Source organism: Coregonus lavaretus (assembly GCF_964263955.1).
Source record: "Coregonus lavaretus genome assembly, chromosome: 30".
In the NCBI taxonomy this organism is placed as follows: Eukaryota; Metazoa; Chordata; class Actinopteri; order Salmoniformes; family Salmonidae; genus Coregonus; species Coregonus lavaretus.
Genome location: NC_140017.1, coordinates 19,691,112 through 19,750,883, shown reverse-complemented (window position 1 = coordinate 19,750,883; position 59,772 = coordinate 19,691,112). Strand labels below are relative to the sequence as shown.

Sequence of the window (59,772 nt, the reverse complement as noted above, 5' to 3'; positions counted from 1 at the left end):
CGTGCAATTGGCATGCTGACTGCAGGAATGTCCCCCAGAGCTGTTGCCAGATAATTGAATGTTCATTTCTCTACCATAAACCGCCTCCAATGTCGTTTTAGAGAATTTGGCAGTACGTCCAACCGGCCTCACAACTGCAGACCATGTGTAACCACGTCAGCCCAGGACCTCCACATCCGGCTTCTTCACCTGCAGGATTATCTGAGACCAGTCACCTGGACAGCTGATGAAATTAAGGAGTATTTCTGTCTGTAATAAAGCCCTTTTGTGGGGAAAAACTCATTCTGATTGGCTGGGCCTGGCTCCCCAGTGGGTGGGCCTATGCCCTCCCAGGCGCAGCCATGGGTCCATAGATTAGGGCCTAATGAATTTATTTCAATTGACTTATTTTCATATATATCTCTTTACATAAAGACAGGCAAACTAGCCAGTTTAGTTATTTAGACCATGTAGAACCTCTACATGACTGACTAAAAAACAGTACATTATGGTTTAGAAACTCTGTGACTGACTGACATGAGAAGGATGCTTGCTTGCACCCGAAAATAAAGTTTTTTCGATCACGGACAATGACAAAAAATACTCGGATCATAATCGTATCCAGAAAATTGCCCATATCCATTACGATTTTGACCGACTACTCGGCACACCCCTACCTACTACCATACCCGTTCAAAGGCACTTACATATTTTGTCTTGCCCATTCACCCTCTGAATGGCACACATACACAGTCCATGTCTCAAAAATCTTTATTTAATCTGTCTCCTCCCCATCACCTACACTGATTGAAGTGGATTTAACAAGTGACATCAATAAGGGATCATAGCTTTCACATGGGCAGTCTATGTTATGGAAAGAGCATGTTTTGTACACTCAGTGTATTTACATTTTAGTCATTTACGCACAGCGACTTACAGTAGTGAGTGCATACACTTTCATACTTTTTCTTACTGGTCCCGCATGGGAATCGAACCCACAACCCTGGCGTTGCAAGCGCCATGATCTACCAACTGAGCCACACTTACAGAGATAAGAGGGCCTGAGAGATGAGGTCTCCAGTAGGTGGCAGTATAGAGAGGGGCCTGAGAGATGAGCGGCCTGACAGATGAGGTCTGCAGATGGACACTCAGTGGCATATTAAACTCAAATGCCTGTAGTAAGTTCTACTCAAAGTCAATGAAAAGTCATTATTACTTAAAATATTTATGTGGTACTGACTTAAAACTAAATGAGAAGTCACACCAACAAATGTTTTTAAAGATATGATAAATTAACTTTTTTTCCCAGCATGCTCTACTGCAGGTTGATTTTTTGTAATTGTTTTTAATATCTGTGTTTTTCATGTACATTGAGTGATTGATTGATAAAATGTTATGCTACACAAAAATAAATACTTTTTTTTCTTAACTAATCCAATTATTGCATTTTTACACCACTGAAATGGTTGTTGCAGTTTAAATGGCTTAGGTCGTTTCCTCCCACTGTTCTTAACACTATGAATGTAGGTTGTAGGTGAATACAAATGTCTACTGTTGGATAGACTCCAATAGAAATTACACATCACTTTGCAAGCAAGTGTACTGTGATTTACAGGTAGTGTTTCAAATTTCTGGTAACCTTCCCAGATTTTCCAGAAATCCTGATTAGAAGTGTACTGGGGAAAAATTTGCAAACCTACTTGCAGGCCTGACTGTGCCTGTCTACAATGAGTTTCAGACCACTGTACAACGCCTTATGATATATGTAATTCAACGATAATTGTCAGCAGTAGAACTCACGTGCTGAAGGACACAGTACTGATACGGTACGAATTCAACAACCATGTCTCTATCACTAACAGATACAGTCATGGGTGGTAAACTCTACAATTCAGTCAAAAGGCAAGGCACACTGGGTAATTATTGGGGGCGTGACTTAGTAGGGGCGTAAAATGTAACTATACCTTATATCCGGGATCCTTGGGACGTCTTATAAACAAAATCTATGGGCCGGCCCTACACCCCTCCCAGAAAGGACATCAAAGTCTAGCATCTTAATTGGTTAACCGCAGTTGCTTTGTTGTGCACGGCCAAAGATTTTATTCACAGGTAGCTCATTTTAACCAGAAAGTTTATTTAGCTAGCTAAATTCACAGCATGGCTTGATTGATTTATGTAGTTGGGTCAAGCGTACAGTACATGTGGCACACTAGTTACATTAACTTTACCGGTAGCTTAGCTAGCTAGGTGTTGTCAACATTTCTATGGTGCGTCTTTCACCCGTCTTTCAGTTTCAACTTTAGTGTTGTCATTTCGAGCTCAAGAGAGCGAGGGTAAACTAGTTTAGAAAAGAAACAGTGGGTCGATCTGCTAAGTAGACAGCAGAGCCAGAGATGGCTATCGCCCACGTCGCTACAGAGTATGTGTTCAGTGATTTCCTCCTGAAGGAGCCGGGTCAGGCAAGGTACCGCACCGTGCGCACTGAGCTAGCCATGGACAAGATGGTGACGTGCGTGGCGGTGGGACTCCCTCTCCTCCTCATCTCTCTAGCCTTCGCCCAGGAGGTCTCTGTGGGTGAGTAGGTCACGGGTGTGGGGGAGGTTACCTGTGTGTGATTAATGAATCATTAAATCATAAATGATGATGGTGTCATTTAGTGTGTGTGTGTTTCTGTCTGTCTCCCAGGTGTTCAGATCAGCTGTTTCCCTCCAGCTAACTTTTCCTGGCGTCAGGCCATGTATGTGGACTCCTACTGCTGGGCAGCCCTACACACTCACACACTACCCTTATGGCTACACAAGGTAACACACACAGACAGACTATCCCTATGGCTACACAAGGACACACACAGGGAACTAACACTTAACCATTCTACTCTCTCTCTCCCTCTTCTCCTTTCTCTCTCCCTTTGTCCACCCTCCTTTCTCTCTCCCTTTCCCCCGCTCTCTCAGTTCTTCCCCTATATTCTGCTGTTGATAGCAGTAATTATGTATAGTCCAGCGGTGTTCTGGCGTTTCTCTGCCTCGCCTCTGCTTCAGTCAGACCTCAGCTTCATCATAGAAGAACTCGACCGCTGCTACAACCGTGCTGTCACTCTGGCTAAACGCATGGCCACTACTGGGGAACACACAGACAGGTAGACTAACTGGATTGTATTCAATAGGCACCGAACAGAAGAAACTGACTGAATGGAATTAATGGAACGTCATCAAACACATGGAGACCGTTTGAAGTGTTTGATACTGTGCCATTAATTCCATTCCAGCCATTACTATGGGCCCGTCCTCCACCACTGCTAACCCTCTCACTCTCTCTGTCTCTCCCTCCAGTGGTGTGTCCGACCCTACTGAGGGCTGTTTCATGTACCCAGTGGTGGAGCAGTATCTGCTGACCAAGAGGAGGAGTGTTGTGTTGTTGTGGCGCTACCTGCTGTGTCGAGGCCTCAATCTACTCACCTTGCTTCTGGCCTGTGTCTACCTGGGCTACTACCTCCGCCTCGCTTCCGTCACTGACCAGGTAGCTAACCCTGACCCACTGACCAACTGGGTCTAGTCACAACTGACCCTAACTTATTGATTTTGTGTTGTGAGTTATCTGGCTAACTTATTGGTCCTACATTGTGATCCTCCCCACAGTTCGGCTGTTCCCTGCGCACTGGACTCCTGGCCAATGACACCTCAATCCCCAACCAATTACAGTGCAAGCTGGTCGCTGTGGGCGTGTTCTCTTTGCTAAGGTTTTTACACCACCTTTTTAGCTTTTAGCCAGTCATTTTTGTTGTTCCCTTTTTGAATCAAGTTTACCGGATTGTGATTTCAGCTTTGTTAACCTGCTGGTGTACGCCATGCTGGTTCCCGTGGTGATATACTCCGCTCTGCGCCCCTTCTTCCAATCACACACCCATTTCCTGAAGTCCTACCAATCACTGCCCACCATCAGTGTTCTGCCCCTCCCTCAGGGCCAATGGGATGACCTGACGCTCTACTTCCTCTTCCTGGAAGAAAACCTCAGCGAGCTCAAGTCCTACAAGTACATGAAGGTGTGTGTGTGTGTGTGTGTGTATATAGGGCTGTGTTGTGGAGTTTCAAGTTTTATTGTCACATGCACAAGTACAGTGAAATGCCTATCTTGCATGCTCTTTCCCAACAATGCAGTAATGAATATCAGTAGTACTATAGAGAATAGTCAAGTAGAACAAAAACACATGAGAAATAGAAGTAAGAAGAACATAAGAAAGTAAGTAAGCTATTTACAAGGTCAGTTCCAGGGTCAATGCCAACACCATATTTACAATGTGGAGGGATACTGGAGTGGTAGGGGTAGATATGTATAGGGGTAAGGTGACTAGTGTTAAGTTGCGTCAATTCAAATCTGGTATTAGGAACAAAAGAGGTCAAAACACGTCTTCTAAATAGACTAGTATTTTAATTAATGCAAACCACTTCAATGGTAAATATGATGTTCGTATATACGGGTCCACTGAAATACCACGCAGGGCACTCAGAGAACTAAGCCATTGTTATGAGTTCTTCTTAAAATACTCTGACAGAGATAGTTCCCGCTCCCTGCTGGCCAATCAGATTAGAGGTTGGGCGTGGTTTAGACTTACTCAGCCAATCCGTTGGCGCACAGGCTGGTCCCAGCCCCTTGGCGCTCCACTGTTGCACACTGTTGCCAGGCATAAGTTGTTATCACAACAACCTGTCCAGAGAGTCAGCACCTTTTTGCAGTACACGTCCTTGGACGGTTCACAGATCACAAAGAAGCAGTGTAATCTAGTATTTTGAGACACAAGTTCTTATCTCATCCTACCCCCTAACGTTCCTCACATGAATCACAGCTTGTTATGTGAAACAATTTATATCAGTACAGTACAAACCTTTTATGTTTAATCACCAATGCATTCCTTCTAAGCTATTCATCACATACAGATCCAATTATGAGAAAATAGATCCCCACACTAGGCATCAGGATATACATGATAAACAGAGTAGCAGCAGTGCATATGATTGTTATGTGAATGTGTGTGTGTAGAGTCAGTATCAATGTGTGTGAGAGAGCAAATTAATTGTGAGTGTGTAGGGTTCATAGAGTTAGTGCAAAAATACAAATAAAATAGAAGGGTCAATGCAGACAGTCTGTGTAGCCATTCTGTTAGCTATTTAGCAGTCTTAAGGTCTGGGTATAGAAGCTGTTCAGGAGCCTGTTAGTGTCAGACTTGTGGCTCCAGTACTGCCACATGGAAGCAGAGAGAACAGTCTGTGTCTGGAATCTTGAACAATTTTCCGGCCCTTCCTTTCACACCGCCTGATATAGAGGTCCTGGATGGCAGGGAGTTTGGCCCCAATGCAGTTGCCATACCAAGCAGTGATGTAGCCAGTCAAGATGCTTTCAATGGTGCAGCTGTGTAACTTTTTGAGGATTTGAAGGCCCTGACAAACCTTTTCAACCTCCTGAAGGGGAAGAGGCGCTGGCATGCCTTCTTCATGACTGTTTCCATGTGTGTGTGTTGCTGAGGCAGAGGTGTGTGTGTGTGTTTAACTGTATAGCTCTGTGTTGTAGGTGTTGGAGTTGCTGAGGAGGAGGGGTGTGTGTGAGGGGGAGGACTTTGATGCCATGGGACTGCTTCAGATGCTGTGTCTGGTGAAGACTGATGCCACAGACGGAAAGAGGAGCACCGCAGCTACCTCCAATGCTAGTGACAAAAACCCCAATGCAAATGCTAGGCGTAATGCTAAAGCTAATGATAACCCTGCCGCTGGGGAGGCCAGTAGCAAGGCCCCAGCCCCCGGCCCAGCTTCCCCAGACCCAGGCCAAAGCCAGACCAGTGCCACTGAAATGACAGGTGAGTCTGAAAGGAAAGAAAGGACGGGGAGAGGGGAGGGAGGAAGGGGAGAGGAAGCAGAATTGGAATGATGGGAAATGTAATGAAATTCTAAACTATTCTACAAAGAAAACAAATATCTGTTAAGTGAAATTCATAATGTTCTGTTTCCCCCCCAGAATTATCTGCTCTGTTGCCAGGCAACAGTGCAATGACAGGCGGGAGTGACGAGGGGGCGGTCCGACATCGAATTATCTGATCGTTGCCATGAAGGAACAGCCCCAGTGGGTTGTGGGACACTAGGAACCAGAGGTTCTAAGACCAAGAGACCCAACAAGCCTTTATCTAAAGAACTCAGATTAAGGTGTAGCAGAGATGTCTTGATGTAAATGGGACAGAGTTGTATTATAACGCCAATGGGACAGCGTTGTTTTACAGTTTTTTTCAATTGCTAACAAGCATCGGTCAATACTGAAGCCACTTTTTCAAAACTCTTCACACAGTCTGCATTACCAACATGCATCTTGGCCAGACAGTTAATCTCACCTCCAAAACTCACTCAAACCACCAAAACACTTCAAACACTTCATACGTAAGTCGCTCTGGATAAGAGAGTCTGCTAAATGACGTAAATGTAAATACATGTCTCAAAATAAGCTTGTTCGACCATAACACTGGCAACAATTCTCACTCAGAAAGCATTCATTCTCACTCATAAATCAGTATTTCATTATAGAATAACACCTTTTCACTTTGACTGTACTAAAGTATATGTATCAAGAATGATTCAGAAATGCAGCAATTAGCTTCAATAGGCTTTTTTTTCTATATCTTTGCATATAGTAATTTACTTGTGAAAAATACAAAAGTTGAAACATAAAACAAAATCCTGAAATTCCAGGGCTGCAATAATAATGACAAAATAAAAACATCAACAACATGTATAGTATAATCACTCATACTGTACAGTACTGTGAGGGTTCTAGTTCTCATCAACATCACATCTTATTTCTTCTCTGGCGATGCATCTTGGAAAGTATCTTCTGGAATGTCTAATCCAACCCTGGCAGTCTTCAGGAGAAGTGTCTCCGCACCATCTGGTCATGTGGATGGTGGTCATAAACCTTCCACCTCCACGTAGAGAAAGACTCCTCTATGGGGTTTAGGAAGGGGGAGTATGGAGGCAGGAATAGTACTGACATTCTGGGATGTGCAGCAAACCAGTCTGTGACTGCAGCAGAGTGGTGGAATGCCACATTATCCCACACAACAACGAAGGTAGGGGAGTTTCTTGCTCCTCTCTCCTCTGCTGGCACAAGTCGATTATGCAGGTTATTCAGAAAATAAATGAACCTCTCTGTATTGTAGGGGCCAATGAATGGTTTGTGTAACAGCAAACTATAATTGGACAGTGCTGCACATATTGTGATATTAGCTCCTCTCTGGCCTGGGACATCCACGGTTGCTCTCTGTCCAATCACATTTCTTCCCCTGCGACATGTTTTTGCCAGGTTGAATCCAGCTTCATCCACAAAGATGAATGTATGTGCAGTTTGCCTGGCTTCCATCTCCATTACTCTCTAAAATACAGTAAATCCACAGTTTTACAGTACTTTACATTATGCATAACTGTGTATTCACCGTTTCTCTCAAAGGGTACAGTGTACAACTGCTTCATCCTTAGTTTATGTTTCTCTAGGACTCTGGCAATTGTCGTTGTGCTGACCATATTCACATTCCCAAAAGTGATATTGTCTGCCAGCACTCTGTCCCAAATTTCCTGCAGTTTTATTGTATTGTTGCCAATTACCATGTCAACGATGGCAATTTCCTGCGCATCTGATAATATTCTGGCTCTCCCTCCTGTGGGAGCCAACCTTTGGATCCTACTGAAAAACACAAAACAATCAATATATTTCAAAATGTCAGTACATGTAAAAATGTGAAGATACTGTATTGTACTGTAATATGTAGTTCATTTATCATTGAAGGATGCACATCTCACCTGTTGTTTTGCCGGAAAATTCGTACTATTGATGCAACTGTTGAACGCTGCAGATTTGGTTGCACCCTTAAACCGGCCTCTCTCAAAGAGAGACCATGGTTTACAACATGGTCAATAATTGTGGCCCTTATCTCATCAGAGACCACCGCTCTTGGTCTTCCTCTCCTTTGTCCTCCATGCATTCTCCCTCTCCCTGCCACTCTTCTTTCCCCACCAACCTGTCTTCCTTGATCCATGTTCCAAACTAAATCATTCCGAAGCCGTCCTCTTTTGTCTGTTTGGTAACAAGACTAAAAACAGGACGCTTGGGCAGGTTTTCAGCTGAAATTGCAATCAGCTGTGTTTGGAATGATTAAATATTCTGCTGAGATGTTCTATGTTTCAATCTGATTACTGCAGAAATGCACGACATTTGCCATCATTCTGTTTTGAATGTGTTTTTAACAGTTTTGGAAACAGTGTTAGCATTTGAAAAGGTGCTGCAAATATATAGTTTTGCAGGTGGTGGAGTATGAATGAGAAAGAGTTCATGGATTTCGGAGAATGTGGTCATTGAATGCATTTTGTGTGAAAGTAATGAAAAATGATTCACAGTTTGGTCCACATACATTTCTGTTTCACTGACTGTGAAGAGTTTTGACAATGTGACTTCAGTTTTGACCAATGCATGTTAGCAAGTGAAAAAAACTGTAACTAACGCCAGTGGTACTAGCCAACAATGCCATGAAGTTGCTTTGATGTGATCAGGGAATTTGAATCGGACAAGCCATTTCTGGGTATCTTCCTATATTGAAAGCCATACTGCCCAAGGTGTGTGTGGTGGCGGCATACTGTATGCAGAAGGGTCTTTCTATAAACTAGAGTACCACTGAGGATTTCCTACACTGGACAACTTTTTACAGCTGTTGATAAGTCATGGATAATAATGAGCTATGTAATATGATCTGGTAATGAAATAACATGACAAATACATTTTGTTTACCATGTTACACCTGCAATTTTAAACAATGCAAGGGGCTTGAAGTAGCCTACTTTCTCTTTATAAAAACAGCGATGGTGAGATCGAGTCCTTGAATTTGACTTGCCCATGTCTTTATTTACCCTGCTTAAAGGATGTATAGTATGAAAATGTATGCACTCACTAACTGTAAGTCGCTCTGGATAAGAGCGTCTGCTAAATGACTCAAATGTAAATGTATAGTCCTAGGCCATTGTTGTATAGGTGGAGTCATGGGCCAATTTGCATATATTCACTTTTATTACTCTAAATACACCTGTAACTGCATGAAAATCATTTTTTATTTTAGTTGCAAGCCATTTTTAAATTAGGATTCCAATGTCACACATTGGCCCCATTATTTGTAGAAAGACCCAGAACTGTTATTTTTACATGTGGGTCATGCAGAATGGAGAAGTCTAGAAATAAGCTTCATGGGCCCGGAAGCTGGCTTGTGATGCATATGTTTACGTGGATAAACAGAATAAAATATTTGTTATTATCAAATACATTTGCAGCATCATTGTTCCCCTTTGGACAGTTTACACATTGGCTGACAATGACATAACAGGAGGAATGGGAACCTAAAGGCAGTATAATAGCCTTTTGGAGAACAGGAGGGACTCACACACACACAACTTAAAAGTACATGTAGAAAAAAGGTTTATAAATAAAGTAAATGGTTATTAGATGAACTCCGTGGGACAAACAGCTCTTGCTTCAAACGTTCAGTTAATACAATTAACCATTAGCCAGTCCACATGTTATCATGGCCACGTTCAGCAGGAGACAACGTTGGCTAACGTTCAGATAGACATGTATGATGTAGAACAAATATACTTCTCTGGTATGTAGAATAAGCAATCACATGAGCTCTAGTCATGGCATTTCTATCTGCAACGTTCCACAACGCTACAGTATCAGCTACTTGACGTAACAATCCGGAACACACCCCTTCACGAAAGTAGCAGTCAGGCTGCCTACGAGCGAACGAACTGGTAAGGAAAAGTACCACTCACGACTGACGGACATAAGTCAGTAGTAAATAATAGCAAAGTGACATTTCAGCGACACTTTCGTCTATTCAGTTTCAGTTCATGTTCATGAATGATCGTTCGGTTTCAAAACGTGTTTGCGTGCACTTGCTACAGTTCCCCAGTGTTTGTTTACAACACTATTATTAGAAATACGATCTAATAATAGTTCATAGGGATTCAACTTTAGGAATGTTTCTCTCTAGATATGCTTATGTTTTAGAAAAATACTTTATATACCCATATTCCTTGGCGCATTGGTCTGAAGTTGACAACCCATCTGAAAGACACACAGATTGGAGAGTTTGAGCAGGGCAGCCCCTGAGGAGCCATTTAAGGGGTTGCTCAAGGATACTGGCTTATTCCCCAGCAGATTTTTGTCAGTTGGGATTCAAAACCGGCAACCCTCCGGTTTGCTAGCCCACTTTTTACATTGAAAAAGCTGCGTTTGTTTCCAAATATGCCTGCAGCAGCTGAGACACAAGACCTGTCCTATGTCGTCGCCAGAGATCGCTTCCCTGTCCTGGGGACACATGAAGGTGAAGGGCTGCTCCTCTGCCTATAAGGACTGTAAGGTGTGGCCCGGGGGCAGCCGCGCCTGGGACTGGAGAGAGACTGGGACGGACGTAAGTTATGATGATAATAGAACGAATAGGACATGGGTTGCGTCTCAAATGTCCACTTATATGACGATAATGATGTCACTCACTATGTGTGTAGCATCACCCTGGAGTGCAGCCTGCAGATCTGGAGGAGGTGCTTCAGAAGGGGGTGGAGATTCTGGTCATCGGGCGGGGCATGAGTGAGGCGCTGCAGGTATGCCCCATATACACACACACTCCCCCTACTCCCTACACGTTTACATGACACTTTCCCTAGACCTACACATTTACCCTACACTTTCCCAGTGGTGGAAAAAGTACTCAATTGTTATACTTGAGTAAAAGTAAAGATACCTTAACAGGAAATGACTAAAGTAAAAGTTACCCAGTAAAATACTACTTGAATAACAATGTACTTAAGTACAGTGGTAGAAAAAGTACTCAATTGTCATACTTGAGTAAAAGTACAAAGTAAAAGCTATACATCAAATTCCTTATATTAAGCAAACCAGACGGCACGATTTTCATATTATTTTTAATTAAGGACAGACAGGGGCACACTCCAACAGTCAGACATAATTTACATACACGGTATTTGTGTTTCATGAGTCCGCCAGATCAGAGGCAGTAGGGATGACCAAGAGTTATATTGATAGGTGCCATAATTCTGTCCTGCTTGAGCATTCTAAATGTAACAAGTACTTTCAGGTGTCAGGGAAAATGTATGGCGTAAAAAGTATATTATTTTCTTTAGGAATGTAGTGGAGTAAAAGTAAAAGTTGTCAAAAATATAAATAGTAAAGTACAGATACCCCAAAAAACTACTTAAGTATTTTTACTTAAGTACTTTACTCCACTGCACTTTCCCCAGCCATACACATTTACCCCAAAGATTGTTTATTATATTGACAAGATATTAGTGACCACTCTAACAATGGAAATAAATGTCCGTAAAGATGGAAGGCAGGCGGGAGGAGGTGAGATCAGGTGGGACTATTCTAGCCAATGAGGGCAGATACACGTGTGAACAATAGGCCATAGAGATATATAGAGGACTCATCTTTGTATCTGTGCAATTATAGAGTCTGTGACAGCAATAGGCCATGCCATTGAGGCTATTTAATTTTTCTTAATTGGCTGATTTTTTCCAACTCATAGGAATCTCCACCCAGTTGACTACTTTAAAATGGTGGAAGCCCTCAATGGCAATGTCCATGCTAAAATGGATTATATCCATGATGAGTCCTCTATCTATCTCTACGACAACCGGCACAACTCCGATATAAAGTTGTTTTGGGGTAAATTGCCGAAATGCCACGGGCGTCCACTTATATCACTGCATTCGTAACAACCTAACCATTACAAAACTTCATTTCAATCAAATAAGAACAATTACATATTGTAAAGTGGTTATCCCACTGGCTATAAGGTGAATGCACCAATTTGTAAGTCGCTCTGGATAAGAGCGTCTGCTAAATGACGTAAATGTAATGTAATTACATTTTTTGTTGACCAAATTCGACACTCATTGACCTCCATACAAACATTCCTCACTTCGTGGGCTTATTTTCATGGCCAGATTTTGGGCGGAGTAAAACCTCTTGCTTCCTCTCGGTTTACCCTACCCTTCACATTCCCTAGCCCCTACGAACATACTTTCACCAGCTCCTACAGATTTACCCTACACTTTCCCTAGCCACTACACAATTCCCCTGATTTCTCTCTCTGTCCGCGTTTGAGAGCATCAAAACTGTGATGTACCATGGGTAAATTGTGAATGACTGATCGACAAATAATATTGAGTAGTTATGATGCAAGGTGATTTGTAGATCAGTCAGTCTCGACTCGCCTTTAAAGGAAAACTCCACCCAAAAACTATATTTTTGCTTGTCAGTAATCAGGTTTTCAAGATATGTAACTTTCAAAATACAGAAATCATCCCAGTATGATGCAATTTGCATCATATGATGCAAAACCCAGAATCATATGATGCAAATTGCATCATACGGGATGATTTCTGTATTTTGAAAGTTACATATCTTGAAAACTTGATTGCTGACAAGCAAAAATATAGTTTTTGGGTGGAGTTTTCCTTTAAAGTTAGCTGCAATGTTGAATGCCGCTCTCTCTCTCTAAAGGTCCCGTCCTTAACTGTGGACTTCATGAGACAGAGAGGAGTGGAGCTGAGAGTGCTGCAGACAGAGAAGGCCGTCACAGAATACAACAACCTGGTTGGCCAGGGAGCCAAGGTGGGTGGCGTCTTCCACTCTACCTGCTGATGACATCACACCACAGAGGTGGCCAGTAGGAGAAGTCTGAAAGCCTGGTGCGATTCAACAGGGTCATATTCATTAAAGCACACCGTAGCAAAACATTTTGCAATGGAAAATGACAATGGCCGTTTCTTATTGGACAAGTCCATGTAGTCCCTCCCTGTTTTCTTCTGTTTGGTGCCTGATGAACACAACCCTGGGGTGCATTTAGCGAGGTGAAACATTCAGAACACCTTAATGAACAGAGCTGAAATGACTTGTTGTGAATAAAGGCTTGTTTTTGTCATCTGGTTTCATTTATTGTCATTCAAAAATATTTTTTTGCCCTTAACTATAGCAACTAGGAATAGTAACACACAGATCAGACAGGTGACCTCAGTGAAACTCTGGCTTAGTCTCAGACTGAATCCCAAATGGCACCCTATTTTCTTTACAGTGGTCAAAGGTAGTGCACTATATAGGGAATATGGTGCTATTTGGGACACATCCTCATTCTAGTTGAGCAGTCAGCCAGGAGTGGCAGAGTCACACACTAACAATATAAACATATTGTTTAGTAAAAATTAACGCAGTAAGGAACGGCCAGCTTTGAGGTTTGCTCCAATGGCTGAGGACTAGCAGGTCAGGTGGGAGAGGACAACAGACAAGATAGAAAAGACTAGAGGAAGAGGAGAGAGAGAGAGAGATGGATGTTTAAAGAGGTGTGTTTGGTGTCAGCGGCGGGCAGGTTTGGGCATGATGAAGACCTTGACAGGTTTGCCGAAGGGAATCGTTCCCTCAGTGGCACCCTCTGCTGGCTGGAGGCTTTCAGTGCTGCTGTCGCTCCACGCCGCCTTACAGAGACGAGATGAGCTGTAGGCCAGTAGCAGCCTCACCTCGATCTGACACGCCTCTAAGAGAGAGAGACAGAGAGAAAGGGGCCGGGGGTGAGCTTGTGTCCTCACCGGTCCATGCGGAGTGAAACAGGTAGAATGTGTGTGGGTGTGCCCCCACTAGTCCATGTGCTGTGAGACAGGTAGTGTGTGTGTCCTCACCAGTCCATGCAGAGTGAGACAAGTAGACCTGTGTGATGAGGCGGTGGCGGTGTGGTCCAGGACTCCTGAAGTCTCCAGGTTTAGGCTGAATCACATGAGACTGGCCGTCTGGATACAGCACCTGGAGAGTGTTAAAAGACAAAGCGAACTATTACAGCTGGTACCAACACTTCATACATCAGCAGGAGAGAGGGCACAGCTTATATACATACCGCTAGGGTCCTGGACAAAGGCTGCATTCCGATTCTCTACCCTTCATCCAGAAATGTGCAGGTGTATCCACCTTATGCATTTACATTGGCTAGGTGTAAGCATGGCTGGAGGGAGTTTCCACTATATTCCAGGTTATTCCTTTTAAATCCATGAGGGTGAGTGTACGAGTGCACGCTTTGGGAGAAGGTTGGAGAATCATAACGCAGCTAAGGGGTGTGTGTACCAGAGACTTTATATAACAGGCTGTGTACCTGTACTTTGACAGTGTTGTGGGGGTCTTGTACGTGCTCCAGCGTAGCGTCGATGTCTAGCGCCACCACCAGGCCAGAGGTGAAACGCAGCGGGTTGTCAGACTCTCCTGTCGGTTCGATGATGGTCGCCGACGCACGCTGGACCTGGCAGTCAATACAAACCACACCTGGGTCAAATACCTGTGTGTGTGTGTGTGTGTGTGTGTGTGTGTGTGTGTGTCTGTGTCTCTGTGTACCTGCTTAGGTAATTGAAGGTTTAAGAAGCCACTCTGTCTCAATGTGGTCTGAAGAATCTTGACTAGTTCTCCAGGCTTGCAGGCCGATAGCCTAGGACTCACGTCCAACAGCTTCCCCACAAAACTTTCCTGGAGGTGGGGCAGCTCCACCACAAACAGCCTGGAGGCAGAGGTCAGGATTAATCAGAATCCCAAAAGAAAAGGGTGTGCTTTCTGCAAGGTCAATGTTGCCACCTTGTGGCGATAAACTAAAAACAACAGTTCAGTTCCCCAATTCATTACAAATGTATCAGTTTCTGTTTGTCTTTTATAGGACAAATATTCTGTATTTTTGGTTTTCAACGATATCAAAAGTTGATTAAATAAAACAGATGAAATGATAGGTAGATGAAATGATAGTTGCAAAAATAAAGATAATATACCTCTGAAAGGATTCCACCTCCTGAAGGAATTTCTCACAGACACTGATGAGAGGTTCAACTCTGCAGAGAGATGAGAGGGGTTGAGTTGCTTGACAGTTATAGTCATGGACAGGTGTGAGTGTGTGTGTGTGTGGGGGGGGGGGGGGGTTTGTGTGTGTACTAACCCTCGCCTGGTGCGGGCAGTCAGGACTAGCTGTAAGGCCTTAGCCTGTAGTCTGACATGGTGTATGGTGGCCACCTGTCTGTTCTCCAGACCACTATATAGGAACTCCAGTTTATACGTCTCCTCCAGCATCTACAAACACACAAAACATTACATACACACAGCTCTGCACATCACATTACTGTCTAGAGGTAACACCACTGGCTGGTATGGCAGCTGCACCCTCGAGAGCATCCTGACTGGTTGCATCACTGCCTGGTATGGCAACTGCAAGGCCTCCTACCGCAAGGCACTACAGAGGGTAGCGCGTACGGCCCAGTACATCACTGGGGCCAAGCTTCCTGCCCTCCAGGACCTCTATACCAGGCAGTGGAAGGCCCTAAAAATGGTCAAAGACTCCCGAGTGGCGCAGCGGTTTAAGGCACTGCATCTCAGTGCTTGAGGCGTCACTACAGACCCCCTGGTTCGATTCCAGGCTGAATCACAACCGGCCGTGATTGGGAGTCCTATAGGGCGGCGCACAATTGGCCCAGCGTCGTCCGGGTTTGGCCGGTGTAGGCCGTCATTGTAAATAAGAATTTGTTCTTAACTGACTTGCCTAGTTAAATAAAGGTTAAATAAATTTAAAAAACCTAGTCATAGACTGTTCTCTCTGCTTCCGCACGGCAAGCGGTACCGGAGCGCCAAGTCTAGGTCCAAGAGGCTTCTAAACAGCTTCTACCCCCAAGCCGTAAGACCCCTGAACATCTAATCAAATGGCTACCCAGACACATATACACTGAGATTACAAAACATTGCTCTTTCCATGACATAGACTGACCAGGTGACCCTTATTGATGTAACTTGTTAAATCCACTTCAAATCAGTGTAGATGAAGGGGAGGAGAAAGGTTAAAGAAGGATTTTTAAGCCTTGAGAAAATTGAGAGATGGATTGTGTATGTGTACCATTCAGAGGGTGAATGGGCAAAACAAAAAATGTAAGTGCCTTTGAACGTGTATGGTAGTAGATGCCAGGTTCACCGGTTTGTGTCAAGAACTGCAACGCTGATGAGTTTTTCACACTCATCAGTTTCCTGTGTGTATCAAGAATGGTTCACCACCCAAAAGGACATCCAGCCAACTGTGGGAAGCATTGGAGTCAACATGGGCAAGCATCCCTGTGGAATACTTTCAACACCTTGTAGAGTCCATGCCCCAACGAATTGAGGCTGTTTTGAGGGCATGCAACTCAATATTAGGAAGGTGTTCCTAATGTTTTGTACACTCAGTGTCTATGCTCCTCTTCCCACCGGAGACCAGGGTTCAATCCCCCCTTCAACCCATATCTACCATCTACCTGTATCCCCCCCATTTCAAATCCGTCTAAATAAAGTGAAAAAGACTACAAAAAAAGCACATTTGTTTGTGTGTGTGTGTACCTGTTTGGCAGCAGCAGTTGCCATGGCGTTGTCTTTAAGGCAGAGGGGGACGGCCATGGTCCATAACTTCTCCTGCAAGGCCTGTGGAAGGACACAAGGAGAGGAGACAAGGAGATGAGGAAAGGCTATACGATTTGGGCATTCTGGTCAAATGTAATGCAGACAGACACCGGTCTATCCAGATCCAGACACACACCTTGGTGAGCAGTAGCTGGCAGCGGAGGTAGGTGGCAGAGAAGTCAGCAGCCCCTGCCAGCTCTGTCTGTAGCTCCCCCAGTCTCTGTAGGTCTCTGAGAGGATACACACACACAAAATATTCGCTTCATAAATTGTTTTCAATGTTTTGATAGTATGTGTGTGTGGATGTGTGTGTGTGTACCTGATAGTAAAGTTGAGCAGGTCCTGAGCCCCGGGGTCCTGTAGGTTGTGTATGGTGCTAATTCTGCTCAGACTCTGTTGGAGGAACAGCTGAGCAGACTCCACACTGCCGGAACCTTCTATACCACTCACACCTGGGGCCTGCTTCCTCCCTGGTAACTACACACATACACAGCATCATAACACAGATTATAAACTGGGTGGTTCGAGCCCTGAATGCTGATTGGCTGACAGCCGTGTTATATCAGACCGTATACCACGGGTAAGACAAAACATATTTGTACTGCTCTAATTACGTTGGTAACCAGCTTATAATAGCAATAAGGCACTTCAGGGGTTTGTGGTATATGGCCAATATACCACGGCGAAGGGCTGTATCCAGGCACTCCACATTGCGTTGTGCATAAAAACCGGCCCCTCGGGCCTTATTGCTTAATTATAACACAGTGGGTCTTGACATAGATTGGTGGGTCTAGTGTCTGAAAGGGGTGTGTGTGTGTCTTACCCTGAGAGGAGGTACTAGGTGAGAGAGGCTGTCCCGTAGGTAGGTGTAGTGTCTAAAGGTGTGGTCTGAGAACAGAGCTGTCATGGTGGGACAAGACTGAGCTGCATTGAACACCAGCACCAACACTGCAATATCTGTTACGCTAGGTCAGGAACACACAACACAGAGGTAGGTATAGGTGTGTGTGTGTGTGTGTGTGTGTGTGTAGGATACAGGCAGGGTCGTCCATGTCTGGTTCAGGGGTGTGGAAGTAGGGGTGAGTACTGAGCAGCTCTGGAACCAGCGGTAACACCAGGGTAGGATGACGACAACCTAGAAACTTTAGACACCTAGAGAGAGAATGAGAGGGAGAGGGAGGGAGAGATGAAGAAAAAGAGACAGAAAGAGAGAGCATGTTGAGTTTTAAAAGCATTTTTATTGAATCACTTGCAAAGTGACACACACACACACACACACACACACACACACAGGCTTACTTCCAGACAGAGTTGCGGTCGGTGGGGTACTTGGTGAGGTTCTTCAGCAGCTCCAGCAGGGCCAGTTGGATACACTCTTTAGTCGACACATTGGTGAAACACAACAACTCATGTAGCGCCTCTCTGATGTCACGAGACGAGTCCTACACAGGTTACACATTTCAGTTGATTATTTTTAACATTTAGAAATGTTCTTCTTTCACCTTGTAAGTGTGAAAAGTGTGTGTGTGTGTGCATGCGTGTGTGTTGGCGCGTGCATGTGTACGTGTCTCCATATATGTGTTGGTGTGTGTGTTACCTCTAGAACAGCCAGTACAGTATCCAGCTGGTCTTCTCTCAGGGTGATGTTAATAGAGATTTGTCTCAGGACGTGGATGGACTGCAGCCTGACTTCCTCAATCTCATCATTAAACATGTCAACCAGGAAGTCCAGGCACTTCTCAGCAAAGCTGGCAGATGATTGGGCAAGAGCAGAGAGTGCATCCACAGCAGCAATTCGCACCTCTACAGATAAAACACACAGTGTCACATTATAATTTACACACACAAAACCCACGCGCACACAAACAAACACACACTCTCTCTCTGAGCCTCCACAGCCTTTACAGAAACAAAGAAAACATAATACACACACAGAGACACCCCCCAAACACCACCACACTTACCCAAACACAACCACACTTACCGTACATCTCGTCCTCCAGTCCATGTACGAAGGCTCCGCAGGCCCCCGAGGCGATCAGGTTGACAGCTGAGGTGTCCACCTTCTCCTTGGGAGCATCATCAGCCCATTTCCTCCCTGAGGAGAACTCACCAGACGCATAGAGCTCCTTGGCCCGCTCATGAGCAGTACGTTTCCTCTGAGATATAACATTATTATTAATACATGCAAAAAAATATTTAACCTTTATTTAACCAGGTAAGACCCATTGAGGTTAGAAACCTCTTTTGAGGGGGCGACCTGGCAAGAAGGCAAAACGGAAATAGCAGCAAGTACATAAAATGTAACAAAAAATACAAATACACACAAAAGACAAAGTGTCACAAGTTAAATATATCTGAAGATGAATGGTTTTGCTAAAACACTTGTAACACTTCAAACAAACAAACAGCGAGACACACATGCTCAGCAGAACTGTCCTGCCACCATCTTGATGACACTATAATAATATAATATAATATAATATGCCATTTAGCAGACGCTTTTATCCAAAGCGACTTACAGTCATGCGTGCATACATTTTTGTGTATGGGTGGTCCCGGGGTTCGAACCCACTACCCTGGCGTTACAAGCGCCGTGCTCTACCAGCTGAGCTACAGAGGACCACTACTACACTACACACAGATTACATTACATAGAGCTCCTTGGCCCGCTCATGTGCCGTACGTTTCCTCTGAAACATACACTGAACAAAAATATAAACGCAACAATTTCAAAAGATTTTACTGAGTTACAGTTCATATAAGGAAATCAGTCTATTGAAATAAATTAATTCGGCCCTAATCTATGGATTTCACATAACTGGGAATACAGATATGCATATGTTGGTCAAAGATACCTTTAAAAAAGGTTAGGAGCGTGGATCAGAAAACCAGTCAGTATCTGGTGTGACCACCATTTGCCTCATGCGGCGCAACATATCTCCTTTGCATAGAGTTGATCAGGCTGTTGATTGTTGCCTGTGGAATGTTGTCCCACTCCTCTTCAATGGCTGTGCGAAGTTGCTGGATATGGCGGGAACTGGAATACGCTGTCGTACACGTCGATCAAGAGCATCCCAAACATACTCAATGGGTGACATATCTGGTAAGTATGCAGGCCATGGAAGAACTGGGACATTTTCAGCTTCCAGGAATTGTGTACAGATCCTTGCGACATGGGGCCGTGCATTATCATGCGGAAACATGAGGTGATGGCGGCGGATGAATGCCACGACAATGGGCCTCAGGATCTCATCACGATGTCTCTGAGCATTCAAATTACCATAGATAAAATGCAATTGTGTTTGTTGTCCGTAGCTTATGCCTGCCTATACCATAACCCCACCTCCACCATGGGGCTCTCTGTTCATAACGTTGACATCAGCAAACCACTCGCCCACACGAAGCCATATCTGCCATCTGCCCGGTACAGTTAAAACTGTGATTCATCCGTGAAGAGCACACTTCTCCAGCGTGCCAGTGGCCATCGAAGGTGAGCATTTGCCCACCAAAGTTGCTTACGACGCCGAACTGCAGTCAGGTCAAGGCCCTGGTGAGGACGACAAGCATGCAGATGAGCTTCCCTGAGTCCGTTTCTGACAGTTTGTGCAGAAATTCTTCGGTTGTGCAAACCCAGTTTCATCAGCTGTCCGGGTGGCTGGTCTCAAGACGATCCCGCAGGTGAAGAAGCCGGATGTGGAGGTCCTGAGCTGGTGTGGTTACACGTGGTCTGCAGTTGTGAGGCCAGTTGGAAGTACTGCCAAATTCTCTAAAACGACATTGGCGTCGGCTTATGGTAGAGAAATTAACAGTAAATTATCTGGCAACAGCTCTGGTGGACATTCCTTCAATCAACATACCAATTGCGCGCTCCCTCAAAACTTGAGAGATCTGTGGCACTGTGTTGTGTGACAAAACTGCACATTTTAGAGTGGCCTTTTATTGTTCCCAGCACAAGGTGCACCTATGTAATGATCATGTTGTTTAATCAGCTCCACACCTGTCAGGTGGATGGATTATCTTGGCAAATGAGAAATGCTCACTAACAGGGATGTAAACAAATGTGTGCACAACATTTGAGAGAAATAAGCTTTTTGTGCGTATGGTATTTTTTTGGGGATCTTTTATTTCAGCTGATGAAACATGGGACCAACACTTTACATGTTGCATTTCTATTTTTGTTCAGTGTAGATAACAATATGTATAGATTACACTACATATTTACTTTATTACATCTAGATTACATAGATCTCATTGGCCTGCCTATGAGCCGTACATTTCCTTTGAAATATACATTATAATAAATAAATTACAAATAAAATGCTGTATGCTTCCTCTGAAAATACATTTTACACACATACACACAGTGTACGTACCCTGAGGTCTGACATCAGCTTCTTGTCCAGAGTCTGCTCTAGGAAGTGAGGACTGACCTGCAACATATTACCCTGAGGAAGAGAGGTATGAGTGGAGGAGGAGGAAAGGAGAACCATGGCTATCTGAAAAGTAAAGTAAGATGTGAACGAGTGGTTTGTGTGTGTGTGTACTCACCAGTGTTTTGGCGGCCTGCACCCTGACTACCCAGGATCCATCAGAGACCATGTGACTGATCTTCCCAAACGAGTCGTCGACCAGACGGACTTGCTCATTGGATGACGGGATAGGCACGATGCTGATTGGACAGATGACACCTTTATTCACCAATCACACAGCAGTTTTCATCCCCCCAGTCAGTGTGCAGTGTTGGGCTTGTTTGACATTGCAGCTGACATTGCAAGCGATTGCTGACTGACTGATCTACAAATCGACTTGCATCATAAATAACCACTCATTATCGTTTGTAGATCAGTCTGTCAGTCACAATTTACCCACAATGAATCATGGAGTTAGTGCTCTTGAACACAGCCAGTATGTGTGTGTGTACGTACGTGTGTGTCTGTATGTGTTTTACCTCTCTGGATAGATCTGACTCAGGACCCACACCATCTGAACGGCAGCCGAACGCACCTGCTCATAGTCATCACACAGCAGCCGACAGGCCTAGACACACACAATTAGAGAGAAACACACACACACACACACAGCAACCTAGATAGAGGCTTGGAAAGAAACACAAACACACTCTCTACCTGGTCATATATGGTCTGTTGAATCTTCAGTCCCCTTTCATGTAGTTGCAGCTGAAAGGAAGAGCAGAACATTGAATAATCAATCAGTCAATATAATCTATCTAGCCTCTGGACACATGCCAATAGTCTATAGAGGCTTCCTATATGTTTGGAGTAGGCATCCAGCTAACTTTCACCTGTCCTGTGTTTTCAGAGCAGTGCAGACTATTGAGAGGCCTCTCAATATCCACTCAATAGACTGAAGCATTGTTTTGGGAATGCATTCTAAGTGAGCATGCTAGTATGTATATTGGGACGTAACAGGAGGAAGTGAGGTCATACCATGGCTTTGATGGCCGCAGTGCGCACCCTTGGGTCCTGGTCGGCAAAGTAGTCACTGATGACGCTCTGCGCGTCTCTCACACACACTCCGCCAGACACCCCTTAAAGGAGGAGGAAGGGAAGGTGGAAAGTAGTCACTGATAACACACTGCTGTTGCACATCCCACACACATACACATCTCTCACAGACATGGACATGGTGATGTGATGAGGGGACTAGTCTGGTTAAATTAAATTAAGTAAATAAACATGTCATGTAGTAAATGTTTTTATTGTTGTTGACTCAACTACCCTAGTTAACACAAATAAATATACACACCTGGAGCACCGCCCCCAATCACAGCTGGAACCAATCCCTGTCCATCTTTATTTAAGGGCGTGTCCACGTTGCACAGGCAACCCAGGAGTTGCAGGCATTTATTCCTCACGCCGAAATATGTATCTGACAGGTGCTGAGAGAGAGAAATTAGAGGGATAAGATGAGAGAGGGGGATGAGAGCGATCAATGAGAGAGGCGGATGAGCGAGAGAGAGATTAATGAAAAAACTTGCAGACCACACCTTGCAGGCCACCTCTATGAGTCTGTGTCTAACAGTAGGGCTTTCTGGGAGCTGGGTGCCGATGACCAGCAGAGTGTCCAGCAGCTGAGCCAGGATCTGGTGGGACTCTGGACACACACACGGAGAAGAAACACACAGAGAGAGACATGGAATTGGTCAGAGAAGATATGGGATACTAAGTGTGTGTATCAGAGTGTAACTTACTCTCTGTGTTGAATGTGTTGAGGGTGTCATCTAGGATAGTCTCAGGGTTGAAGTTCTGGGTCTTACTAAGCAGGCCGATCAGAGAGGCAATCTTCAGCCGCACCGAGTTATCCTGCTCCTACAGAGACATAGATACACACACACACACAGTTACAAGTTATCACTTTTCTACAGGAAGACACAAGAGCAATGTGAGGGAAAGAAGGGATAGAAGAAGGAGAGGCAGAAATAAAGAAGTAGGAGGGGAGAAAGGAGGCACCATGGAAGGAGGGGAGAAGATATCTGCTCTTAGCAACGCAGGTGTATTTACATACACTAGCGTTGCTTTCAATTGTATTGGGTTGCACAAAAACAGTCCTCGGGAAGCCAGAAGTTAAATACAATTCAATTTCAACTTACTGTGCCGGTGGGCAGGAAGGTTGGTCATTATGACGGGGGGAATTTGCCACAAAATATCTAAAGGATTGTGTTATTAAACAGACTTTCCAAACGTTGGTCTGTTGTAAACCCACTTCTTCTCTGCTTACCTCATGTCAAAATAAAAGTCCCCCACAAGTTATTCATTTTTTGTCCACATATGGCGCATGTGCAGGACTTTTATTTTGACATGAGGTAAGCAGAGAGTACATTGGCACAGTACGTTGAAATGTAATATTATTGAACTTCTGGCTTTCCGTGCAACCCAATACAATTGAAAGCAAGGCTAGTGTATGTAAATAGACCCGCATTGCTAAGAGCAGCTAGGGAGAGGAGGGCTGCTTTACCTTGTAATAGTGTTCCAGGAGGAGAGAGATGTAAGGTAGAAAGAGAAGAGAAAGGACAGAAGGAGAAGATGGAGGGATGGAAGAAGAGATGGGAGGATGGAAGGATTAAAGCCAGGGCCACCATACCTTGTAGTAGTGTTCCAGCAGTATGCGCACCACCCCCTCCACACTCTCTGCCTCCACGGAGCTGCGGGCGAAGTGCAGGAGGTACTGCAGGGCATCAGTGGGGTTGGAGGCCTTACACAGGTCAATATGCAGCGCTGCAGACTTACTTGGCTTGGTCAGACGGAGCTTCTTGGCTGGAGCCTCCTCTTGGGGAAGCTGTTGATCAACAGAGACAATGGATTACCTTTTATTTTTCATTTTGTGATATGAGATGATACGGATCTGGACAGCCAAACAGCATATCTAAAGCTGTAGGGATCGAACTATAGCAAGGCTCTAGACAAAGCTAGCCAGGTCCCAGATCTGTTTGTGCCCTTGCCTACTCTATTGCTGCCCTTTTCATGATTTGCATGATCATAACACAAACAGACTGGCACTCAGGCTGTACACCAGCTAGCTAACTAGCTACCACTGGCCATTTGTTCAGATCCCTGTGACCCAACGTAGTTAGCAACTTTTCTACGAGGCCTATATAATATATATATCTAGCTAAAGTTAATGAAAGAGGATGCATGATGTCATCAAAAACTATGTGATGTTATTGCGGGATGCAATAAGTTAACAGTAGCTAGCTACGAAACACTCGGACACAGCCTGAGTCTAACGTTAGCTATCTGGTTTGCTAGTATAGACAGAACAACGATGGTTAAAAGGTGAATGTTTCGTTTTTTTCCATAACCATGCGTCTACCAACCTGGACAACTTTTGAAAATTCCTCGTAAACTCGCTTTTTGAGATGTGCTGCCATTTCCAAAGAAGTTAACTAGCTAGCTGTAGCTACCAGTATTTTTTTGTTTGTTGAAAGCGCCCAACACCATCGTCATCAAGCATCGACGGAACTCGCAATTCTGGGTATAAATACACTTCCGGTTCCTTAACAATTTCTTTCCTGTCAGCGGCCTCCGGCAAGATGGCGGTACAAATCTCCAAAAAGAGGAAGGTTAGTTCACGTTTCATACCAAAATTCTATTCATAACTGATGCATTTGTAGCAAATTGGGATGCCATGTGTTAGCAGCATGAATACGGAGTTGATTGTAGTATTGATCGGGGTCCTCGTCCCCTAGTCTAAAGAGGATTGACACAGATGCTAGCTACCGGTACAACGAATCCTCACTTCGATAGAGAACGTGTCAAGTGGTGCCTTTTATACCGTACTAGTGAGTAAGTATAGCCATAATAACACCAAAGCATTTAGTTGCAAGTCTGATTGTCGAAGTGGTGTGTATGTAGATTGGTGGTCAGTGTCTAGTTGGCTAATGTTCACGTCACACAGGTGGCAGGCTACTTTATTTTAACATTGGCGTTACCCAGTGCACCAACAATGTAACTTGCTGGCCAGTGATGTTACCTACATTTACATTTTAGTCATTTAGCAGACGCTCTTATCCAGAGCGACTTACAGTTAGTGAATACATTTTTTTTTATACTGGCCCCCCATGGGAATCGAACCCACAACCCTGGCGTTGCAAATGCCATGCTCTATCAACTGAGCTACATCCCTGCCGGCCATTCCCTCCCCTACCCTGGACGACGCTGGGCCAATTGTGCGCCGCCCATGAGTCTCCCGGTTGCGGCCGGCTGCGACAGAGCCTGGATTCGAACCAGGATCTCTAGTGGCACAGTTAGCACTGCGATGCAGTGCCTTAGACCACTGCGCCACTCAGTTGCAGGTTCACTAGCGGCTATGTGACTACACGCATGTTCCCTACAACCTAGCTAACAATGTACTCATTTTTTGTGCACGGTTAGTTCGTCGCGGACGGAATCTTCAAAGCCGAGCTGAACGAGTTCCTGACGCGCGAGCTTGCGGAGGATGGCTACTCTGGTGTGGAGGTGCGTGTGACTCCGACCAGGACCGAGATCATCATCCTGGCCACAAGGTAAAGTTACCGGTATGTTGGTAGCTAGTGGTGTTATACTGGATTTAAAGGGTTATTGTTAGTAGTATAATTAATTGGTGTAGGGTTGGGCGGTTTCCATATTTCCATATCCAGATGTGCCATCCCGGATATACGGTAAATTACCGGTAGTGCACACAAGGTTCCCTATTTTATTTCTCCAAGAAACGCAAGAACAATCTTTAAAAAGTTCACTTTCAGAGTGCTAACTAGTACTAAGGAATTCTCATAGCGGATGCTATGTTAATGAGCGCATGCGAACATTTACTACTAGGACAGACAACCTGGCTCATGCAAGTATCTCAAAATGCGGTTTGCAGCAAGCTCAAAACAAATATTAGGCAGCAGGGATCATAATAATCCAGGAGGGGCTGACACGACCCTCCAGCATGACAATGCCACCATCCATACTGCTCGTTCTGTGCGTGATTTCCTGCAAGACAGGAATGTCAGTGTTCTGCCATGGCCAGCAACGAGCCCCGATTGCAATCCTATTGTGCACCTCTGGGACCTGTTGGAATCGGAGGGTGAGGGCTAGGGCCATTCCCCCCAGAAATGTCAGGGAACTTGCAGGTGCCTTGGTAGAAGAGTGGGGTAACATCTCACAGCAAGAACTGGCAAATCTGGTGCAGTCCATGAGGAGGAGATGCTCTGCAGTACTTAATACAGCTGGTGGCCACACCAGATACTGACACTTATTTTTGATTCTGACCCCCCCTCCCTTTGTTCAGGGACACATTATTCAATTTCTGTTAGTCACATGTCTGTCGAACTTGTTCCGTTTGTCTGTTGAATCTTGTTATGTTCATACAAATATTTACACATGTTAAGTTTGCTTAAAACAAACAGTTGACAGTGAGAGGACGTTTCTTTTCTGCTGAGTTTAGCTACTAAATTAGCAAATCAAATTCACAACTGCAGAGTATTTAAGCGCACTTTAGACAGTTAACTTAATAGTTATAAGATATCTAGATGGCAAACGTTGATGTGAATTCCATACTGTAATTAGATCACCTGGCACATGCTGCACGAGGCTCCGGTCTCTTGTCATTGTGTGCTTGTAAACAAACACAATGTGACACATGACTGGGGACTACCGTAAGCTACATAATAATAATAATATGCCATTTAGCAGACGCTTTTATCCAAAGCGACTTACAGTCATGCGTGCATACATTTTTTTTGTGTATGGGTGGTCCCGGGGATCGAACCCACTGCCTTAGCGTTACAAGCACCGTGCTCTACCAGCTGAGCTACAGAGGATTATCTCCTAATGTATTGCACAAGTTGACTACAGGTATTTACTTAGTAGCTACAAATATTCAAATGCATAAAAAAAACGTAGTTTCTCAGGACAGACACAGCTGTAGGCTATTTGTGCAAGGAATAAGATGTAATGAGGTACATTTTTCCCATTCATGCAGAGTGGTTAGCGAACACATTGGAAACTATTGACATTGTCAATGGATTCTAAAAACAGACTTTGTTTACTTGCTGTTTGAGGTGAAGAAAAAATAACTTAGTGGTGGTGAGTTAAGATGATCAGAAATACGTCATACACCCCCAAATAGGCACATTTCTGGGCTACATTTGGGCGCAGGCCAGGTAGCCTAGGCCTACTTCTATATTCATAATACTTACTCAACATTGACAGGAGTGCTCCAAAGAAAAGACAATTAATAAATTGATGTAAATGGAATTAAATAAACCAAAACTTGTTTCTCACAAATGTAGCATTGGTTGTGAGCTCTGCAAACAATGTGTCCACTCACGCAATGAGCAAGGTAAATTACTGTAATAATAATATTGAATGCATTCACAGAAATTACCATAACCAAACAACCATTGTGGGAATTACCAGTCCACTGAGACAGGTGCAAATCACAGGTGTCGCGTGTGCCATGAAAACATTTTTTTGCGACTGCTCGACAAAAAAAACTATTGGTTGACCAAATCGACCAGTCAACTAAATGGGGTCAGCCCTACACCCCTGATGCGTTAGGTTGTTTAGGTGCCTAGTTAAGTATGTGGTTGGTGAAAGTGGTCTGCTTTAGAAAGGGCCATGTTGCCAAAGTGTGATATCATTATGAGAACTGGTCTTGCATGCTAGCTACTGTCCTGCATCATTGAAACTCATATGCATTTACTAACTCAAAAGGATCTATTGATTCGAATGAAATGAATAAGTTGGTTTTTAAATATGAGAACCTGTTAAATACGGCTGGAACTTTCATGAACACACGATGACTGATAACTGATTGCATACATAGAGAACATGTAGTAATGACGTATTATTGTTGTTTCAGGACCCAGAATGTTCTGGGAGAGAAGGGCCGTCGCATCCGGGAGCTGACCGCTGTTGTTCAGAAGAGGTTTGGCTTCCCTGAGGGCAACGTGGAGGTAAACGGATACGCATACACTAAACACACTACAGACGCGTACATATACACATTAGACATACTCCCTAACCCCAGCTGAGAACTGTGGTTCAGAAGAGGTTTGGCTTCTGAGGGCAGTGTGGAGGATAGAGGAATATGATTGTGTGAAGTTTAAATGAAAACAAGTGTGAATTCCACAGATTTTTAAATGTGTTAATCAATGTAAAACAACCAACCTCTGTGTCTAAAGGAAGAATCAATGACTGAAAAAGCTCTAGCGTTGCCTTTGCACCAGACTGTTAACCAGAAACTGCTTTCCTTCAGTGATGATACGATGACGAGTCGGAACGGGACACAGTCCGTCTCTGTGGTCACTGGGTCAGGGTCACGTTCTGTGTCTCTGGGTTCAGTTCCCCAGAGCAGCGTGTCTCTTCAATTGAAGACATCGAGGCATTTGTCTGAGAAGGGCTCAATCCAGTACAGGAAATGTGTGGATTCAGATGGTTTCTTGTTAGAGTCAGGTGGCTAGTTGGGTAAGATGAAGGTAGTCAGCGATGCATGAAGTTGTCAGTGTTCTAGAGACTATTTCCACCACAACTAAGAATGTGAATTGCGAGGCTACAATTGTCTACTGTGGTGGTTCCGCGGCTATCACATTGCAGCACCTGCACCAAGCTGTAGGCTGTGTAGCCTCTCCCAATCTCTCTCTGTATGTGTAGAAGGTTAACCTCCCCACTCTCTCCCTCTCTAGCTGTACGCCGAGAAGGTTGCAACCCGTGGTCTTTGTGCCATTGCTCAGGCTGAGTCTCTGCGCTACAAGTTGCTGGGAGGTCTGGCTGTACGTAGGTAAGCCTAACCCTGACCTCTAACATGTTGCACCTAGACACTGATCAAAGGTCTGTTATGCATTAACCTGTAATGGTACAGGTTAGGATTTGGGAAGGTAAGCTGGTTCTAGTTCTCTTCAGGAGAATATTGGCACTTGTCTAAGAAGGGCCAGGAAAATGGCTCATAATGTCAGATGTGATCTAAGTCCTGTATAAGTTGACGTGTGTATTAAACCCATTTTTTTTCTCCTATCCCAACCCCCCCCCCCCCCCCCGTTTCGCTCCACTTTTCCTCCTCGCCCCCCCTCTCCTTTCTTCCTCTCTACCCTCACCCGCTCTCTTTCCTTCACCATCTCTCTTCTCTTTCATCCATCCCTTTCCTCTCTCTCTATCCCCCCTCCCAGAGCTTGCTATGGTGTGCTGAGGTTCATCATGGAGAGTGGCTCTAAGGGTTGTGAAGTGGTGGTTTCTGGGAAGCTGAGGGGTCAGAGGGCCAAGTCCATGAAGTTTGTTGACGGCCTGATGATCCACAGTGGAGACCCAGTCAACTACTACGTAGACACCGCTGTACGCCATGTCCTGCTCCGACAGGGTAAGTACCAAATCAACCCCTAGACAATACACTACTACTCTACCCCTAGACACTACTAATGGTTAGACAGAGTGAATACCAAATAAACCCCTATACCTTACTCCTAGATGATTCTGCTCTGTCAAGGTGAATCACAAAAATTCGAATTTTTGGTCTGTTGCTTTTTAAAGGTGAATGTTTTCCTTCAGTGATGATACGATGACGAGTCGGAATGGGCCACTGTCGGTCTCTGGGGTCGCTGGGTCAGGGTCACGTTCTGTGTGTCTGGGTTCACTTCCCCAGAGCAGCGTGTCTCTTCAGTTGAAGACATCGAGGCATTTGTCTGAGAAGGGCCAGGAATGACTTAAGTCTAGTCATATTATGATCAACTTCTTTCTTGCTACACCACACATGGGCTAACCCTCATACTCTATTCTATACGCTTCACTGTTCTACGTCTACGTACGCAGAATAACCGTTTGGTAGAGGGTCCGTCTAAGCACTGATGTGTCCATGTATGTGTTTTTGTCTGTCTCAGGTGTGCTGGGCATCAAGGTGAAGATCATGTTACCATGGGACCCCAGTGGTAAGATCGGCCCCAAGAAGCCTCTGCCAGACCATGTGAGCATTGTGGAGCCCAAAGACGAGACTATCCCCTCCACCCCTGTGTCGGAGCAGAAGGGGGCCAAGCCAGAAGCCCCAGCAGCCATGCCACCGACTCCTGTACCCACCGCATAGTAGACAGGTACTATACCCTAACACTAACCCAGCCACTGCATAGTAGAAATGTACTGTACTATAAATCTGTGGTTCTCAGCTGGTTTTGCTTCGGGACCCACATTTAACCAGGTTACCTCAGTCGTGACTCAATTTGCATTGTGGGGGAAAACCACATGCAATCTGGAAAATTATTTTTAATGCTAGATTGATAATGTAGTAGTTGTTGAGGAGGCTTGTGGTAGTGAAAGGACTCTCCATAATTGTCTCATTTAAAATGCTGCACCAAAGTGTCTATCCCAGGGTGTGATACACTAAGTTTGTTTACTTTCAGGGCGACTTATTAGTTTAGTGTTAGTTTACTCCTCCCTTCAGTGATGATACGATGACGAGTCGGAACGGGACACAGCCTGTCTGGGGTCACTGGGTCAAGGTCACGTTCTGTGTCTCTAGGTTCAGTTCCCCAGATCAGCGTGTCTCTTCAGTTGAAGACATTGAGGCATTTGTCTGAGAAGGGCTTCCTGACTTTATCAAATTTTCTATTGCACTACTTTTGACCAGGATCCATAGGGCTCTGTTCGAAAGCAGTACACTGTATTGGGAATGGGGGTGCCATTTGAGTCAGAAAATATACTGCTGGCTAAATAAATGACCTTGAGCATGTTTCTAGACTATGTTGAGCATGTAGCAAAGCTACTGTATGTTGTGTTTTAATTAATGCGCTGTGAATCAGGTAGGGTTGGGGATGGTGTCCTAATGTCTGGTATTCTGTCTTCTCCAGGTGTCAGCCATTGTTCATAGATGGAAGCAGAACCCTGAATTTTTCTGTACAAAAATAAAACCTTGGAAATAAATACACCTTGTGTTTGTCTCGACATGTGAAATATTCCTGTTCCCAACCATAATAATAATATGCCATTTAGCAGACGCTTTTATCCAAAGCGACTTTGTCATCTGTGCATACATTTTTACGTATGGGTGGTCCCCGGGATCGAACCCACTACCCTGGCGTTACAAGCGCCGTGCTCTACCAATTGAGCTACAGAGGACCACATTGAGCTATAAATAATAATTGGTTGGTTTGTGGCACTTTTAGAATTGGAGAATGGTAAGGAGCAAGGACTCTTGGTAGCCAGGTAAGGAAATATCTACTTTAAAAAATAAAAAAAACTATCCCTTTGTTTTTGGAGAATAATATACCTTATAAAAACATACAACTATTCATAAATTAGTACCAACAAAGGACCGAGACCTCAATTGTTTTATTGTTTATAAACAAGGCTTGTTGATGTGTTATAGACCCGGGTTCGATCCCGGACTGTATCACAACCGGCAGTGATCGGGCACCCCATAGGGTGGCGCACAATTGGCCCAGCATCGTCCGGGTTAGGGGAGGGGAGGGCCGTCATTGTAAAACAGAATTTGTTCTTAACTGACTTGCCTGGTAAAATAAAAAGTAGGACATTCAACACTTAACTATCCCATATCTGAAGGACTACGGAACCCTCTTCTGGTAATTAACCCCGATATCAAAGAATATACTGGCCTTTCCACACCCGTGTTGGGGTTATTTACTTGTTGCTAGTAGTTTATTTTATACTGAACAAAAATATACAGCAAATTGAATTTGTCACATGTGCCGACTACAACCGGATGAGACCGTACAGTGAAATGCTTACTTACAAGCCCTTAAACAACAATGCAGTTTAAGAAAGAATACCTTTTTTTAAAAAGAAATAAAAGTTAACATAATTAAAGAGCAATTTTTTTTTTTTGTCATTTTAGCGATGCTCTTATCCAGAGCGACTTACAGGAGCAATTAGGGTTAAGTGCCTTTCTCAAGGACACATCGACAGATTTTTCACCTAGTCAGCTTGGGGATTAGAACCAGCGACCTTTCGGTTACTGGCACAAAATAACAATAGCGAGGCTATATACAGGGGGTACCGAGTCAATGTGCGGGGGCACCGGTTAGTCAAGGAAATTGAGATAATATGTACATGTTGGTAGTTAAAGTGACAAGTTTAAAATATACTGAGTTACAGTTCATATGAGGAAATCGGTCAATTGAAATAAATTCATTAGGCCCTAAATTTATGGATTTCAAGACTGGGAATACAGTCATGCGTCGGTTGGTCAGATACCTTTTTAAAAAATGGGCCTCAGGATCTCGTCATGGTATTTCTGTGCATTCAAATTGCCATCGATAAAATGCAATTGTCTTCATTGTATGAAAATGTATGCACTACTAACTGTAAGTCGCTCTGGATAAGAGCGTCTGCTAAATGACTAATCGAATTGTCTGTAGTTTATTCCTACCCATACCATAACCTCACTGTCACAATGTTCACAACAATGACATCAGCAAACCGTATACGTGGTCTGCTGTTGTGAGGCCAGTTGGACATACTGCCAAATTCTCTAAAACAACGTTGGAAGTGGCTTATGGTAGAGAAATTAACATTAAATTCTCTGGCAACAGCTTTGGTGGACCTTCCTGCAGTTGGCATGCCAATTGCACGCGCCTTCAACTTGAGACATCTGTGGCGTTATGTTGTGACAACTGCAGATTTTAGTGGCCTTTTATTGTCCCCTGCACAAGGGGCACCTGTGTAATGATCATGCAGTTTAATCATCTTCTTGATATGCCACACCTGTCAGGTGGATGGGTTATCTTGGCTAAGGAGAAATGCTCACTAACAGGGATGTAAACAAAATTGTGCACAAGTTGAGAGGGTAAGCTTTTTGTGACTGGAAAATTGATAGGATCTTTTATTTCAGCTCATCATTTTGGTTTGCAATGGCGTACACCACTGACAATCTGAAATGGTCCACCTAAGACCCTAAAACTTTTACAGATGCACCATTGAGTGCATCCTGTCGGGCTGTACCACGGCCTGGTATGGCAACTGCACGGCTCTCCACAGGGTGGTGCGTCTGCCCAATGCATCACCGGGGGCACACTGCCTGCCCTCCAGGACACCTACAGCACCCGATGTCACAGGAAGGCCAAAATGGTAATCAGGGACATCGACCACCCAAGCCACGGACTATTCACCCCGCTAAAGTCCACAAGGCGAGGTCAGTACAGTTGCATCATAGCTGGGACCGAGGGACTGAAAAACAGCAATTTCAAGGCCGTCAGACTGTTTAAATAGCCATCAATAGCCGGCCTCCACCCAGTACCTTGCCCTGAACTTAGTCACTGTCACTAGTTGGCTACCACCCGGTTACTCAACCCTGCACCTTAGAGGCTGCTGCCCATGGAATCACTGATCACTTTAATAATGGAACACTGGTGACTGTAATGTTTACATACTGTTTTACTAATTTCATGTTTATACTGTACTCAAGTCAATGCCACTCTGACATTGCTCGTCCTGATATTTATACATGTCTTAATTCCATTATTTTACTTTGAGATGTGTGAATTGTTAGATACTACTACACTGTTGGAGCACAAGCTTTTCGCTACGCCCGCAATAACATCTGCTAAAAATGTATGTGACCAATAAAATGTTGCGTTTATATTTTTGTTCAGTGTACTTTCCCTGAAGAACTGCGCACCGTTGGGTAAACTTGTCATTCAGTACAAACCGTCACACATGCCCACCGGAGGCCGAGACCATAGAAATAGTGACGCCTGAAACTCCGGATTTGACCACGCCCACAGAAACACCTCGGTGCCACTTAGGCAGTTCGATTACCGGGCTATGGCCCGAGACATTACTAGGAAGAGGAATGAGCGCCCTTCTCAAATTGAACGGTAATCTGCACCGCCCGATCCTACATCATTACCCCACGTGCTTGACATACCTCACTGTTTTAAACAGACTTCGCCATCGGCTTTGACCGGTGTTATGATACTGATGGTTTGTATGATTGTGGCTAGATGGAGTGCAGCTTCGTCTAGTTGTCAAGTCGGGGATAGTAGTTAATTGTAGCACTAGCTAACCCTAATCATTTTCTTAACCAAATTCTCCTAACACGCGACTGTTAATTATTCTAACCTGCTGTGTTAGTTCTCCTAACCTGCTAAGTAAAGTCACTTCTGTCGTAGCTGGGTTAAGCTTAGCTAAAATGCTACAGTTGTCAACAAACCATCAGTCCCGACAAACCATCAGTATCACTACACCGGGGCACCCGGCTCATGCACGGGAGGCAGCCTGGTTACAAAATGCAATCACTTTTCATCCACTGTACACTCCTCCTACCTGGTAAACCGGGCCATCTTAATCGAATTCCCTCACTCGCACTGTTCCCTGAGCTTGTCCAAGCGAGACGTGTTGACATCGTCCAAAACATTTCGCACAACAGTCGGGAAGAAAATGAGTCTTCCAGACTCCAGATCGCCGGGCAAACAGTATTCTTCGGGGCAACTGGTAAGGGAAAAGTGTTTATTGTGAACTAGTCATTCATTACAAGCATCTGGAATGTTTAGAGGAAGTTGCTTATTTGTTAACTTCTTCAGCTTCTCGATTACCTTCAGCCTGAGACGGTATGAAGTAGCCAAAATGTTATCTCTCTCTCTAGGTCATGGATACAGTCTGCTTTGTCACCGATTGACGAATTTGTTATAAAATAGTAGCCTTTTGATGACAATGTGTATTCCACACTGTGCTGCGATCTCACGCAAATCTGGGCCAGTATTCACGAAGCGTTTCAAAGTAAGAGTGCTGCTCCACGAACAGTTTAGCCTTTTATATCATAATTAATTTGATTTATACGGGGGACCTGTTCCTAGAGTAGCACTCCTACTCTAAGACACTTTATAAATATGCTGTAAAAACGTATTTACTTTTTAAAAGTTATTGGCTCTCATACTGACTAGTGTGGAGGGTGTTGCTGATCAGGCAGATAGGCACATCCTTGAGACTACAGTATTTATCTACCGTGTAGCAGGTGGACTATTCCTTATCTCACACTGAGTCACTGAAATAGTTGAGAAATTGACCTACTGACTGATTTGCCACATTATGTAGGCGGTGTCCCTACCTCTTTCATGACATTAATTTTTTTAATTGTTTATTTGAAAGAATTAATTTAATGTTTTTTTTTTATGTGTAGTGAAAGTACACAGAATAGGTGAAGTGGGCCTTGACCTTTCCTCTCTTCCTAACTGTTCCTAACCTACCCTAACAGTCCCTACCCCTAACCTATATCCCTCCCTGTCCCTAACCTAGCCTAACCTTAGCAGTCTCCCTGTCCCCAGAGTTGTTCTGTAGTGCTGCTGAACGTGGGTGGTCATGTGTTCACCACGTCTCTGTCTACGCTGCGTAAACACCCCGACTCTCAGCTGGCCTCCATGTTCAGTAGTGGTCAGCAACCCAAACTGCCCACCGACGCCAAGGGACGCTACTTCATCGACCGCGATGGGACGCACTTCGGAGCCATTCTTCAGTTCCTACGCACCCAGCGCCTGCCCACAGAGAGTGTTCTGGAGGTTTGTGACACACACAAACACACACACTAGCCCATATGTCGGAACCCTGAACCAATGAGCTAGCCCATTGTGCATTATCATCTTCCCTGAGATCGGTTGCCCCATAACATGAGTCCTACGTGTGGTTGGGTGTGTGTGTGTAACAGGTTTACCAGGAGGCGCTCCACTATGACATCAGAACCCTGGTGAAGCAGCTGCAGGACTCAGCCCAGGTGTTTGGAGAAACAGTGGGGAGGCAGCAGTTCATCTCCAGGGTCCCCAACTACCTGGAGAACCTGGAGGTACAATGGCCCTGATATAATAAAATGACCTAACCCCTGTGGCCTGGGGTGATCCAGCAATCTAAACCGCTGTCTCTCGATTACATGTGCTGAACTACCGCAGCGAGCATGGGTTCGAATCGGACCCACTGCTCTATCTATCCTTTCCAGTAAACACAGAAAATGTGAATGGAGTGGGACTGACCCACTCCTTAAAAAATAAACCAAAACTGCCTCTACAATGTTCCTGTCAAATAACTGATATCAATAAATATGAGATATTATTTATGGTCACTGTTATGACTACCAGGTGTTGGTGAGAGTGGCCCGAGCGGAAGCCATCGCTGCCCGTCACTCTGCTGTCATCGTGTGTGTTCTGAGGAACGAGGAGGACCTGGGTCGCTATGACAATGCCATCAACAACCTGGAGGAACAGGAAGTGGTGCGGTTCGGACCGTGGAAGGTGTGTACCTGTACTGAATGTTGTGTTTCGGTGTGTGTACCTGTACTTAATAGTTTATGTATATGACTACTACCAATGCCACAAAGGCACTTTCAACTGGAACATTTGTTTTTTTCACTACAATTCCTCTTTAACAGGGTGCTGAGGGTTCTCTTTCAAATACTTGTTTCGGTGTCTCACAATGGGATCACTACGGAAGAACCAATCACACAACGTGTTACACGGCTAGCTATCGAGACCTGGTTAGCCCACGCTGCAAAGCTAACTTGGTTAGTTCACTGGAAAGCAAGCTAACCACACTAGCATTCCTACGTGCACAACGGTAATGTTGCTAGCTCCCTTCTCGTTTAGTTCAACCTAGTTTCACTCGTTTGTGTTAACTAGACCGACCGCTTTAGCCTCATGGCTCTACGGTCGTGGGAGAAAATCAGTCTAAAGTCAGAAACTGCTCCCACGCGGTTCCCTTTGGCTAGCGCTGTGCTAGCTAAACACACCTTAGCCACACAAGGTAGCTGCTAGCTATCTAACGCCTTACTAGCCTCGTGGCTATAGCATTCATACTGTGCTTGCCCCAGCTAGCCAATAGCCGCAAGGCTTCTAACAAGCTAACTTACCCATATTTGAAGCCTCCGGTTTGACACGTTTTTACAACAGGTATCTCGGTATTAGAAAGCCTTGTTCTATACAATGTCCACTGTTACCCTGTTCCAGGGCGGACCAAGCCAATCACTCGAACCACCACGTTCTTTCACTTACGGTTTCATCATTGCGGGAAAGTATTATCACCTTTATGCATCAACTGCTTGGAAGGGAACATGCTCAGTGTGAGCACTGCAAAACGCTGACTAGGGTGGGTTTGAGGAGGAGGATCAAACGTACCTCTCTCTGCCACCCCTCAGGGGAAGGTGATCTAGGGGATTGACGAGGTGACGAAGGGATTAATCTCCCGGGTCTCCTCACTTTGCAACTGAAATGGAGACCCCGTTCTTCCCCCCTCTGGTCCCGATGTCACCCTGCTCCCAGGACGGGTGAGATGCTCTCCCCTGCTTGGAGTTTGGGCTCTTCGACGTTTGCAAGCGAGCCACGGTCAGACTCGGCATCGAGTGGCCGTCTCCCTTGGGGGGGGGGGGGTCAGGATCTGTACGATGGGAAAATATTACCTACCGTCCAGAGTGCGAATTATACCGTGACATCCGGTGGGGCTCAATTTTCTTCACTGCACTATTAGGCCCAGAACATTTTGTTTATTGCCTAATAGTAAAGACGTATATAATTTAACTGTATTTTTAAAATTACTATTTTAATTTGGCATGAACACAACCAGTCATGATGTTTTCATCTTATTGTCAAACCAATCACTTCAAAAAGTAGGCTACCTGCGCATGTTCGTCCACTCCAAAATAATTCCAGCATCCAAAAAGTGCTCTGTGCACTCGGGGCCATTTGATGAATGGAAAGGAACATCTGTTAAAAAACAGTGTAATGACATTCGGCAATTGTCATTGGGTCTACACTCTTGTAGCCTGAATTAATTGATGTGTCTTGCTGACAAAATTAACTTTTTTGTAGAAAGAAATGTTGGGACACCTGAAAAAGGGTTGAGATACGGGACGAGAGACTGAAGAGGAAGCGAGACACCCTACTAACTGTTTTATTTATTTTTCTGGTTCAATTAAAGTCAATGAACTAAGTAGACCATACCCAGCTGCAATTTTTTTTATTTAACCTTTATTTAACTACATTTACATTTTACATTTTAGTCATTTAGCAGACACTCTTATCCAGAGCGACTTACAGTTAGTGAATGCATACATAATTTTTTTTCCTACCCCCTGTGGGAATCGAGCCCACAACCCTGGCGTTGCAAACGCCATGCTCTATCAACTGAGCTACATCAGTTAAGAACAAAATCTTATTTACAATGACAGCCTATTGCATTGGTGTCTATAGGAGACACACCCAGTTAAGCAGACCGGAACTTTTTGTGCTGTTATTGTGAAGTGGAAACGTCTAAGCGCAACAACAGCTCAGCCGTGAAGTGGTAGGCCACACAAGCTCACAGAACGGGACCGTCAAGTGCTGAAGCACGTAGCACGTAAAAATTGTCTGTCTTTGGTTGCAACACTCATTACAGAGTTCCAAACTGCCTCTGGAAGCAACATCAGCACAATCACTTTTTTTCGGGAGCTTCATGAAATGGGTTTCCATGGCCGAGCAGCCGCACACAAGCCTAAGATCATGCGCAATGCCAAGCGTCAGCTGGAGTGGTGTAAAGCTTGCCTCCATTGGACTCTGGAGCAGTGAAAACGTGTTCTCTAGAGTGATGAATCACGCTTCACCATCTGGCATTCCGATGGACTGCCCCAATTCTTAGTGCCAACTGTAAAGTTTGGTGGAGGAGGAATAATAAATAAATGGTTTGTTGAGCTCGGTGTGGAAGAACTTGACTGGCCTGCACAGAACCCTGACCTCAACCCCACCGAACACCTTTGGGATGAATTTAAACGTCGACTGCGAGCCATTCCTAGTCGCCCGACCTCACTAATGCTCTTGTGGCTGAATGGAAGCAAGTCCCCGCATAAATTACCCCAAATCCTTTCCAGGAGAGTGGAGTCTGTTATAACAGCAAAGGGGGGACCAACTCCATATTAATGCCCATGATTTTGGAATGAGATGTTCGACCAGCAGATGTCCACATACTTTTGGTCATTTATCCACCATCTTTGACTGTCCCAGGATGACAAGTGCAGCCACATGGGGGGAATATAAAAAAAAAACTGTAACAGAGTTGGGGGTGTTCGTTTAATATGGCCCCCTGTGATTTGCACTCTGCTTCCTTTCCATACGGCTCCAGTTAAACAACTGCTTCCTGCGGTCCCAGCATGCCTCAGGGAGGTGAAGGGCCCGTGTTACTAACACAGCCGGTACCTCCCCCTCTGGAAAGATGGAGCGCTTTTCTGCCTCAGACGTACAAAGCCTCAGCCCAGTCAGTCAGAGCACTCAACGTGACCTCTTTTTATTGCTAGCTTACCAGGAAAAAGTTACTGGAGGAGGTGGGGTTACTACAGTGGGGAAAAAAAGTATTTAGTCAGCCACCAATTGTGCAAGTTCTCCCACTTAAAAAGATGAGAGGCCTGTAATTTTCATCATAGGTACACGTCAACTATGACAGACAAATTGAGCTTTTTTTCTCTCCAGAAAATCACATTGTAGGATTTTTAATGAATGTATTTGCAAATTATGGTGGAAAATAAGTATTTGGTCACCTACAAACAAGCAAGATTTCTGGCTCTCACAGACCTGTAACTTCTTCTTTAAGAGGCTCCTCTGTCCTCCACTCGTTACCTGTATTAATGGCACCTGTTTGAACTTGTTATCAGTATAAAAGACACCTGTCCACAATCTCAAACAGTCACACTCCAAACTCCACTATGGCCAAGACCAAAGAGCTGTCAAAGGACACCAGAAACAACATTGTAGACCTGCACCAGGCTGGGAAGACTGAATCTGCAATAGGTAAGCAGCTTGGTTTGAAGAAATCAACTGTGGGAGCAATTATTAGCAAATGGAAGACATACAAGACCACTGATAATCTCCCTCGATCTGGAGCTCCATGCAAGATCTCACCCAGTGGGGTCAAAATGATCACAAGAACGGTGAGCAAAAATCCCAGAACCACACGGGGGGACCTAGTGAATGACCTGCAGAGAGCTGGGACCAAAGTAACAAAGCCTACCATCAGTAACACACTACGCCGCCAGGGACTCAAATCCTGCAGTGTCAGACGTGTCCCCCTGCTTAAGCCAGTACATGTCCAGGCCCGTCTGAAGTTTGCTAGAGTGCATTTGGATGATCCAGAAGACAATTGGGAGAATGTCAGATGAAACCAAAATATAACTTTTTGGTAAAAACTCAACTCGTCGTGTTTGGAGGACAAAGAATGCTGAGTTGCATCCAAAGAACACCATACCTACTGTGAAGCATGGGGGTGGAAACATCATGCTTTGGGGCTGTTTTTCTGCAAAGGGACCAGGACGACTGATCCGTGTAAAGGAAAGAATGAATGGGGCCATGTATCGTGAGATTTTGAGTGAAAACCTCCTTCCATCAGCAAGGGCATTGAAGATGAAACGTGGCTGGGTCTTTCAGCATGACAATGATCCCAAACACACCGCCCGGGCAACGAAGGAGTGGCTTCGTAAGAAGCATTTCAAGGTCCTGGAGTGGCCTAGCCAGTCTCCAGATCTCAACCCCGTAGAAAATCTTTGGAGGGAGTTGAAAGTCTGTGTTGCCCAGCGACAGCCCCAAAATATCACTGCTCTAGAGGAGATCTGTATGGAGGAATGGGCCAAAATACCAGCAACAGTGTGTGAAAACCTTGTGAAGACTTACAGAAAACGTTTGACCTGTGTCATTGCCAACAAAGGGTATACAACAAAGTATTGAGAAAGTTTTGTTATTGACCAAATACTTATTTTCCACCATAATTTGCAAATAAATTCATTAAAAATCCTACAATGTGATTTTCTGGATTTTTTTTTTCTCATTTTGTCTGTCATAGTTGACGTGTACCTATGATGAAAATTACAGGCCTCTCATCTTTTTATGTGGGAGAACTTGCACAATTGGTGGCTGACTAAATACTTTTTTTCCCCACTGTACATGATTCCATATGTGTTTTTCATAGTTTCGATGTCTTCACTTATTCTACAATGTAGAAAATTGTAAAAATAAAGAAGAACCCTGGAATTAGGTGTCCAAACTTTCCCCTGGTACTGTGTGTATATCTATTTCCTGTGCAGCAGCTCACTTTCGTGGTCTTGCTCAAACTGGAGGAGCTGCACTTTACCCCCAAGTGCCCTCCTCCCCTATACATTTACATTTTAGTCATTTAGCAGACGCTCTTATCCAGAGCGACTTACAGGAGCAATTAGGGCTAAGTGCCTTGCTCAAGGGCACATTGACAGATTTTTCACCTAGTTGGCTTGGGGATTAGAACCAGCTAGCTTTCGGGTACTGGCACAACGCTCTTAATCACTAAGCTACCTGCCGCCCCAACTCTCCCCTCTGCGCCTTTTCAGGTTCCAGCCAGGATGTCTGCTCTCCCTCTGGTCTCATCAGACAAATGGAGCAGAATGTCAGATTGCCAGTTGCTATCTATCATGGTCCTCTTCTCATGCCCTGCAGCATTTTGCCTCAAACTGTCTATTGTACGCAAGCGAACACAGTAGAACAGATTCACGAGTGCACCTCGGAACGCCACCAGGGGGTGCCATCACTCTAGGTGAGCGAGGTAGGGAATAAAACCTGACAACACTTTCCCATTCTCTCGGTGGATTCCTGTCGCTCTCGCACAGTTCATCCCTGGAGTTTCATGTGTTTGGGTTCCCAGGGGATCAGGCTTACTGCGAAACTCCCTTAGCCCTCTTGGTTTTGGGGATTTTTCGGCAAGCCAACGGCAACTCTGCTCAATTGATGGAGAACCCTCTTTATCGAGCTAGAGGACAGTCTACAGTATTTAATGACTTTCTAGTTCAAAGAGAAGAGAAAGGGGGGAACGGCACCCTTATCAGGCGACAGCCCCAGACAGCAATCTTGTACTCCCAAGTCCACTTAGGCTTCCTCCTCATCCCCTTTCTACCCTGTGCTTGGTTCATGCTGTTGGGCCACTGCCCGCTCTACCTCCTTTTACTGGAGCGAGCGGCTGAGGATACTTTTGCTGTTGTTAATCCAGGGAAGCTCTGGTTGGCAGAGATCACTCTCCTGTTTTACAACCAGCCCTGGTAGCTACCGTTACGCAGGGATCTTTTGGCCTTAGCGAAGGAGGAGATTTTCCACCCTACCCCTACCCCAGGAACCATTGCCCTCTGGGCCTGGCCCATGAGAGGATGAATCTGAATGCGACAAGCTTGCCACTGAGTCTTTCCAGAGTGCCACAGCCTCTTCTACACTGTATGGAACAAGTGGTGCATTTTTGAAGAAGTGGTTATCCCATTGGATAGTGGAGGCTATTATACTGGCCACCCCGCATACATTTTGAGGTTTTACAGACTGGATGTCACTGCACCTTCTTTGGCGCATACTGTCCTCAGTGTCGGAGCCTCTGAGGGGTGATCACATCGGACCGTGATACAGGAGTTGGGCTTATCCCATAGTGAGACATCGAAAAAACCATTTGAAAGATAACTCAAGGTTACTTGCGTAACCCCAGGTCTCTGAGAATGAGTGAGATGTCTCACGGCATTTCCCTGCTCGCAAGAGTGTAATGAAGAGAGGCATGCTTGAGATTGACCAGAGGGTGGAGCAAGTGGCGCCTTATAAAGAGGGAGGGGCTCACCTCATTTGCCATTCAACCTATCTGTCTCCGACAGACGTTGTGTGATTGGTTTGTCCGTAGTTATCCGCCTATCCAGTGAATCCCATAGACATCATTCTCACTCATATTCTAAGAACTGGGGTTACGCAGGTAACCTTGCGTTATGTGTGATGAGTGTGTGGGCGTTTCTAATTGTGTGTGTGTGTGTGCGCTACAGGCCCCTCCGACTGCCATTGACCTGTTGGACTGCATCAAGATGGATGTGGAGGCCAGGGGATACAAAGTGAGATATGAGCCTCACAGCTCAGACCGAGGCTTTCTGTTCAAGTCCAATGATGGCCTCCTCTATAAACTCATCTTCACCTGGTGGTAACAGAATGACAGAAGAAGTGTGTGGTGTAGAACATCTATGGATGCCTTCTGATTCTCTACCCTTCTCCAGAAGTGTGCACTCCCCCTCATGCATTTAAAACAATTGGATTGGTGCAAACATGTCTGGATGGTGTTTCCACCTTATTCATTACACCAGCCCGTTCCTTTTAAATCCACGAGGGGGACTGTATGAGTGCACACTTCACCCTTAAAGTTGCCCAGACAGAGACATGCACAGAGATCCTATTAAATTACTATTATATTAGAAATGAATTAGACCCTATTAAAGTTCTAATATGTCATTCTATGGAGATGTGTATGTATAGATGTACAGTCCTTTATGTATTTATTTGGACAGTGAAGCTAAAACGTTTAATTTGGATCTATACTCCAGCATTTGGATTTGAGATCAAATGTTTCATATGAGGCGACAGTACAGAATGTCACCTTTTATTTGAGGGTATTTTCATACATATTTACTGTTTAGAAATACAAAACCTTTATGTATCTAATCCCCTCCATTTGAAGGTGTGTAACAATGGTTAAAGTAATAATCGGTTAACCCTATCAATCCCAAGACCCCAGCAAGAATCAGCATGTCCAGCACTTATATTTGGCCTCAAAATGAAGTCTTTTACCATTTACTTTTCAGGACAACCAGGGCTACAAGTAGAACACAACACAATTTGACATAAACAGTTGCTTTCATGAGTTTGAAAAATGTCAATTAAAGTGTCAACCTGATAAATTAATTTATATGAATGCTGTAAGTACAGAAATTGTTTGCTTAGTGATGGTTACAACTCTGGAGTTTGGAGTTTGCGACAGTAACTGTGAGCTTATTACTGTGTTATAGACACTGTGTCCTGGGGTTTCCTATGATCTTCAATGTAGAAGAACCCTTACCATCTAACCAGTGGTGTGAAGTACTTAAGTAAAAAATACATGAAAGTACTACTTAAGTAGTTTTTCTGGGTATCTGTACTTTACTATTTATATTTTTGACAACTTTTACTTTTACTTCACTACATTCCTAAAGAAAATGATGTACTTTTTACTCCATACATTTTACCTGACACCCAAAAGTACTCGTTACATTGTGAATGCTTAGCAGGACAGGAACATTGCCTAATTCACACTTATCAAGAGAACATCCCTGGTCATCCCTACTGACCCTGATCTGGCAGACTCACTTAAACACATGCTTCGTTTGTAAATTACGTCTGAGTGTTGGAGCATGCCCCTGGCTATCCGTAAATAATAATAAAAAAACAAGAAAATGATGCCATCTGGTTTGCATTATATAAGGAATTTGAAATTATTTATACTTTTACTTTTGATACTTAAGTATATTTAAAACCAAATACTTTTAGACTTTTACTCAAGTAGTATTTTATTGGGTGACTTTCACTTTTACTTGAGTAATTTTCTATTAAGGTATCTTTACTTTTACTCAAGTATGACAATTGGGTGCTTTTTCCACCACTGCTTCTAACGACTCTTGTGTAGGTTGTGAGCATCCTAGAGCAAAACATTGTTTGTTGCTCTAACGATTCTGACTCTTCTCTCACAAACACAGCTCTAGCTCAGCCATTCATGACATCAGTGGAATGGAATTTTGTCTAAATAAAAGTAGTTGTAGAACACATTTTACTTAGGTCAGGATTCAATCCGATCACCCCTTTTCGCCTATGCACCATTGTGGTCCTCTGTAGCTCAGCTGGTAGAGCACGGCGCTTGTAACGCTAAGGTAGTCGGTTCGATCCCCGGGACCACCCATACACAAAAAACGAATAATGTATGCACGCATGACTGTAAGTCGCTTTGGATAAAAGCGTCTGCTAAATGGCATATTATTATTATTATTAAAGGCAGTTACCCTTGTCGCAAAGATCACATTCAAAATAAACGCTGCATTTATAGGCTCAATCCTTTAAATGTCAAATGCGCTACAATGCGGATCTTCCACGGTTCGAACTGAATCCTGGCCTTAGCAAAAATACAAGTTCCAGTCTGTGCTCAGATGGGTCTAGAAGTCTAACAGAGGTAATTTGGTGAACCACACTTGCATGTTGATTAACCTTGTGTGAGACCTGAAGACTTGCGTTAGCTCCCCGGAGATAAAAAAAGATTACACCTTGGAACCATTTTGTGGTTGTGCCTTGCTCAAGGGCATAACAGCAGGAGATGGCATCTAGGATGAAATACCAGCAACTCTCCATTTGCCGGTTCACATCCACCAGATTTTCCCAATTAGACCCAGGAGTCAAACCAGCAACCATCCGGTTGTTGGCCCGCCCCTCTAGGCTACATGCAGCCCCATAGTTCACCAAAGTAACAAGTGACACAGGTTTGAACTTAGTCGATAACAACAAAAACTGACTGGCTCACACCTGCCAGATTTCTCCTGTTAGCCCTGGAATTCAAACCGGCAACCTTCCAGTTACTGGCTTGCCACTAACCTCTTTAAGTCTCAAAAAAAGATTTCTAAACACAAGAGAATGGTTTACGGAACCATCTTCATTACACTCCATGACCAATTTCACCTCCTCATAAATACCTATCCAGGTCACAGCACCAATGGGACAGCACCTAGGTCTCCTGCAGGCCACAAGACCGTGTTACCCTGCTAAGCTTAAGTGTAGGCATTAGCTCAAGGAGCTTACACAAATCTTTAGGTCTCAGACAAGTTTAATTACACCTACATCACTTTTCCGGTGATATCCCCTACTGGCTTGGTGGCCATGAGTAAAGGCAACACCAAAGCGGGTATACGTAATGCACTCGTAACGCCTTGAGGTAGCCTGGCGAGTAGGAGTGTTGGGCCAGGAACCGAAAGGTTGCTGGATCGAATCCCCGAGCTGACAAGGTGAAAATCAGTATTTCTGCCCCTGAGCAAGGTAGTTACCCCACTGTTCCCCGGGCACCGATGACGTGGATGTGTATTACAATGAAACACTGAATTAATGCATAATAATTGCTAAATGATCCTCTCTTAAAGGTCAATTTGGGGACTGTGTATTTTAATTGTTTTATCAATGTTTATTTGCTTCTGAATTTGTCTCTTCAGCCAGCCAGTGGGTCTTAGTTTATGACCTGTAGTAATGAATGACTCTGGTGTCATATTACATTACATAGCCACTGGAGGCGGGAAAGTCCAGCCTATTTCCTGCCCATTTCATTTGCTGAAAGGCCCATCACTTCTGGCAGAAAGATTTGCACTGTCAAATGAAGCACAACGCTGGAAATGTATCGACAAATTAGTACTGGCATCGTTCTATGACAAACACAGGTTTTATATTGAATTCAATTGACGAAAACAAAGGTACATACTGCCAGATCCTTAATGTAGCCATTGGCTATAATATACAGTCAGTCTCTCCCTCTCTCTCTCTCTGTGAAGGCCCCTGCCTTTATGAAATCATTCATAATCCCTTCATAAATGTTGCAGTGTCATTTATAATGACCTTCATACCACATTAATACCTGATGAAGGTCCTTGCAGGATCGAAACGTTTGTTTGTGAATAAAGGTACCTGGTGGAGCTTATGAGTGTGCAGGCCTTTATTTTATACCACATTAATACAACATCAATCATATGTAATCTTCAAAACAAAAGTCCTGTTTTCGTTACAGTATTACTATTATTGTTATTATTATCAAGTTATTTTCTAGTAGAAATATCTGGTGGGATTGAGCTGGATGGTTGCTGGTGTTACTCACTGGGTTAGTTCTGCGCCATCCAGATCTGGGTTCAAATAGTATTTGAAATCGTTCTAATAATTTGAGTGTTTGCTTGAGCCTGTCTGGAGTGCCAGATTGATGGGTTTTGCACTTTTGGGACTATTCCATGTCCATTAAAATAAGGGAAATAATACAAATATTAATTATGTTAAGTTATTACATGATTGGTTGAAGTTATTACAGTTATTCATTAAACATTTTTTTCTACTTACCTGATAACATAATAACCACCGGAGGATGTAAGCGGAAAAGTTATTACGGTAACCGTTCAATTTATTACGTTATCGGATTAAATCACAGTACAGGTGTGTTCTATTCTGACTATTATTTAGAAAATGTATGTCATGAATGGTTTCATAAAGGTTTTATGAATGCCAATCTATAATCAAGTAAAGTGTTACCCGTATGTGTGTACATTTCAATGTGCTTGCGAGTGTCTACTGTATGTTGGAGTATTAAATTACTCAGTTACGTTACCAGCTAAAATATTGTAATCAGATACTTTTGAAAAAATTGATTACTTCTTGGATTACTTTAAATTCAGAAAAGGATGTTTGAGAAAAATACATGACAGCTTTCTATTTTCTCAATGACATTCAATTCAGCATTGAAAAAAGGCGCAAGTTTAAGTTTGTTCCACCTGAGCGATTCTGACCACAAGTCAGAGACCACTATGACAACACACCAAATGCGTTTGATGGATACTTTTTGTCTTCTTTTAATGCGTCTTAAAGAGATTCTCCGGTACTTTTGTATACTTTTTAGCCAGTAGTTCTGAAAGTAGTGCTCACAAGCCAATAGTGGTCCCCAAAAATGGTATACTATGTCACATACTGTATGTGCAGATATGTGCACCACGTCATTGCTCTCTCTCGCTCTGCTCTGTGTGCATCTTGCTATTTTTCACTAAAATGGCGAGGGACTGAAGCTCATTGGTTAGAACCGGAATTGCTAGGGGGCTGGCCCACGTGGGGGAAAATGGCGCAGCACAGCTTCCAGTAAAACAGTCACTTTCAAACTAGGGATTTCATGGCTAATTAAGGTAAGGACGTAATTCTGCCCATACATTAGGCATGTATGAACTACACATTGACATATCCAGCTCAAAGCGGGAGGTTTAAAAAATAGTAGTTGCCAAAGTTCCTGAGTATGTCTTTAAAGACCCAGTGTAGTCAAAAATATGATTTTCCTGTGTTTTTATATATTTCCACACTGAGGTTGGAATAATACTGTGAAATGGTGAAAATGATGATGAACTTTTAGTGTAGGAGCTGTTTGAAAAGACTGCCTGAAATTTCAGCCTGTTTTGGTGGGATGGAGTTTTGGCCTGTCTTGTGACATCACCAGGAACTAAATTAGTTAATAGACCAAAAATAGAGTTCCAAACCTCTCTGCCAATAAGAGCTAGTTTTCAGTTTTCCCTTCCCAACTCAGACCACTCCCAGACAGTCCTAGCAAAATTCTTGCTTGAGAAATTGCTCTTTGCTAAGAAGCTATTGTTAGAAATTGCGTAATTCAAATCTGGTATTGGAATAAGAGAAAACATATCAAGGGATATTCAATCCAAGCTAAATTTATTATATGCAAAATGTATGTATGATAAGTATGATGGTTCGTATACGGGCTCACTGAAATACCACGCAGGGCACTCAGAGAACTAAGCCATTGTTATGAGTTCTTCTTAAAATACTCTGACAGAGATAGTTCCCGCTCCCTGCTGGCCAATCAGAGTAGAGACTGAGCGTGGTTTAGACTTACTCAGCCTATCCGTTGGCGCACAGGCTGGTCCCAGCCCCTTGGCGCTCCACTGTTGCCAGGTGTCTAGTTGTTTTGCAACTTATCCAGAAAGTCAGCACTTTTGCAGTACACGTCCTTGGACGGTTCACAGATCACAAAGAGGCAGTGTTCGGGTACTGTGAGACACAAGTTCTTATCTCCCCCTACTCCCTAACGTTCCTCACATGAATCACAGCTTGTTATGTGAAACAATTTATATCAGTACAGTACAAACCTTCTATGTTTAATCACCAATGCATTCCTTCTAAGCTATTCATCCCTCCAGTTATGAGAAAATAGAACCCCACACTATTTTATAATTTTTTACCATTTTAATTTAAAACAATCACAGTAAAATACTTAACTGTTATCCAGAAATGATTTGATATTGAGATAAAAACGGCTGCATTGAGGAAAGTAATTCAAAAGTAAATGAAAGTAATCAGATTACGTTACTGAGTTTGGGTAATCCAAAAGTTACGTTACTGATGACAATGTTGGACAATGCATTGCCTATAGAAAGTCTACACCCCCTTGGTGGCTACTTTGAAGAATCTCAAATCTAAAATATATATTGATTTTTTAAACACTTTTTTGGTTAGTACATGATTCCATATGTTTTATTTAATAGTTCTGATGTCTTCACTATTATTCTACAATTTAGAAAATAACAACCCTTGAATGAGTAGGTGTGTCCAAACTTTTGACTGGGACTGTATATCCATTGTTTTTGTCTAAATTGAAATAAACTCATAACATTTGTTTGGGGATCATTGATGGACAGCGATATTTAAACTAGATGTTTTAAGCAGATTTAAGTCAGGACTCAGACTACACCACTCCGGAACACTCAACACCTCTTGGAAAGCCATTCTGGCATAGCCGTGGGAAGTAGGGGTGCTGAGGGTTGCTGCAGCACCCCCTGAAAAATCGTAATTCCCCCGAAATATAATATATATGATATTTATTTCTTCACAAAAGTAGTGCTCTGGGCCTTTACTAGTCCTGTATCAGTGTGCCTATAGCACCGACTTTTTCTGAAAACCTAACCCTGGGATAGTTCTATTTTTCAGCGAGACAATTACACACATTTTTATGCCAAAGACACACCAGAATGGCTTTCCAATAGGTGTTGAGTGTTCCTGAATGGTCAAGTCTCAGGCCTGACTTACATTTGCCTGAAAATCAGAGACAAGGTTTGAATATTGCTGTCCATCAATGATTCCCAACCAAATTAAATGAGCTTGAGCAATTTTGACAAGAACAATGGATTCGGAAAGCATTCAGACCCCGAGACCTTTTCCACATTTTGTTACGTTACAGCCTTATTCTAAAATGGATTTTTTAAAAAAATCGAATCAATCTGTACACAGTACCCCATAATGACAAAGCAAAAACAGGTTTTAGAAATTTTTGCAAATGTATTAAAAATAAAAAACGGAAATATAACATTTACATAAGTATTCAGACCCTTTAGTCAGTACTTTGTTGAAGCACCTTTGGCAGCGATTACAGCCTCGAGTCTTCTTGGGTATGATGCTACAAGCTTGGCACACCTATATTTGTGGAGTTTCTCCCATTCTTCTCTGCAGAACCTCTCAAGCTCTGTCAGGTTGGATGGGGAGCGTCGCTGCACAGCTATTTTCAGGTCTCTCCAGAGATGTTAGATCGGGTCAAGTCTGGGCTCTGGCTGGGCCACTCAAGGATATTCAGAGACTTGTCCCGAAGCCACTCCTGCGTAGTCTTGGCTGTGTGCTTAGGGTCATTGTCCAGTTGGAAGGTGAACCTTCGCCCCAGTCTGAGGTCCTGAGCGCTCTGGAGCAGGTTTTCATCAAGGATCTCTCTGTACTTTGCTCTGTTCATCTTTCCCTTGATCCTGACTAGTCTCCCAGTCCCTGCTGCTGAAGATAACCCCCACAGCATGATGCTGCCACCACCATGCTTCACATTTGGGATGGTGCCAGGTCTCCTCCAGACATGATGCATGGCATTCAGGCCAAAGAGTTCAATCTTGGTTTCATCAGATCAGAGAATCTTGTTTCTCATGGTCTGAGAGTCCTTTAGGTGCCTTTTGGCTAACTCTAAGCGGGCTGTCATGTGCCTTTTACTGAGGAATGGCTTCCGTCTGGCCACTCTACCATAAAGGCCTGATTGGTGGAGTGCTGCAGAGATGGTTGTCCTTCTGGAAGGTTCTCCCATCTCCACAGAGGAACTCTGGAGCTCTGTCAGAGTGACCATCGGGTTCTAGGTCACCTCCCTGACCAAGGCCCTTCTACTCCGATTGCTCAGTTTGGCCGGGTGGCCAGCTCTAGGAAGAGTCTTAGTGGTTCAAAACATCTTCCATTTAAGAATGATGGAGGCCACTGTGTTCTTGGGGACCTTCAAGGCTGCAGACATTTTATGGTACCTTTCCCCAGATCTGTGCCTCTACCGACAATTCCTTCGACCTTATGGCTTGGTTTTTGCTCTGACATGCACTGTCAACTATGGGATCTTATATAGACAGGTGTGTGCCTTTTCAAATCATGTCCAATCAATTGAATTTACCACAGGTGGACTCCAATCAAGAAGTAGAAACATCAAGGATGATCAGTGGAAACAGGATGCACCTGAGCTCAATTTCGAGTCTCATAGAAAAGGGTCTGAATACTTATGTAAATAAGGTATTTCAGTTGTAATTTTTTTTGTCATTATGGGGTATTGTGTGTAGATTGCTGAGGAAAACAATTAATTTAATCCATTTTAGAATAAGGCTGTACCGTAACAAAACGTGGAAAAAGTCAAGGGGTCTGAATACTTTCCGGAATGCCCTGTATGTTGCCCTAAGAGTTGTACAAAGTTGATAGAATCTTAATGAAAATGATTCACAACTGTAATGGCTGCCAAAGGTTCTTCCACCAAGTATTAACTCAGGGGGGGTGGAGACTCACATTAACCGGTTTTATTACATTAAACATTGAAAAGTTATTGCAAATAGAAAAGTTGTTTATTACATCAACAGTTGGAAAATGTATTACATTAACCGGTGTTATTACATTAACCGTTGTTACACACCTCACTGACCATTTTTACTCGCCCTAGCTGGATAGACTTGTTTTCAAATGACAGGTGAGTGACTATAACTGTGTAACTGTTTTGCCAAAATGAATTTACAAATGCTTCCCATTTGCAAAGACACACACAAGAAACACCCACATCAAAGCATACTTCCAAAACACAAGTCTCATCTCTTCAGTCACATTTCTTAATGAGGGCGAGGAAAACTGAGGCAAAATCAGCCAGTCCAGCCCCTATTTATCTTTAATGGGCGTGCACTCCAGTTAAAACCAATGGAACCATACTAACTACCTTTTGCTTAGACCCAAGGTTTATACCTGTGGTCTAAAATGGCTAGCTGCTAGCTTTTCTCTTAGGCCAACCTGGCACAATTAGACATTGTGCTGAGGACGACCAGCTGAGCACATAATTATATCCTGTAATAGAATAATGAATCAACCTATCAGAGACCTTACATGGTAGAGCCACCATCCAATCGTATTTGTTAAACAGGTCAACTTGGCCACCAGAGGTTGATTTTGTTACCCGTGCCTCGGTCTACTAATGTGCAGTGTGCCAATATACAGTTTATTAGGTACACCACCCCGTTCATGAAAATGGTTCGCTCCTACAGACAGTGAGTCACGTGGCTGTGGCCTGCTATATAATGCAGGCAGACAGGCATCGAGGCATTCAGATACTGTTCGATTGAACAAGTGACCTAAGCATCTAGGATTTACAGAGAATGCTGCGACAAAAAAAAACATCCAGTCAGCGGCAGTCCTGTGGGCAAAAACAGCTTGTTGCAGAGAGGTCGAAGGAGAATAGCAAGAATCGTGCAAGCTAACAGGAGGGTCTAACAATAAAAATAAGCGGCTCTAGCCAGTGGGCACACGATCACCAACACTGGACAATTGAGGAGTGGAAAAACATCGCCCGGTCCTACAAATCCCGGTTCCTGTTGCGTCATGCTGATGGCAGGGTCAAGATTTGGTGTAAGTAACATAAGTCCATGGCCCCATCCTGCCTGGTGTCAATGGTACAGACTGGTGGCGATGGTGTGGGGAATGTTTTCCTGGCACACGTCAGGTCCCAATTGAGCAACGTTTCCATTCCCTGAAGAATTCAGGCTGTTCTGGAGGCCGAACCGGTACTAGATTGATGTACCTAATAAACTGGCCAGTGAGTGTATATTGCATGATGCTTCCTTGACTAGGCTACTGTGACGTTACACAACATTCAAAAGGCACATTTCTGCTTATCGATTTCATCAAATCCCTATACTTTTACAGAGAAAAGGAGGAGTTTGTATTCATTCGTTGTAAAAGTCAAAGGAGAATGGCTCTCGTGGTGTTATCAAGTAGCGATAATTTACCGCCACTGCTATCCCGAACTAAAGTGGGTAACCTGAAGATGATGGGATACGACGGCTGTGAGTTTGAATCCCATTCGGAGTACTTTTCTTTTTAAAGGAGAAAACACTCCACTGATAGTCCTCGAGTGAAATAGCGCAAATGGGACGAAGTAGCTGATTATAAAAATGCATCTAAAACGTTGTAGGCGTTCACGTCCATGTAACTTCATAATATGCAATATGTGGTTATTAGGCCCTAGCAGTGTGTTTGTAAACAAGGCTGGAGAAATAAATAGGTCCTTATTCAATTCATTCTTATTGTTCATTGTCAAGGTGTTGGCTGCACTTCCCTTCTCAACACACTAACACAATGTCAGGAACTAGTCACTCTAAACTGTGAGCTATTTGTCCAGATCCATTTCCACACGTGATCTAGTTACTTTGATTATCAGAACGTGCCAGTGGACTTCTGGTAAGGACGCTTTTGTGAAAATGTGTTGGATCACGTCCAACTACGTCACCATTTTTAATTGGCTGATACGGAATCTGTTACCAGATATAATTATGTGCTCGGCTGATCAACATCGTGGCTTCTTTTTTCCTACATTTTGTTTCCTTTTTATTCTCCCCCTTCTTTCTAGGCCTACAGTACACTTTTAGGGCCTACCCTCCCAGAGGGGATGACAGAAGCGTTGTGTCCCAAATGGAACCCTACAACTTGTTTTCATACTTTTTACAGGATGGATTGAATACATTGACCAATGTGTCTTAGAAATACATCATGACCCTTACTGGATTATTTGGGTCAAACATATCACACAGTGACCCTGGACAAACTAATGCCTTCTCTCAAGAAAGGTATCTGGCCATCTGTCAGATACCTTTGAACAGTTGGCCCTCAGAAAACATGACATGCATCCAGATTCCAGACAGAATGTAGTTTGTTTTCATACTACAGTATGTACCTAGATATCTCTTTCAAAATGTCAGACAATCATCATGATTGTGTGTACCGTGCAGGGTCCATTTTACATTAGTGATGGGCTTACCCTTTACACATTTACATCAGTTTATTCACTGTTGTCAATTGATCCAGACGGTTTTGCATATTTTTTTGCATATGTTAGATACTTAGATACAGCAGCCTCTGGCAGAAGTGTCAATTTAAGTAATGAAGAGGAAGCCATGAACTTCTGGGTTTTTTATTTAAATAATAATAATAATAATTTATTACATTCGAAAAGCACTTTTCATTATACAAGAATAATCTCAAAGTGCATCAAATGAAAGATAAAAAAAAAAAAAACTGTAAAAAATATGTATATAACCATATCATGAAACAATCAAAATGTAGGAGGAAGTGAAGGCCAGCCGATAGAGATGAGTCTTAAGGCCTGCTTTCAAGGCCCCAACAGTCTGAGCAGCCCTGAGATTGTCAGGAAGGGAGTTCCAAAGGCGAGGTGCGTGGGAACAAAATAAATGGTCCTCCATTGTGCGGAGTCAGGTCCTGGGGGCCTTGAGCTGTTTGGCGTGGCTTGAATTTCAGTTATGTGGAGGTTCATAGGGGGAGAGAAGGTCTGACAGGTAGGAGGGCCCGATGCCATTTAGGGCTTTGTAGACGAGGAGGAGAATTATAAAGTCAATTCTTTGAGCGACAGGAGATCAGCAAGTGAATAAAAGGTAAATGACAATATTTCACAAATTAGCAAATGTTTTACATGTCTGATTTTTACCATCCTCACCCCCATTCATTATTGCAACTATAAGTAACAAAACACACAAGTCACATCACAAAAATCTAACAATCAGGACAGAAAAGGTCACACTGTTTAGAGTACAGACCTACAGCTAGTATGTTTTTATAAGCAAGTCTGATTTTAGCCATCCTAACTCCATACACAATAGGATTAAAAAGTGGCTGGCACATCAGAAAGTACACTGATAAAATAGTGTGTACAGTTGGATAATTTCTCATAGGCCTATCAAATCTACTCTGGAGCAGATTTAAGAAACAGCCGAAAGAGAAGTTGAACAGCGAGGCCAGATGAGGAATACAGATGCTGAAAGCTTTCTGTCTGGTCTCGATTGAAGATTTCAAACAAATAGTCAGAATCTTAATATAAGAGAACACAATAGTAATTAAAGGGACAACGACAGTCAAAACAATACCACAGAGTCCATAGTTGTTATTAAATGTTGTGTCCGATGTTGAACAGGCAAGTTTTACAACCAGGTAGTTGTCACAACACACTTTGTCTATTTTGTTTCCACATAATTGCAAACGAATAGTTAAAGACAGTACTGTGGTAATTGTTACAAAAGTGTACAACGATATTACACAAATTAAAATACACACCCTGTTGGGTGTCATGATGACGTTATACTGTAGTGGATAACATAAAGCAAGGTACCTGTTGTAGGACATGGCTGCTAAATTGCAGAATTCAAGAGATCCATATGTGTATATGGAAAAGATCTGTAGGTAGCAGTACACAGTGGAAACTGCACAGACATCTGAAACCAAATGAGTCATGAGAGCAGGAAACAAACCAATGCTACCTTACGACTCATTCACAAACAAACTGCACTGAAACAGATACATGGGTTCATGAAGGCTACTCTCTATACATATAAATCAAATCAAATTGTATTTGTCACATACACGTGTTTAGCAGATGTTATAGCGGGTGTAGCGAAATGCTTGTGCTTCTAGCTCCGACAGTGCAGTAATATCTAACAAGTAATATCTAACAATTTCACAACATATACCTAAAACACACAAAACTAGTATAACCACAATAAGCACTGTGTTCACAAAAACTATGGAGACGTACAACACAGTTATTACAATGAAAACAAGTACTTTGTGTCCACTATCACTATATCCAGCTAGCATAAATAACGTGAATTGTGTTGAGTTCATCATTTTGCTAATGGTACCTATAGAATTATTTGTAGATATTAAGTTCACAGTACAAGGATAACAGTGTCTATCAGGTAAAATGATAAATCTCAATGATTGACATCTCATAATTGCTTAATTCTTAAAATGTATATTGATTATCAAGACACATTGCATTATTGCCACAGTATTTCTCTTCAGTGTTTAATAACATAGGCATCACCATGGAAAAACATTGTTACCTGTGGCTGTAATGGACATTGAGAAGCTAAGATCATTTCACATATTCTTGACCATATCATGATTTTCACTCTCAGGTCACAGGTCAACATAGTATGATCAACAACGTGTTTGTAGTATCTTTCCAGTGCAGCCAACTTCTTGTTAGGCCCAGTTTGATATTGTTGCATCATTCACATCAGAATGGTCTGAAGGGAGGCCATTAAGCCTAATGCCACTCTGCACCTCCCTGGGACTAACCCTTCAATCGGTCTAACGAGAGACAAGAGACGGCGACCAAGGGCTACCTCTGTTGTTGTTTCAGCCTCTCTGGTCTCACAGGTTGCTAAATAGTTTTCAAGGGAATTGAGAGACACAGTGGACTAATGACCTGTTATCTAAAGGCTGATGGCCAAATACAGTGCAGTAATATCTAACAAGTCATATCTAACAATTTCACAACATATACCTAAAACACACAAAACTAGTATAACCACAATAAGCACTGTGTTCACAAAAACTATGGAGACGTACAACACAGGTATTACAATGAATACAAGTACTTTGTGTCCACTATCACTATATCCAGCTAGCATAAATAACGTGAATTGTGTTGAGTTCATCATTTTGCTAATGGTACCTATAGAAGTATCTGTAGATATTAAGTTCACAGGACAAGGATAACAGTGTCTATCAGGTAAAACGATAAATCTCAATGATTGACATCTCATAATTGCTTAATTCTTAAAATGTATATTGATTATCAAGACACATTGCATTATTGCCACAGTATTTCTCTTCAGTGTTTAATACCATAGGCATCACCATGGAAAAACATTGTTACCTGTGGCTGTAATGGACATTGAGAAGCTAAGATCATTTCACATATTCTTGACCATATCATGATTTTCACTCTCAGGTCACAGGTCAACATAGTATGATCAACAACGTGTTTGTAGTATCTTTCCAATGCAGCCAACTTCTTGTTAGGCCCAGTTTGATATTGTTGCATCATTCACATCAGAACGGTCTGAAGGGAGGCCATTAAGCCTAATGACACTCTGCACCTCCCTGGGACTAACCCTTCAATCGGTCTAACGAGAGACAAGAGACGGCGACCAAGGGCTACCTCTGTTGTTGTTTCAGCCTCTCTGGTCTCACAGGTTGCTAAATCGTTTTCAAGGGAATTGAGAGACACAGTGGACTAATGACCTGTTATCTAAAGGCTGATGGCCAAATTCAGTAAACATGTTTTCTTGCTCAATTGACCAGCTTCTACATACCATAAGGCATGAGGATAATGGACAGGCATTCAAGTCAAGTCTTTACTTAGCATCCCAATGTCTTTGTGTTTTTATGTGGTATACACTTTGTTATATCTCAAACACACAATATTACATAAAATGTTTCACCATGCCTTGAAGAAATTCCCATATAAATAGGGTGGCATTTCAAACCACTGAAACCCCAAAGGAGTTGTCTTTGTAATGACTGCAATCTCCAGCAAGACTAAAACCAGTGGCCATCTGTCAATGGGGGGGGGGGGGGGGGGGGGGGGCGGGGGGGACGACGACATATGGAATTGTTTTAAGATGGTCATACCATGGATCATTAAGCTATTTGATTTAGCATTTTAGGACCCCTTTAGGTACACTACCACAGAAGATAGCCCTATTTGGTAAAATACCAAGTTCATATTATGACAAGAACAGCTCAAATAATCAAAGAGAAACGACAGTCTATCATTACTTTAAGATATGATGGTCAGTCAATACGGAACATTTCAAGAACTTTGAAAGTTTCTTCAAGTGCAGTCGCAAAAACCATGCTCTCATGAGGACCGCCACACGAAAGGAAGACCCAGACCTCTGCTGCAGAGGATAAGTTCATTAGAGTTACCAGCCTCAGAAATTGCAGCCCAAATGAATGCTTCACAGAGTTCAAGTCACAGACACATCTCAACATAAACTGTTCAGAGGGTGTGGGGGTGAGTTGCGGTGACACTGTCTGTGATTTATTTAGAATTCAAGGCACACTTAACCAGCATGGCTACCACAGCATTCTGCAGTGATACGCCATCCCATCTGGTTTGGGCTTAGTGGGACTATCATTTGTTTTTCAACAGGACAATGACCCAACACACCTCCAGGCTGTGTAAGGGCTATTTGACCAAGAAGGAGAGTGATGGAGTGCTGCATCAGATGACCTGGCCTCCACAATCCCCCGACCTCAACCCAATTGAGATGGTTTGGGATGAGTCGGACGGCAGAGTGAAGCAAAAGCAGCCAACAAGTGCTCAGCATATGTGGGAAATCCTTCAAGACTGTTGGAAAAGCATTCCAGGTGAAGTTGGTTGAGAAAATGCCATGAGTGTGCAATGCTGTCATCAAGGCAAAGGGTGGCTATTTGAAGAATCTCAAATAGAAAATATATTTTGATTTGTTTAACACTTTTTTAGTTACTACATGATTCCATATGTGTTATCATAGTTTTGATGTCTTCACTATTATTCGACAATGTAGAAAATAGTAAAAATAAAGAAAATCCCTTGAATGAGTAGGTGTGTCCAAACATTTGACTGGTACTGTATATTTAAAAAATATATATTGACAAATTATTTCATAAAAAAATTATTTGCTCGCGCCTCGGTCTAAAGCGCAGTGTGACTGAAGCATCGACTTTTTCTGAAAACCTAACCCTGGGATAGTTTTATTTTTCAGCGAGACAATTACACACATTTTTATGCCAAAGACACACCAGAATGGCTTTCCAATAGGTGTTGAGTGTTCCTGAATGGTCAAGTCTCAGTCCTGACTTACATTTGCCTGAAAATCAGAGACAAGGTTTGAATATTGCTGTCCATCAATGATTCCCAACCAAATTAAATGAGCTTGAGCAATTTTGACAAAAACAATGGATATACAGTGCATTCGGAAAGTATTCAGACCCCTTGACCTTTTCCACATTTTGTTATGTTACAGCCTTATTCTAAAAAAAAAATATATCGAATCAATCTGTACACAGTACCCCATACTGACAAAGCAAAAACAGGTTTTTAGAAATGGTTGCAAATGTATTAAAAATAAAAAACTGAAATATAACATTTACATAAGTATTCAGACCCTTTAGTCAGTACTTTGTTGAAGCACCTTTGGCAGCGATTACAGCCTCGAGTCACACCTGTATTTGTGGAGTTTCTCCCATTCTTCTCTGCAGATCCTCTCAAGCTCTGTCAGGTTGGATGGGGAGCGTCGCTGCACAGCTATTTTCAGGTCTCTCCAGAGATGTTCAATCGGGTCAATTCTGGGCTCTGGCTGGGCCACTCAAGGATATTATTATTATATTCAGAGACTTGTCCCGAAGCCACTCCTGCGTTGTCTTGGCTGTGTGCTTAGGGTCATTGTCCAGTTGGAAGGTGAACCTTCGCCCCAGTCTGAGGTCCTGAGCGCAGGTTTTCATCAAGGATCTCTCTGTACTTTCCTCCGTTCATCTTTCCCTTGATCCTGACTAGTATCCCAGTCCCTGCTACTGAAGTAAATCCCCACAGCATGATGCTGCCACCACCATGCTTCACATTTGGGATGGTGCCAGGTCTCTTCCAGGCAAGACGCATGGCATTCAGGCCAAAGAGTTCAATCTTGGTTTCATCAGACCAGATAAGTTTGTTTCTCATGGTCTGATAGTCCTTTAGGTGCCTTTTGGCAAACTCCAAGAGGGCTGTCATATGCCTTTTACTGAGGAGTGGCTTCTATAGCCCATAGAAACGCATTGAATAACATTCATAAATGGCAAAAAATACAGTCAATAAATAAATCACAAGGAATAAGGTTTTGAAGTGT

At 43.4% G+C, this 59,772-nt stretch overlaps 5 protein-coding genes and 1 pseudogene across 7 annotated transcripts; 4 read left to right on the top strand and 2 right to left on the bottom strand.

Moving 5' to 3' along the window:
- Window positions 1-1,910: 1,910 nt before the first annotated feature.
- LOC311105520 (pannexin-1-like) lies at window positions 1,911-6,722 on the top strand. The gene is made up of 8 exons (XM_084147696.1): window positions 1,911-2,553; window positions 2,665-2,780; window positions 2,931-3,115; window positions 3,309-3,495; window positions 3,615-3,715; window positions 3,799-4,018; window positions 5,542-5,824; window positions 5,983-6,722. Exons 1-8 carry the CDS (start codon window positions 2,373-2,375, stop codon window positions 6,060-6,062), a joined length of 1,353 nt encoding a protein of 450 aa, XP_084003822.1. The 5' UTR covers window positions 1,911-2,372; the 3' UTR covers window positions 6,063-6,722.
- Window positions 6,723-9,718: 2,996 nt separating this feature from the next.
- On the top strand, window positions 9,719-13,000 carry aamdc (adipogenesis associated, Mth938 domain containing). 2 transcript variants are annotated; one of them, XM_084148037.1, is made up of 4 exons: window positions 9,719-9,803; window positions 10,310-10,465; window positions 10,560-10,655; window positions 12,580-13,000. In XM_084148037.1, the coding sequence occupies exons 2-4, from the start codon at window positions 10,334-10,336 to the stop codon at window positions 12,718-12,720; spliced, it is 369 nt and encodes a 122-aa protein (XP_084004163.1). In that variant the 5' UTR covers window positions 9,719-9,803; window positions 10,310-10,333; the 3' UTR covers window positions 12,721-13,000. The 2 variants fall into 2 exon arrangements, with proteins under 2 accessions (XP_084004163.1, XP_084004164.1); XM_084148038.1 differs by having other exon boundaries at window positions 9,747-9,803; window positions 10,313-10,465; window positions 12,580-12,807.
- Window positions 12,989-24,484, bottom strand: ints4 (integrator complex subunit 4). Its single transcript, XM_084148034.1, has 24 exons — window positions 24,350-24,484; window positions 23,617-23,811; window positions 22,727-22,844; window positions 22,523-22,629; window positions 22,282-22,414; window positions 21,963-22,063; window positions 21,642-21,692; window positions 21,464-21,552; window positions 21,064-21,184; window positions 20,889-20,960; window positions 18,497-18,671; window positions 18,110-18,315; window positions 17,812-17,954; window positions 17,549-17,664; window positions 17,336-17,469; window positions 16,832-16,989; window positions 16,649-16,742; window positions 16,453-16,533; window positions 15,035-15,165; window positions 14,871-14,930; window positions 14,449-14,608; window positions 14,213-14,356; window positions 13,749-13,869; window positions 12,989-13,606 (listed from the first exon to the last, which is right to left on the bottom strand). Exons 1-24 carry the CDS (start codon window positions 24,401-24,403, stop codon window positions 13,428-13,430), a joined length of 2,943 nt encoding a protein of 980 aa, XP_084004160.1. The 5' UTR covers window positions 24,404-24,484; the 3' UTR covers window positions 12,989-13,427.
- Window positions 24,485-24,505: 21 nt separating this feature from the next.
- Window positions 24,506-30,906, top strand: LOC311105830 (small ribosomal subunit protein uS3). The gene is made up of 7 exons (XM_084148039.1): window positions 24,506-24,595; window positions 25,407-25,537; window positions 27,862-27,955; window positions 28,685-28,779; window positions 29,165-29,352; window positions 29,870-30,076; window positions 30,830-30,906. The coding sequence occupies exons 1-6, from the start codon at window positions 24,566-24,568 to the stop codon at window positions 30,067-30,069; spliced, it is 738 nt and encodes a 245-aa protein (XP_084004165.1). The 5' UTR covers window positions 24,506-24,565; the 3' UTR covers window positions 30,070-30,076; window positions 30,830-30,906.
- Window positions 30,907-33,723: 2,817 nt separating this feature from the next.
- kctd14 (potassium channel tetramerization domain containing 14) lies at window positions 33,724-43,654 on the top strand. Its single transcript, XM_084148035.1, has 6 exons — window positions 33,724-33,814; window positions 34,316-34,430; window positions 35,261-35,491; window positions 35,638-35,772; window positions 36,062-36,214; window positions 42,748-43,654. The coding sequence occupies exons 1-6, from the start codon at window positions 33,762-33,764 to the stop codon at window positions 42,901-42,903; spliced, it is 843 nt and encodes a 280-aa protein (XP_084004161.1). The 5' UTR covers window positions 33,724-33,761; the 3' UTR covers window positions 42,904-43,654.
- Window positions 43,655-54,610: 10,956 nt separating this feature from the next.
- LOC311106150 (olfactory receptor 2K2-like) lies at window positions 54,611-55,735 on the bottom strand (annotated as a pseudogene). Its single transcript has 2 exons — window positions 55,591-55,735; window positions 54,611-55,434 (listed from the first exon to the last, which is right to left on the bottom strand). The product of its transcript is annotated as an olfactory receptor 2K2-like (transcript).
- Between the last annotated feature and the right edge of the window lie 4,037 nt (window positions 55,736-59,772).

Coding starts and splice junctions, on each gene's coding strand:
- ints4 (XM_084148034.1), bottom strand. CDS start 24,403: ATGGCAGCACATCTCAAAAAGCGAGTTTACGAGGAATTTTCAAAAGTT. Junction 18,316..18,496: donor ACTGGAGGACGAGATGTACG/GTAAGTGTGGTT, acceptor TTTTATCTGTAG/AGGTGCGAATTGCTGCTGTG. Junction 13,870..14,212: donor ACAACACTGTCAAAGTACAG/GTACACAGCCTG, acceptor AACACTCTCCAG/GTGCTGTATCCAGACGGCCA.
- aamdc (XM_084148037.1), top strand. CDS start 10,334: ATGTCGTCGCCAGAGATCGCTTCCCTGTCCTGGGGACACATGAAGGTG. Junction 10,466..10,559: donor GGAGAGAGACTGGGACGGAC/GTAAGTTATGAT, acceptor CTATGTGTGTAG/CATCACCCTGGAGTGCAGCC. Junction 10,656..12,579: donor GCATGAGTGAGGCGCTGCAG/GTATGCCCCATA, acceptor CTCTCTCTAAAG/GTCCCGTCCTTAACTGTGGA.
- kctd14 (XM_084148035.1), top strand. CDS start 33,762: ATGGCCCGAGACATTACTAGGAAGAGGAATGAGCGCCCTTCTCAAATT. Junction 35,773..36,061: donor ACTACCTGGAGAACCTGGAG/GTACAATGGCCC, acceptor TATGACTACCAG/GTGTTGGTGAGAGTGGCCCG. Junction 36,215..42,747: donor TGCGGTTCGGACCGTGGAAG/GTGTGTACCTGT, acceptor TGTGCGCTACAG/GCCCCTCCGACTGCCATTGA.
- LOC311105520 (XM_084147696.1), top strand. CDS start 2,373: ATGGCTATCGCCCACGTCGCTACAGAGTATGTGTTCAGTGATTTCCTC. Junction 3,116..3,308: donor ACTGGGGAACACACAGACAG/GTAGACTAACTG, acceptor CTCTCCCTCCAG/TGGTGTGTCCGACCCTACTG. Junction 3,496..3,614: donor TCGCTTCCGTCACTGACCAG/GTAGCTAACCCT, acceptor TCCTCCCCACAG/TTCGGCTGTTCCCTGCGCAC.
- LOC311105830 (XM_084148039.1), top strand. CDS start 24,566: ATGGCGGTACAAATCTCCAAAAAGAGGAAG. Junction 24,596..25,406: donor AAATCTCCAAAAAGAGGAAG/GTTAGTTCACGT, acceptor GTGCACGGTTAG/TTCGTCGCGGACGGAATCTT. Junction 28,780..29,164: donor GGAGGTCTGGCTGTACGTAG/GTAAGCCTAACC, acceptor CCCCCCTCCCAG/AGCTTGCTATGGTGTGCTGA.